The 51,042-nt window shown below is 37.9% G+C and overlaps 2 protein-coding genes across 4 annotated transcripts; both read right to left on the bottom strand.

The window, feature by feature from the left end:
* Positions 1-912: 912 nt before the first annotated feature.
* tegt (testis enhanced gene transcript (BAX inhibitor 1)) lies at positions 913-8,225 on the bottom strand. Of its 2 annotated transcripts, none has more exons than XM_055184573.2 (10): positions 8,072-8,225; positions 7,531-7,608; positions 7,216-7,324; positions 6,962-7,082; positions 6,831-6,879; positions 6,518-6,615; positions 4,319-4,398; positions 4,141-4,241; positions 3,733-3,808; positions 913-1,503 (listed from the first exon to the last, which is right to left on the bottom strand). In XM_055184573.2, exons 2-10 carry the CDS (start codon positions 7,584-7,586, stop codon positions 1,480-1,482), a joined length of 714 nt encoding a protein of 237 aa, XP_055040548.1. In that variant the 5' UTR covers positions 7,587-7,608; positions 8,072-8,225; the 3' UTR covers positions 913-1,479. The 2 variants fall into 2 exon arrangements, with proteins under 2 accessions (XP_055040548.1, XP_055040549.1); XM_055184574.2 differs by having other exon boundaries at positions 8,077-8,155.
* A 6,996-nt stretch (positions 8,226-15,221) lies between these two features.
* Positions 15,222-50,196, bottom strand: avil (advillin). Of its 2 annotated transcripts, none has more exons than XM_073875787.1 (20): positions 49,833-50,196; positions 49,582-49,662; positions 42,135-42,209; positions 41,748-41,944; positions 39,950-40,058; positions 39,106-39,216; positions 37,315-37,517; positions 36,980-37,061; positions 36,433-36,531; positions 34,888-35,041; positions 31,718-31,818; positions 31,367-31,504; positions 28,269-28,427; positions 27,732-27,911; positions 27,006-27,154; positions 26,756-26,900; positions 22,406-22,594; positions 22,236-22,304; positions 22,041-22,151; positions 15,222-15,829 (listed from the first exon to the last, which is right to left on the bottom strand). In XM_073875787.1, the coding sequence occupies exons 2-20, from the start codon at positions 49,639-49,641 to the stop codon at positions 15,716-15,718; spliced, it is 2,445 nt and encodes an 814-aa protein (XP_073731888.1). In that variant the 5' UTR covers positions 49,642-49,662; positions 49,833-50,196; the 3' UTR covers positions 15,222-15,715. The 2 variants fall into 2 exon arrangements, with proteins under 2 accessions (XP_073731888.1, XP_073731889.1); XM_073875788.1 differs by having other exon boundaries at positions 15,223-15,829; positions 22,041-22,148; positions 49,833-50,192.
* Positions 50,197-51,042: the final 846 nt, after the last annotated feature.

Below are 51,042 nucleotides of genomic sequence, written 5' to 3'. Positions count from 1 at the left end.
ATACATTTTTAATGATTAAAATAATATATCATTTTTTTATTGTTTGTTTACTTCCCATCTATACATTCAGGGCCGGATTATCCAATGGGCATATGGGCACGTGCCCAGGGGCCCACGCGCAGTCAGGGCCCAAGCGACAGGAGAAAATAAAATGTAAAATCTAATGGTTCTTTGACATGAAAATATTTATAATAAAAAATAAAAAGCTTCAGTTCAAGTTATACTATAAACATTTACAGTAAAGAAACATGTGGTATTTGGTGATCATTGGTAAATGTAGAGACAATAATAAGGAATATAAATGTGTCCAAGAAAAATGTTCTCATCCTCCGCAACAATTTTCAATCATTGTTTAAGCCCTCAAGGAACTAACATTTAAAGGAAAAAATGTTGGAAGGGACATAATTGACTGTGACACTCAAGATGGCTACCAGGTCAAAATTTTTACTCTCCAGATAAAAGTTAAAATTTAGTTTGTCATAGTACCTAGACAACTTTTTAGTTCTCATTACTGAAACATGAGCTTGTAAATGCATATATTCAATGTAATCATGTTGCGGTAATGATAATTTTTGATAACGATAATCTATAAAATGTAAATAATTCTATAGGAAATATTTTTAAATCCTCTAAAAATAATGGTTATAGTAAGTTCAGACCTTAATCTTATATGTGCTAAAAAAATTGGCTTCAAGGGCTTTTAAAAAAAATCTGTTGCTGGATTTTGTGAGAATCACCCATCTGCATAGAGCCCATTAAAGTTTCATATTATTGCCTTCCTAAGACAAATCACTCTTTCATTTTATGGCTTTTGTCAGTTGCTTTGAATAGGTGTCTGCAAAATGCCTCAATATACATGTAGACACGCAGCATTGTAACATAAGAGAGCACAGTGAAAAAAAGCAAAACATAATCTGTGAAAGAGTTTATTTAAGTTGGATCATAAAGCAGAATTATGAATAAAATAAAAATGTCATTGGTGTTTTCCATTACCAATGTTTGGCAGAATAAACCTAAAAAACCTGTTAGCTGCAACAGACGTCTAATGTGACATTGGCAACAAAAAATAAATCAATGCAGTCAGCAGATCAAAATCTACTGTCATAAATCTATTTATCACATCAGTCAGGCAAGCCATCTATTAATAACAACCAAATGATACCCAAACCTTCAGCTGCACGGACAAGACGTAATAATCAGATGATACTTAGATTACAAAAAGAAAAGCTTTCAGTAGTCCAACTGAACTTCTTTTCTCCTCTTCATTCTGCCTCAGTTAGCCAGTAAAGAAATTCAACTTCATCTGACGCTTTCTATAGTTAAACAACACCGGCTCACATAAACTCATGACAACATAATGAAAGAGCAGGAATCATTATCAAATAAAATTAAGACATCATATTAAATCACATACAAATTAATATTAGATTCACATCACAGCTGCTTATCTGAAAGCATTCAGCTTGTTCGTGTTTAACTTTACTTCTTCTCCTTCTTCTTTTCCTACAAAAATAAATAAATCGCAAGAATCAACAATATTGAAAAGAAAGTCATTCCTAGCAGAGATGTGATACAGAACAGTTGGTACGTTTACATGCAACCAAATAATCCGTTTGTAATCGTATTGATGGCTCAATCATATTAAGAAGCTGTCATATAACACCTTAATCAATATAATTGAGGTCGATCTGATGCACATTTGGATCATACTGAAAAGGGGTGGTGTAGTCTGTGATCCGATCAGCAGGAGAAAGTACGCATGTAAACGCATAATTCATAGTATTTTCTCAATCGGATGCAAAAAGACCTTGTGCACATGTGCAAAAGAATTGTGCTTAATTTTACGTCTCACATAATTCTCATCACAAAAACATGCAATAGCAAGGCCATGGCAACAAAACTGGGATAGCTGCCCATTTGCTCTGGGTGTGTTTGTGTTCATAACTCACTAGGATGGGTTCAATGCAGAGGTCACATTTCGAGATTGCGTCGCATACTTGACAAGCTTGTAACTTTCACTTTCATTATTAAGGTAACGGGGTCACGTGCTGTACATTCTGCAGCGTTCATGTCTTTCATAACATTACATCAAACAATAAATAATGTCATGCCTTTTGAAAAGGGCGTTTCTTTGCCTATAACTGAACATTCTTAAGAGAGAGATAAAGCGTGAACTTTACGAAAGGTTATGTGCACTGCGTTGCCAAGACCTCTGCTTTTTTCGAGTTCAGATTTGGGCTACTTTTAAACGGTTTCAGCAAGGTTATTTTTTTCTGCGGGTAAAAGATGAAAGGATTTTATTTATTAGTTATTGGTATTTGGGCTGTGAATAGTCATTGGGATGCTTTTGGGCTACTTTCTGTGGTTCAGATTATATAGAGCAGGGGTCTCAAACTGGCTTGGGGCCATTTCTGAGAGTGACATTTCATCGGAGGGCCGCAGAGCTATTTTAACGTTAAAAAAAATCTCTGTAAATGTACTGTTTAAATTCTATTATTTATTGTATAATAATACTTGAAAAATGTATAAGCATTGTTTTTTATCTTTTTAATATACATTATTTTATAAAAGTAAGTAAATCTTTTCTTAACCTTATCTTAAATAACTAAGGCCTATTAAAACCTTGCACTAAACTAACTAATTTAATTCCTGTATACATTTATAAACTATTATAAAAGTTACCATCAGTAAGTGTTTCTGTTTTGATTTATTTTGGATTGTTTTCAGTCATAGTATTGACTTCATTATGTTCTTGGTTATTTCAGTTTTAATTAATTTTCTATTATATGTGGAAAAATATGAATAAGTGAAAGTGATCCTAGAACTTTTGAATGGGTAGTCAATGTTACATAAGCTACTTAAACAGAAAAAAATGTATAATACTGCTCTATGTGTACTTGCATAGCAAGCTACATAATAATATATTATACTTCATTATATACAGCAGTATACATACTTTTATCCTCTGTAAGTTTCTCCTTATCTTTCCTCTTTTCTTAATCTGGGCACTTTGATGGCTCTTTTCTTATCTGTAGTTTAAAATGTGTTGCATTACATCTACCGCTCTGCCTTCCTATGCGTTGTCTCCATTAGATGCTGTGACTTGAGGTAAATTTACCGAAGCTCAGTATCCACCCGGAAGTAACAAATCTTCTCTGGACAAACGCTACAAAGTCCGAACCAGATTAACTGATCGCATGGTGACAATGATATGATTGATGCGAGGTTCAGATGAGGCATTAAAATACGATCACGCATTCCGTTAAACTCTCCATCACGGAGCGCGCGCGGCTAAGGGCTGCGTAGCAACGGGTGATGCCACGCCATGGCGTTCAACCTCCTCTCCCGATCACTTTGGAAAGAAAGAAACGCCTTGACTCGGTTTAACACGCGTTGTTACATGCGACACGTGAATGAACTCTTAAATGTTTAAATCAAAGATCAAACGAATATGAAACAAGGTGAATAAAAATCTTTCTGCGGGCAAGATTATTATTTTGTTGAAAGGTGACGCGGGCCGCATAGAGGGGGAGGGCGGGCCATAAACGGCCCGCAGCCCGGAAGTTTGAGATAACTGATATAGAGTATACATGTGAACCAACATTTTAATCAGATTGCAATGTTCAGGGAACATGTAAACTGTACATTCGTAACCAGCAATCGGATTAAATTCAGTCGGATTGACACATTTTTGTGTAAGTAAACGTAGCAATTGTGTTTCATTTACAGTACCTTTTCATTCATGGCAAGGATTATAAGAATTTTTCTGAAGATGGCCACAAAGTCCATAAAGAGATCCACACAATGCCTTGAAAAACAACACATATCCAAAAATTAGTGGGAACAACAGTGGACTTCACTCTTTTCTTTTATTAAACAATGGATTTTTTATTTGAAGTATTAGTTTTCCTATTGTTTCCTCCTTACATCGTGCCATTAGTTTATCATCTGCATTTGTTATCCCTTAACTACTTTTATAAGAACGTCTTATTCATTAAACCTGTATAGTTGTCCATCTTTCAGCCCATTATAATAAATGAATGTTTTCAATTAAAACGTGCCATTTCATTTCAATGTGTAATACTAGCTGTGTGTTACTTCCTGACCATAACATAAAGGTCATTCTCAGCTTATAATTACCAGATGTAATCTTTGTCTCCCATCTCTGCCTTCTCAATGATGAGCTGAGTGTCAAACAGCACAAATCCACACATAACAGCCAAACCCAGATACACGTGAGCCTGAAACAAACCAAAACACGGTCATCACTAATTCAATCTCTGTTTGACACAGTCACATCATATCCTAGATCACATACCTTCATGAGAAAGGCCGAGGCAAAGAAGATGTTGAGAAGTGAGACCACAAGAACAACAGTCAGTCCTGACATCAGTATGCCTTAAAACATTCAACAAATACACTATTAAACTAATGAAAAAACAATAAACACTGACAGTCTTTCTGTAGTTTAGATTATTACTTTTATTATTTGTTTAATGGTTTTAAGTTTAGTTCCTGATCATCCAGCAGCCTGAACACATCACTGAAATCCTTTCACAATTTGTTTTGCTGTTTTGCAGAGCTAACCATTTACTGATATTCACAACAACAACATAAATGTTTTTGCAGTAATGCGGTGAACATAACCATTTCACTAGTAAGATGATAAGAGACGCTTTAGTCACAAGAATAAAATACAGACTTATGGAAAATAATGTGCAATAATAGCATAGTATTGTTCATATTATATTAAAACATATACACTAAACTACATGATACAAATTCTTCTTTACCCAGGAACTTGACAACACTGACACTAACTGAAGACTTAAAGGATTAGTCCATTTTCCTAAATATCCAGATAATTTACTCACCACCATGTCATCCAAAATATTTTCTTTGTTCAGTCGAGAAAAAATTATGTTTTTTGAGGAAAACATTCCAAGATTTTTCTCATTTTAATGGACCTTAATGGACCCCAACACTAAACAGTTTTAATGTAATTTAAAATTGCAGTTTCGAAGGACTCTAAAAGATCCCAAACGAGGCACAAGGGTCTTATCTAGCTAAACGGTTGTCAAGAAAACTAGAAAATCTGCACTTTAAACCACAACCTCTTGTCCATCTCCGGTCCTGTGATGCCCCAGCGCAACCCCACGTAATACGCCATCACGTCAAGAGGTCACGGATGACGAATGCGAAACTCCGCCCCAGTGTTTACAAGTGTGGAGAAAGAGGACCGTTCAGACGTTGTTGTATGTGGAATGATACTAATTAATGTCATTGTGTTTGTTTATTGTTTAAAATGGTCCGCAAATGTGCGTTTTATATATGTAACGTGACCTTTCCACGGCATTACGCAATTACGTGAGGTCGTGCTGGCGCGTCACAAGACCAGAGATAGACGAGAAGTTGTGGTTTAAAAGTGCATATTTTTTATTTTTCTTGTCAAAAATGACAATGGTTTCGCTAGATAAGACCCTTATGCCTCGTTTGAGATCGTTTAGAGTCCATTGAAACTGCATTAAAGCTGTTAAGTGTTGGGGTCCATTAAAGTCCATTAGAATTGGAGGAATCCTGGAATGTTTTCCTCAAGAAACATGGTTTCTTCTTGACTGAACAAAGAAAGACATCAACATTTTGGATTCCATAGTGGTGAGTAAATTATCTGGATTTTATTTTAAGAAAGAGGACCAATCCTTTAACTCTATTGTTAAATAGATCATATTAAAGTAGCATGCTTTTAGGTGACAGAGTTGACACAACATAAAGGTGAGGTATGGCATTTGCATACCCATGCCATGTATTTGCATACCACTGTGTGCAATGTGTAACTTCTAGAAGGATCTCTTGACAGAAATTAAATATAATCTACTATATATAGTACTATGCAAAAGGCTTAGGACACCATGCTACCATTAGATGAGTTGTTTTTGCAATTGTATGTGATCATATATAATTGTTTCTTAGTCTCAGTATTAGAATACAACCAGAAAATACAGGAAATGTATATTTAGTATTAAAAACAGTATAAAATATAAGCTGAAGTGTGAAGTATTTAGGGTAAACTACCCTTCCACTTGAGCAATAGCAGGCAACTACATGATCTCTTAAACCTAAATGAAATTAAATCCTAATTTCTAATTCTAATCGAATGATTTCAGTCTCCTCAAAAAAGCTCAAGATGTGTTTCATGCCAAGAGAGGTCACACTAAATACTGACTGATGCCTGAAGAAGACAATTAGCTCTCAAAATAATGGTTTTGTTTTTAATTTTGTGTACATGTTTCCTGTATTTTCTGTTTAGATCTTAATAAGAAAAGGAGGGGTGAGCTGTGTACTAATCAAATGGTTGCAATTTGCAATCTAACATATTCCACATATACCTATTTGTAATTCATTTATAATGTCACAAAACCTAACTTTTAAAAGAAGAATCAATAATATACACACACAACACACCCATCATGTGGGGGGAAAAATTTCCAAATATTAAGAGAGCAGTTTTGATGTTTACCTCCTAAGAAGAGATAACTCCTGCGCTGGGCATACAGAGCGCTCAATGTGAAACAGGCAAAGATGATAGAGGTGCCCAGGAAAGCAGTCACAATAATGCTGTGTAAACAATAGACCAGATGACATCATTTTATATTATATGAGAAATACATCTAACACACAACTGCTTTACCAGCTTAGTGTTTAATTTTAAAAGACACTTTACTTTTATAATGTAAATGTATTGCATGTGTCCCTGGGTCAGAGTTTAACCAGAGAATAAACAAACAACATCACACCAATATAATGTTTACTCTGCGATGAGGGCAAAATACCTCGGGTTGATGGCAATGACGTGATCGATGAGCGGGCCGAGTCCGAGACCTGTTTAAAACACAACGTTACCATTAGACCAGAAATATCTGTGATGTTTCACAAGTTTAAGGAGACGATACAAACATCTCACCTGTCAAGAAAGCGAAACCAGCCAGGATGGCCAATCTCTTCTTTTCAGTCTGAGGACTGTGAGGGATCATAGAGAGCCAACCCATCAGAGCAAGTGATCCCAGCATTATTATCAGTCCGCTCTGAAACAGATCACGTCATTTTAAATCTGATTATCAGAAATAGATCATCAGACCCTATAACACAGGTAATAAAGCTGATTGTGTGCATGCAGCAGTAAATGAGATATGTGTGAGTATATGTAAAGGTCATCACCTGAAAGATTCTCGTGATCAAATAGACATAGGAGCCGGCGGCCGCCACCAGCATACAAACAGCCAGACTGGCGTAGACATTTTTCAAATGCTGCTGGGTCGAACGAGAACTGATAACAGACAAATATTATCACTTTCAATTTATTAAATAAGACTTACTGTAGAAAAAAAAACAAGACGGTTCAAAGTCTAAATTAACATTAGCTATGCTTTTTATTGTATTTAACTCATCCAATAGTGTTGATTAATATCATTCACATGAATATATACGAATAATAATGACGTAACGTTAAATCACGTGACACGCTTAACTTACATCTGTGAGAACTTAAAGACAGCGTCAAAGTTTACGTTGCGATCAAACACGTTCATGTTGTAGTTCACTGGAGATCACCTACATAAAAACATACAGAGAGAGAGAGAGAAAATATGACATTAAGCCTTATTTCTGATTTCTATCTATATGTAGAAGTGAGTAAAAGTCCTTAGAGTTCTCGCGATATAATTGTTATTCAGGAAGAAGGTGGTGATGTAAAGATGTCGTCAGAAAATGAAAATAAGCGTGAACTGCACTTCCTCGTGCAACTAATGTCAAACAGTTCCCGTACTCGATTTAAAGCACACACACCATTCTTACAGTGTGTGTTTGTTTGTGTGTATGTTTGTGTGTGTTCGACAGAAGATTTGTTAGTTGACACACACTCTGACAATATGTCAGCTCTATGTTGTGTATGGTGGCGTGTTTACGCGTCGTGTTTCGCAGATTCTCGCTCTTTCTGTCGCGTTTAATCCTAATAATCATCGATCAAACACATCACCGCTCATCGCTATACTACAAAAATAAAATCAACTTTTACCGTACGATGTGAAAATGCGTGTCTTCTCGTCTGTTCTTGGGTAAAACTCAACACCTCCCTATCACGTACACACAGCTTAGTAATAGCGCGATGACGTCAGACGTTACGTCGTAAACGTAATGACGCCGTGCACAGTCCCTTAAAGGGATAGTTCACAACAAAATGCTGTTTATTTTGCCTCTACACATTCTTTGATTGAAGAAGTAGCATGATCCCGCAGTACAGGAGACTGACATTTTAGGCATGGGGTAAATTTTATTAAACAGTGGTTGATCATTTAAATATATTTATATGTGCAACCCAGTTCAGTTAAATCTCAAACTCTTCTGTTTAGAAGGATATATAAAGATCATTTAGGCCTGTTTACTGACACCTAGTGGGATCAAATGAAACTTTCTCTATGGTCATAGACCCTAATATGTTTAGGTGAACTCTGGTCAGTTTTATTATGCAAGTTCATAAAACATTCATCCTTCTGACTGATAACGCTACCATTTTGCCTACTTTTTGTTTATAGACAGATTTAATGACAAACATGTGCATAATTAAAAGGGAAGTTAATAATATGTTTGCCCTAAAAAAAAAAAAAAAAAAAAAAAAAACACAGAATACAATTTTACTTAAAGGGAACATTTCATGAAAATCTGACCTTTTCCTTTTTTTAAATGCAGGGTGCATGATTTTTGAAAAACATTAGAAAAAGGGAGTCGGCCGAGTACCTAAACACGCTTGTAGCCAATCAGCAGTAAGGGGTGTGTCTACATTGTTTCCTGGGTTGCGTATGTGTAGGGCGGGTCTATCAAAAGAAGGTCCATATTCTATTGGGGTAGGGGCGTGTTTGTTTAGGTGATTTCAAATGTAAACATTGACATTGTCAACAATAAGTTTTTATAAGCTGTCGAGCCCAAAAAACGAGCGTTTAAAGACCCAAAGTGGAAACAGGCAACTTTTCATAGTACTACTATTAGTAGAACTGCGCCCACTAGAGGAAAATGTAGTCGGTGCTCCACTTTTTTCTCCTTAAAGGCTGGGTTTTACGACTCAACAGCTTATAAAAATGTATTTCTTGGTTTATATAAAGCCCCATGTGACTGGAACAGTTTACCGATTCAAATAAGGTCATTAACATCAATTCAATCATTCCAGTCATCTCTTTATGTATATTTATGTTCAATATTCTCCTGTTATTAATTAAGGTGACACTGTATAAAAGTGTATTAGATGACTATCAGTGTATTTATATTAACTATTATTATTATTATTAATATTATTATTATTATTATTTTCCCACTTCTCTTAAGTTATTATGGTTAACGTGTGAAGGCTAACTTGTGAAGGTTATTATGGCAAACATTTGCAAACAACTGAGGTAAGAGGGGGGTTGAGCAAGAAGTGGATAGAAGTGTATGTTTGTTTGTAATGTAAATGTATGTTACTGTGTATCTTGTAATATTGAGTGAAATGTGTTATTTTGTTGTAGGACCCCCTTGAAAAAGAGATGATGCATCTCAAGGGGCTATCCTAAAATGAAAATAAATAGATAAATAAATTCAGTTTTTTGCGACTTCTCGCAATACAAAGTGAATGGAGACGGTTGGACTGTTTTCCCCCCCGGTGGGCGTGGTTTTTAAATTAGCATAACTGCGCTTTGTCTCAGCTCTTGAAACTTCGCCCTCCTTAGTGAGCCACTAAAGCTAATGGTAGTTGTATTGCGAGTGACCCGAGTGTGCTGTTTTCACTGGCTAAAAAAATGCCACAAGTGTTTATTAAACAATGCAACTTAGCCATAACAGTTTTACACCCTGTTCACTGACAACACCTGCTCAGAACAAGTAGTCTAGGCCTAGGCTACGTCCGAAATCACATACTGTGACAGTAGGTACCGAATAAGATGAAGTACCTTATCGACAGTTAATTAAGTTATATCGCTCGAGTAGGAGTGTGATATGTAAGCAATAAGGTACGAGAGGCTGTGCTGTATCGTGAATAAGTAACGGCTGAAGGGGTTTGTTAGGCACGACGCGAAGCGGGGTGCCTGCAACCCCTTCAGCCGTTACTAATTCACGATACAGCACTTGCCTCGAGTACCTTATTGCTTTTATAAAACGGTTACCACACAATATTAAAGTAAAAAAAAATATTAGTGCAACTTTCATGAAGTTAAATCAATAAAAGCATTCCTTCCGCTAGAAAAAATAGTCCCTGACTGCGAACAACAACATGAAAGCTAAAATAATACAAAAACAAACTGTTCTCAGACTTTGTCTCATTATATGTTTATGTGTTGCTAAGGGTGTTGCTAAGAGCGCAGTGATATTAAATAGAACCGTTGTGTGAAGAGGTCATAGCAGTGTTTTATTGTGAATAAAGCACACCTATTGACCAATCAGAATCAAGGATTGGAACTAACGGTTTTATAAAGCTCTATATCATCACGGCTGTGATTAGGTCAGAGGCAATCACAGCCGTGATGATATAGAACTATATCACACGACTCCGAGAGTGATATTGCTTTTATACAACAGTTCGACGGCACACGTTTGAAAAACGAAAACTAGAAAACAACAACGGAGTAATTTTAAAAGCCTCTTTGTTTGAGAACTACTTCTTCCGCCACGGATTTGAGGGCGGCCAGAATGACAGGTAACACTTTCGGCTGCTTTGAATCTCATATTAACTTAATGGACGGATTCGCCGTTTTTAAATATTACAATTTCTTGGTCACAAAGTGTAGTTTTAAGATTAGTTCAGTCGAGAATATATATGTATTATATTTAAATCTACAGTCGATTAGTAAAGATAGCGCCTGTTTGAACGTTTGCTTAGTGAGATTCGGTACGTATGAGAACCAAAGCATGAGCGGACGTCAGTGTTCACTCGCCCTGCTGACCACCGCCCTCTCTGGGCTACATCTCTGACAGGGATTCCCTGGCTCTCATGTTGGCCTGATTAGATCAAATCAGCAGTATTTGGTGTCATGATGAAAATATTACTTGTTTTCTTATTCACATTTAGTGTCTTTTGTGTTGTTATTGTTTTGGCGCGAGGTAAAGTTAATAAAACTATACTTCTATAATGTTACTATTGGTTTACCATTTCATCATAACGCGATATGAGCACTCTGTTATTATTATTAAACTTTGTTCTTGTCAGTACTATATAAAACTGTTTTTTATAAGTGTCAGAGAGATGTTTTTGCATGCTGCTTATAAATATACCAGTGGCGATATCTCATAACATGTTTTAATAGTCACGTCGCGATTAAATAAATGATCAATGTCCACATTTAAAAGCTGCGGTGCTTACCTGCAGTTCCACGGTGTTTTCGCGTTCTAATAAGAGATATAGCTCCAGAAAAAAACGAGTGTTTACATTACTCTTTCCAAGTGTTAATCGTCCACATGATGTGACAAGATATAACTCCCATTAACTTTAACGTAACATCCAAGAGCGCTGATCTTTGACGGAATAATAACTTCCGATTGGGGATTCACAGACTGATTTATGAGCTAGTGAACTAATGAGACACACGGAGAGTGATTCAAAACAGCGCGGTTGTGTGTGTCTGCAGTGTTTCCATTCAGAGATGAGCCTGTTTAGAGGACCTCCATTCACTAGGTGGCGGAATGATACGAAAGGTGAAGCGGTTACTGTGCCGTTATTAGCACAATATCGCATAGCTCTTAGCCAATCAGATTCGAGAACCAGAAAGAACTGTTGTATAAAACAGTATAATAGTATGAATATGGATAGTATGAATGAATTCGGACATACTACACTCACCATGTTGAAACGTCACGTGACATATGTAGTCATAACGAGAAGTTATTGATAACTGGAATGACGTTAAACTAGCGCAATTTAACCACAAGGGGCAGCTGTTTAATAGATGTATTTGCATTTGAATAGGGCACTACCGCTTTGGGGCATTTTTGAATAAAACAACGCCCCTCTATCTTCTTCGTTGGATAACTACTCTCGCCTACAGCTTTTCGGCTACTATATACTATGGAAGTAGGCGGTTTCAGTTGCAGCCCTAGTTATATTTTCGTAATCACACGTATGGACATTTTGTCACATTTAGCATCTCTCTCTCTCTCTCTCTCTCTCTCTCTCTCTCTCTCTCTCTCTCTCTCTCAACAAGGCACATAAAAGTAAGGGGCATCAGGCCAAACAGCAAGCACTGAAGTCAACCAGCACAGTCAAAAACCTTTACTTGCAGTGACTGCAGAAATGAGTGTGCAAGAGGTCAAGGTACATAACACATTAAATCTAAAAGGTTGATTACATTGTTCATGAATACCATTTATCCTAAATAATACAACCAATTCTATGTTTATGACATATATGAGACATTCATCCATGACATGGACAGAAGACTGCTCTGTAATGTATTTTTATTGTTACTGAAATTCATTTGAATGGACATGCAGACATGGGTTAAATCAGAGTTAACATTCAAATTTGTATTCAGCAGCTATATCTTTTTTTATTTGTTTCTGTTGCAGCAGGGAGAGCTGAGATGAAAGTTGCCATAGCAATCGTTCAACCCAATGTTTCATTTGCATGGACATCATTAATCAAGCAGTTGCACCACACTATAAAAACGAGCTGGTGATGAAGATAAGGGAAAATCCTTTTACACTGGTCATGGATGGCTCAAATGACACAGGTATACCATTGACAGCTAAATTGCCTGTTTCCATTTCATCACATTCATGTCACGCACACTGAAATAATACATACATGCAGAGTTAGTTATGTTACATAATGTTACAGGATAAAAGATGAACCCCTTAACTGTAAGGGTATTTGATACCAAAGTTGTGCACAGATCTGCACCACAAGTGGAAGCTGAGGCACAACTAATGCCATATAAAAAATCAAAGATGTCCTGAGACTGAGTATAACATACCATGGACAAATTGTGTCGGCCTGTCAGTTGACAATGCCCCAGTTAACAATGGAGCCAAAAATTCAATTGCGGCAAAAATGCGTAAGGAAAATCCCAGCATTTAGATTTATGGATGCCCCTTCAATACTGACAAACACGCTGGAAAGAGGTTTTTGGAAGTAACTTTCAAAATGTTTGCTTCCATTAAATATCTGTTAAGCTAAGTTGAGGTAAATCATTTGCTGTATAATGACATAATTAATACATGTTTGCGCTCATGTCATGTTCTTGCAAATATCTGGATTTGACACTGAGGACGTTGTGGTTGAAAGGTTTGTAATTCAATTAGCTCCAGTGTTATACACCCAAATTGAGGAAAACTTGGGTTAACTTTTTTGTTTTTCTTACATATTTTACCAGAATTGTTTGAAGTCCATGGTAGTGATCATATGGAAATGCTGCTCCACATTTCTGTGGGGTGGCTTGGAGATGTGCATCACAAGCTACTTTAGGTTACTGTAAAACCTTCCCTGGGAAGCTAACATTAGGAATGCGTGGTTGATGTTTGTTTTTAAAAAAGTTCCAGCTTGCGTGGGCAAAACAGTGTGTTTGTTTACTTCATTGTACCACGGATTCATTTTTAAAGAAGTTTTAATTTATAAGCAATGCCGTTTTATCAATATTGAATCTGACAGGAATGGCACAGCACAGCAGTCTTATGTGAGTATAACATTTTAGTACTATGTGTCACTATTGCTTTATTAGAGATCGCTTGATATGTTCTGATTGTGTGTAACATCTGTGTCTAAACGTATGTTTGATTGTTTTAATTTACTAAAAATATTGAACGATTAATATAGGTCCAACACTCAACATAATGTAACATTAGAAATATACAAAGTTAGTGATAAGGACTTACCACGATTTAGATTCTGATGCACGTTTACTGTGTTTACGGTCAGGTTTAAAGATTTGTTTCTACTTCACCATACGCATTGTCATTTATGTGTATCATCTCTTGTGGCTTGAACATATATGTGTTCAGCTGCTATTTTTTACACATTAAGGTTTTTAAAACAATTCCCCACATGTACTGACGTGGAATGACGCTATCCAATCATAGCAGTGGGCGTTTACTTCAATGTGGCCCGCCCATCAAAACTGAGCTTTTCTCAAGCCAGCCTCAAAACCAGGGTACAAAATACCCATTACTTATGGCTTTTGATCTTTTTGAATGTAACGTCATAAGTAGACATCAGACACCAGTATAAAACAATAAAAACAGCCGATTCATTTCCCATTTAAAGGAATCAGGTAAGAAACATATGTCATATGTATATTCAATGGCAAAGTAGGCCAGTAACAGTTCTTCTGATCTCTTTGTAGGACTGCAGGTGAGATCCAATGGAGGGAATGAGAGCGGAGGATAACCACACTGAAGGTAAGTACAACAGGTAGGTGAGTCAAGAACCACGTATAGGAACAACAACACCAGACGAGGAATGGTAGGGTGCAGAGGACTTAAAGGCGGAGTCCATGATGTTTGAAAGCCAATGTTGATATTTGAAATCACCTAAACAAACACGCCCCTACCCCAATAGAATCCCGACCTTCTGTTGATAGACCCGCCCCACACATACGCAACCCGGCGTTTGATTTTATTTTATTGGCTATAAGTGTGTTTTGGTAGTCGGCCCGTCTCCTTTTCCAATGCGTTTTCCAAACATCGTGGACTCCGCCTTTAAGCATGGTGGAGTGGTGTGATTAGAAGTAACTGGTGATGATGAATAAGTATGCTTGTGATCGGGAATGAGTGGGATGAGCAATGTGGTCCGGTGCTGTGGTGGTATTATCTCTAACAGTGAAGTCTTGTTAGTGTACTACTGCAATTCTGAATGTTTTATTGTTGATGTTCCTTGTTTTCCACACTTGTCTTTTATTTTTAGATTACCATGTGCCTGTGTTTGTTTCACATTTTTTACCCTATTGAATTGCTTATCTGTGTATGACCTCCTTCCTGTTTTATTGGATGCATGTTTGTGAATTGCCCTTTTGGTAAATCTGCGTTCGAATCCTCAACTGTTTGTGTCTTGGAGCAGTACATTTTAATAACACTGTTCTAGTGTTATTGGGATATTTATTTTAATGCAAAAATGATACATATTATATCCTTAAATCCATAAATCTCTTAAATGGTTGTTTCTCATACAAAGCTTTTGCATGTCTGTACTGAAATATACAGTAGCACAAAGTAGTACATGTTTGATTTTATTTTAGCTTTTGTGTCCTTTATTGAGCTTGACAGCCATTAATACATTTTCCAAAAATATTAAGTAACAATGCCTTTATCCTTACTATTTGAACCTTTTCTGGTAATAAAAGTTTACATATAATTGCACATACCGAAGAAAACAATCAAACCTTTTAATCCCTGGTATCATCATACAGTCAGCAAACAATCAATCTTATTAAGATATTGGCTAATTGAGCCATTAGGTTTATCTTAAATCTGTTTGTATTCAATAAATGTAGCAGAAATGTCACAGAATAGTAACAACCCAACCCCCCCCCAAAAATAAAAAATAATAAAAATAAACATTTGAAAACCTATGCATTTGCTGATCTAAGCATTTAATGTCTAACATGTTTAACTAGATACTCTTTATCTTTTAAATACACATTTTAGTGATGAACAATCACATGATATTGTTTAAGTAACATGCAGTGGATGTTATGTGTGCATGTTTAGCTCAAAAAAACCCTTTTTGTTTCTTTACATTGCCCTGTTTCCATTGAGGCATTATGTTAAATTCTTCTTTGGACATTCCAAATATAGCCTGGAAATCTTGATCAGAGAGATATCGCTGAAATAACAGAAAAGGAGAAAAAGAAAATGTTATGCCAAGTATACATTAACATGAAAAAAATGCTTTGTTTTGTTTACCATAACAAACTAGGGAAATAATAATGTATTAATAATAATACTGCATTCACATTTAGTCCAGTAGCTAAGAAAATGTTACTTGATAATTGATTCGATTTTATAGTTATTTATAAACCCAGTTTATAGATTAAGAGAAAAGATGGTGATAAACATGTAGACCTAGTTGAGATTTTCTGAATTCATATGTTCATTTTTAAATATGGTCGGGATCTCAATGTGCTCATAACTAAAACCAGACAGAAAACAGTAATGAAAATAAAACTTTGAGATAATTTATTAGGATAGTTTTAATAGAGATATGGCTTTTTCAACATTGGTTGGACAAGATCATGAATAAAATTTCTACTTAGTCTTAGGACCTTTTTACACCTGGTCACTTTATGTGTTTTCTATGATCGGATATCTATTATTGTACTATTTTATGTTAAATTTAGTTTTGTTGTCACTCCATAAAGCAATGAGCATTGTCGTCTTTGTTTGTTTGCCTCCCTCCCGGATAACTTTTGTGTGACGTGCTTATGTTTGTGAGGAGTAAAGCGCTGACATACAGGCTTCATCAACCACATGTGGCTTCATCAACCAAATTTAAGTTATTTGAGCAATCGGATTTAAATCCGTCTCGAAAATTTTTCAGAGGGCATTCACACATGGTCTTTTATGATTGGATGACTATCTGAACAAAGAAAATGCATGAAGTGACCAATGGCCTCGTTTCAGAAAGAAGGTTAAGTGCAAACTCTGAGTATGTTAACCCTGAAATGAGGGAAATTCTGAGTTTTCCGTTTCAGAATGGGAGGTATGTTAAACCTGAGACAGAGGGGGAAGTCAAGCCTATTTCAGAAGCCAAACTTCTACCATTTAAGATTTATGGAGGTCACTGTGATCTTGTGAACCTTCGGTGCAGCAGATATTTATTTCCCCAAATCTGTGCCTTACAACAATCCTGTCTCTAGCTCTAAAGGCATTTCCTTTCACCTCATGGTTTGGTTTTTGCTCTGATATACATTGAGTATGTTTACATGCACAGTATAAGCGGATAACTATCAAAAATCTGCTTATTCTAGAAAACTGTTTACATGCAAAACAATAGACCGTCTATGCAGAAAACATGTGATTACATGGAATTAAGAGATTTGTCAGGTTTCTCGCATGTAGTGATGTCACCGCCTATAGTACATAATAGTCGTTCAAAAAGCTGACGGCATATCTGTCTTAAGCTATCCTGTTGTATCTCTTTTCATGTCTGCACAACCTGTAAATGTAAGATGAGCTTTTATTTTCGCAGTTTCTCTGCCAACTGCTTTAGTTGGAGTAGAGTTTAGAGTAGAGACTTTTATGCGTTACTTTGCGCTTACTTTCGCGTCTTACGTTTATATTTTACCCGCAGAGACATCCGCACATGGACAAAAAAGTGAGAAAGCCGGTTAAGGTGTTTACATGCCACGCGAAATTGGGGTAATGAGCAAAAAACGACCTGTGTCGATCCGTTTTTGCTTTCGCCGTTTATGGGGTTTCCCTGATTAAAGAAAACCGTTTTACGCGTTTATATGACCCCACGTGTTATCAGTTTATTAAGCATAATCGGTGCGTGTAAACATACTCATTGTCAGCTGTTAGGTCTTTTACATTGACGTGTCATCTCCAATCAATTTCATTTACCACAAGTGAACTCCAATCAAGGTGTAAAGACATCCCGGCAACCATCAAGAGAAATGGGAGGCATCTAAATTTCAATTGTTGTTGCAAAGGTTCGGAATCAGGGGTCTCCAACCCTGCTCCTGGTGGGTTACCCTCCTGCAGATCTTAAATCCAACCCAAATCAAACACAACTGAAGAAGGTAATCAGGGTTGCTTGATAATTACAGACAGGTGTGTTGGAACTGAAGTCTGCAGGACGGTAGTCTCAGCCTCAGACGTCATGCCCACAGACTGTTGGCTAGGCATCTGATGTTCCCTTTCAGTCGGTCACTACGACGTCACGTCGTGACCGACGAATTGGGAACCGCTTCGCGGGGACCTATCTACTTCGAGAAACCTTTAAAACGGCAATGTACTTGGCATGCAGATAATTGCATCTGCCGGCGCCGCCCCGCCGCACAGGTATTTAATGAGAGGCAGGTGCAGTTATCAAATCAGCTTTTTAGCTTCGAAAGCTGGCAGATCTACTGCTCACGAGAAGCTGCTCTTTTTCTCTTATAAAGGAATAGATCTCTGCATGTCAGTTGGTTGGGCGAAGGAACCACAGCGGGGCTCGCGAGTGTTTCCACCCTTTTTGATCTACGTGATCACTTTCATACTCTTTAGTTGAGTGTGTGCTTCATCAACTTGCACATCTGAAAGAGTGATTTCCCTAAAAGAGCTGCAGTTGAACTTGTGTCTTTTTAAAGACAGCCGTTCTCTGCTCTCGTGCGTTAAGCGTCTTTTTAAAGATGTCTTTTCGTCCGTGCTCCACTTCTGGATGCGGCAAGTACATGGGTCCTCGTGATGGACACGATCGCTGTCTCTCGTGTCTGGGTCTCCAGCACGCTGAGGCGGCTTTCGTGGGAGGGACATGCTCCGCTTGCGAGAGCTTGACTCTTGCTGATCTGCTGGGTTGTGTGGCGTTTCTCCGGGAACGCCGCGCTCCGTTGCTGATCGCCCCTAAGAAGGCGGCTGTGAAGCTACGGAGAGACGACCTCCGCCTCACGGTGCTGAATCGGTCAGCTGGTTCGTCCAGCGGCTCTCAGCAATGGATCCGCAACCAGCTGAGGTTCCGATGGAGACGGAGAGTGTGCGTTCTGCGTCACTTTCTACCTCCGTCGGACCTCCCGAGGATTCGGTATCTGCCGTAACATCGGAGGGGGGGCCGTCACTCTCGGACGTTGATCCGGATCCTCTCCCTCCTTCGAGAAGGGTTGCGGTTCCTGATCTCGATCCCGAGATGACGGCCATGCTCGCTCTGGCTGAGGAAATAGTCAACAATTCCAGATCAGTGGTACATATCTTCTCTCTAATCACAACAGTGTTACAGTACCTTTCGTTCACATAAAAGCACACGCCTCCTCCTCGGTTCTTGCCGGTGATATCTGGTGACCGGTCCATACGGATTGGGCTTCCAAACCCATTTAGGTTCAAGTCCGAGTCAGGATTTGCATCACCAAGCCATGTTTCAGTAAAGGCAAGGAGACAAGCGTCTTTTACTTCCCATTTAAACTTGGAATATGTTTCCAGCTCATCTATCTTATTTCTGATAGACTATACATTTGACAACAGGACCGAAGGAAGTGGTGGTAATTTACGGCGGTTATCCAGCCGAAGAGTTTTAAGTCTCCGACGCAAACCTCCTCTTCTTCCTCATTTCCGATGACCTACCAACGTAGGCGGCCTGAGAAGTTCTGTCGGTATGCCCGATGGTACAGTTCCCACTGCAGAGGTCCGTAAGGACATGAGCAGCTTGTGGCTCACTTTCCCGTATACACCATGTCCTACGGCGTGACTAGCAAAGCCCAAAAGGAGTGTAAAAAAAGAGCAAAAAGCTCCACGAGTAATCCCATCATCTGCATTACTGAGACCCTGACAGATTATTTATTTTATACGCACACACCACAGTTAAAAAACGTAGTTTAAAAACAATTACAGAACACAAATCAAACAAACAAAACGACTAAGAGACTACTGGGTCGCACACTCTGAAGTAACCACCCAATGTAGCAGACTCTCCAGGGGATGAAAAAAACCCCTAGGAGAAAAACCCTCCAAGTCCAGGGGGAAACTCCTAGCAGGAGAAAAACCCATGAGAGAGATACATATATATTTATAATACTATCGGGATATGTGAACAGGTAAACAAATTAAACTGGTTCCGCCAAGCGGTTCTCGACGATTGGCTCATTATAGCACAGTCGCGTCAAATGCTTTGCACTCACATAGATCGTGTGCTCAAACACCTCGCCCGTCTCGGTCTTCAGGTCAATCGAGAAAAGAGCAACCTTTGCCCTACACAGAGGATCTCTTTTCTCGGTATGGAATTGGATTCGGTCAATCTCACAGCACGTCTCACGGAGGCGCGCGCTCAGTCGATTCTGGCTTGCTGGAATACGTTTACGGGCAAGACTGCGGTCCCTCTGAAACAATTTCAGAAACTCCTGGGGCATATGGCAGCAGCTGTGGCTGTGACACCGCTCAGTTTGCTCCATATGATACCACTTCAGCATTGGCTTCACGACCGAGTCCCGAGGAGAGCGTGGCTCACCGGCTTTCATCGTGTTATAATCACACCGAAATGCCGTCTCACTTTCACCCCGTGGTCAGACACAGCGTTTCTCAGGGCGGGGGTGCCACTGAGGCAGGTCTCCAGACATGCAATAGTATGCACAGATGCCTCCAACACGGGGTGGGGAGCCACGTACGGCGAGCTTGCAGCTTCAGGAGTTTGGACATCACCTCAGCTACACTGGCATATAAATTGCCTAGAGTTGTGGGCTGTATATCTTGCGCTCGTCCGCTTCAGCAGCGAGTTGCGAGGCAAATATGTATTAGTTCCCACCGACAACATTGCGACTGTTGCATATATCAATCGCCAAGGCGAATTGTGCTTTTATATCTCCAGCAACGCTTGAAGAAGAGGCTGTCACCATCTACTATTAAAGTAGATATCGCGGCGATATCCGCATATCACGCACCCATAGACGGTAGATCCAGTCTTTGTGTAGACACAATCGCCCTGGCTTATGAGAAACAGGGCATTGCTTGCCCTTTTGGTTTGAGAGCCCATTCAACCAGAAGCGTGGCTTCATCTTGGGCTTTGGCTCGTGGTTCCTCGCTTTCAGATATTTGTAGAGCTTCTGGCTGGGCAACACCTAATACGTTCACTAGATTTTATAGTGTTCGTGTTGAGCCGGTATCCTCTAGAGTTCTCTCTTCAGATCAGTGAGAACATCTAGGAACGGCTCCTGTGTCGGCTTGGAGCCTTTCTTTTTGGTGCTGCACAACCGCACCACTATGAAAGGCTGTTAAGGCAAAAACGTTATAAAAACTGTTTTTGTCTCCTCCACCGCTTGGTGGCCGATGTTGCGGAGCATCGGCTGCCAGCCTCTCACTAGATGTATCCTTAAGAACCTGGGTGAGGCTAGCGCCCACATTGCGCCCCCTAGTGGTTTTTTGTGAGTATTTCCGTGGAAAGTTTCTTGTTTACCACGTTTCCCTACCACGCGCCTCTCTAGTATTACTAAGAGAGTTATATGATAGACCTCGAGTCTTTGAACCATCACCTTAGTGGTAGACCCCTAGATGGCACTCTTTCCGCAGCGATCTTAGTTCCGCCTGACGAGCGGCATAAACTCTCTAAAAGACGTCCAAGGGTTTTGCTTGAGGCAGTTAGTGGAGTAAAAAAGTTCGGTTCTCCTGAATTGCTTGTAGGTGTTACAAAGTGGAGAGATATGCTTCAAAAAGATGTTTACCGGGAGCGTCTCATTGGTGTGCCTGTTGATGAAGTGCACAACGTTGTTCTATGGTGAGTAATGTTGTTTATTTAGATGCTATTCGGATGCGGCTGGTTATCTCAATAACTGACTTGTTGCCAGCCGGCTCGTTATTGTGGGGAGTCCGAAACGTGACGCTAGGCGAAACAAACTGTGATTGGTTGTTTGACATGTCGGTCAAACAGCCTAATGGGCTGGCTTTGTCCGGAAAAAGCAGTGAAAAATACCAGACCTTCAGTATTTAAGGTCTGGCTACGCGAGACTAGCAGGACGGTAACTTCCCAGGAGTAGAGTTGGAGACATCTGCTATAAATACTTGTGATATTTTTCTGTTTAATAAATACACAGACATTTCTAATATTCTGTTTTCACTAGAATGAGTTTAAACTATTGTAGTATCAGGCTGTAACATAACACAAAGGCATAAAACGTTAAGGAGGTCTGAATACGCGCTCTTCCTGCACACAAATTTCTCTCCTGGCCTTTAATATGTGCAGCTGCTGTGTGTTAAACATCTGCATGTCTGAGCTTTAAATAAAGCTCCACTTCTAGCCATGTAACTAACAATACAATTCAAGAACATAAACTTTAAAAACAACGTGAATAACCCTCATGGATCGTCTTAGCATGACAGGGAAACAAGCAAGCGTAGTTTTTTTTAGTTTTACACACCTCTTTGTGGGCGGGGTCCACATTTTCAGGTAGTTCCCCAGCCAGTTTGTTCATCAGCATTTCTGGTGGATATTCTAAAGCACCCTTACTCTCGACACCACCGGATTCCTGCTGACAGTGATGACATTTTTAAAACAAATAAAAGAAACTAGGAAAATGTAATTGTTTATGTTATACAAGGAAATATGATCATACAGATTCAACTTTAGTTGGTACTGTGATCTCTCCTAACTCCTCCTTCAGTTGCTCGTAGGTTTTGCCATCCTGTTGTTAGGATAAAAAAAAGTGTGTGACGCGTACTACACAGACATTTCATGTAAGAAAAACTCTCTACTGTTAGCTGATGCAATAAAAACCAAACTTACACTCCATTTTGATGGGTCCCAGGCCATGAACCAGCCGGTAAAAGTTGGGGGTTCAAAGCCTTGCTTCACAAGCATTACAGGTGTGTCTGGGTCTCGCATTCCAGGATGAGTCCGCAGGTATTCCTGGCAAATGGTCACAGATTCCCGACGCTCCACTTCATTTGCTTCATTTCCTATCCACAGGAATATCTGGAGGAGCCAAAAAAATCATGATCGCAACAAAAATTTAACAACAGATACAAGCAACATTTTGTGTGATATGGCTACACTGTAAAAAAATCCGTAGAAATTACAATGTTATTGCAGCTGGTTTGCCGGTAATTTACCGTAAATTTAAATTTATGCTATTTACTGGCAAGAGTTTGTTCAAAGTTAAATCAATTTTAAATATTAACAAGTCTTTATCTTTACAGAATAAAACTATACAATAACAGCCTCATGCAAAGCATTCTGGGAACCAGAAATCATCATCAACCTTTTTTGTTTTTTGCTTCAGATTTTGTTTCCCGTAATGTTTTGCTTGATGCTGTTTTTTTAGTTTTACTCTGTAAAGGCAAAGACTTGTAAATGTTAAATGTTCATTTAACTTTGAACAAAATATTGCCAGTAAATAACATAAATTTAAATCTACGGTAAGTGACCGGCAACCCAGCTGCAATTTCTACTGATCTTTTTTACAGATTACTTTGACTGAAAAAATACCTTGAGTTAAAACAATTGGTTCATTTTCTTAAAAAAATCCAGATAATTTACTCACCACCATGTCATCCAAAATGTTGATGTCTTTCTTTGTTCAGTCGAGAACAAATTATGTTTTTTAAGGGAAAAAATTCCAGGATTTTTCTCATTTTAATGGACTTTAATGGACCCCAACATGTAACAGATTTAGTGCAGTTTAACCTTGCAGTTTCAAAGGACTCTCAAACTAGGCATATGGGTCTCATCTAGCAAAACAATTGTCATTTTTGACAAGAAAAATAAAAAATGTGCACTTTTTAACCACAAATTCTCGTCTATCTCCGGTCCTGTGATGTGCCAGCACGACCTCACGTAATCGCGTAATGCCGTGGAAAGGTCACGTGTTACATATATTTAACGCACATTTGCGGACCATTTTAAACACAAAGACATTAATTAATATCATTCCACATACAACAACGTCGGAACGGTCCTCTTTCTTCACACTTGTAAACACTGGAGCGTAGTTTCGCATTCGTCATCCGTGACCTCTTGATGTGATGATGTTTTGCGTGAGGTCAAGCTGGCGCATCACAGGACCGGAGATAGACGAGAAGCTGTGGTCTAAAAGTGCATATTTTTTATTTTTCTTGTCAAAAATGACAATCATTTCGCTACATAAGACCCTTATGCCTCGTTTGGGATCGTTTAGAGTCCTTTGAAATAGTTTAAACTGCACTAAAACCGCCAAGTGTTGGGGTCCATCAAAGTCCACCAAAATGAGAAAAATCCTGGAATGTCTTCATCAAAAATCATAATTTCTTCTCGACCGAACAAGGAAAGACACCAACATTCTGGATGACATGGTGGTGAGCAAACTATCCGGATCTATTTTTAAATCCGCACAGACTGCATAAACTTAGGTAGGAAATAAGGTGACTATAAATTGTAAAACATAACCCGCCAAACTCGTTAGTGATTGGACATCATTACCAAGAGCTGGACATGATTTTCCTAATTTCATTCACATTTTCAAAAACTTATCGGATCTAGACGAATCACAAGAATGGCATATTTTGGTTCCAAAATGGCGAATTTCGTTTAAAGGTGACAAGTTTGACCCTTGAGAAATACACATTTGACATAGAATGCCATAAAGCAGAATAATGAATTCATGTAAAATAGCTAGAACTCAATTGTAAATGCGTCCTTAAATATGTCTTTGACACAGACAATGTTTTAATCTTTGGTTTGCACAGATTACATGCAAACGCATAGCCTTTACTGTTTGTTATATGAGACATGAACTTGGAAAATAAGGCCATGGGGAACAGTGTTGTTTTCGTCAACGATGACGATAACGAAATGATTTCGTTGACGCACATATTTTTTATGACGCTAACGCGACGATGACTAGCTAAAAATGTCTCTAAGTTGACGAAAACATGACGAGACGCTTTCGAGTTTTCGTTGACGAAACGAGACGGAACGAAAATGATTATAAGTCTGACGTTCATAATGCATGTCATTTCTGCCTATTTTGCGTGAAATATGTCTGTTTTTAGCTCAAAAGTATCAGCAATGCTGCCGCTTTCTATCCTTGTTTTGGGTCAACACAGTCTCACTCACGCTCACGCCCACCACCCGTCTGCCGCCATGCCGCGCACGCGCACCAGATTTCAAACAACAACAACAACACACCTGCGGCTGTGGCGCGTTCGAAGGACCGTAGTGGTGACGCCAATAAACGGAAACGACGAGATGATTTATGGACATACTTTCAGTCAGAGTCGTATAAAAATAGAGTTACGACACTCACATAGACGACCGTTGTAAGAATGGAATGCGGAAGTAACAGCGTGTCATGTAGTGACGCATAGTTCCAAACGCAGCACTGAGGCCCATTCATTTCAATGACACCTGCTGGTAAATCGATGAAATTACCGTTTCTCTTTACATTTTCAGACATTTTATGAATATAGTCAACAGTGATATTTTATGAACTCTGCTGTAGGTAATGATTATCGTTAATAATAACTAAAATTTTTTTTATATTTTAATGAGTTGTGTATAATGTGTGAATAATATAGATTTAATGGTTTAATATTTTATTACTGGTGGCCATCTACTTTATACTTATCTTTTTTTATATATTACGAGTAACACTAGGGGGCAACAGCGACAAGCTAATGCCTTATAAGAACGTCACACTGCTTCACAATGCTGCTATGTGTTTCATTGTGTTTGGTAAGTAATACGAGTGATGTATCCTCGAAAATCATGTAAAATTATATTAACATTTAATGTCTACTATAAATACGATTAAATATGAATTTAGTGTGTTTCTGTTATGCTTCACTGTTACAAATAACCACGTTGGCGATCTTTTTTGTGATTTTAATATAGTAAAAGTGTAGGAATTATGTTTTTAGCAGATTGATAGCCATTTATAAAAATAAAAGATAAACTGTGTTGCTGTAGTTGGTATAGATAACCACAGTTATCTTTGGGTCATCATTAACTGTTTATCTTTATTAACTGATTTACTGTATTTCCATCACTCCCTAGTAAAAAAAACCGTTATAAACATAGTAAGTATAGTGATCAATTCACATTACAAGCTAATATTTACCTAAAATAGCTGAAAACCTATGCAAACAGATTGACAGCCCTGCTTGGTTAGGAACTGTAGAACGTTACATGAATCACGTGACCGCGCGGCGGCGAGATCAAAGCGTTTCGTAACTCTCTCTTTATATGACTCTGCTTTCAGTATAATCCATCAGACAGAAAAACGGAATGCATATTGGGAGACGACGGTAAATGTGGCCACAAACTAGGTGGGAAGAATACCACCAATCTCAAGCGGCTCCTGAAGGCTCATCACGCTAATATTTTTTAAAGGTAACTAACAAGTCACGCTGTTAACATATCATATAAATTCAATTTTACTCAACGATCGGCTTGTGACACATTTCATGGTAAGCTTAAGGTTTTACATGTATCTACTTGTCAAACCTAAGCCCTTTTCCAATACTTTTTGTGGTGTATTTAAATAAGACAAGGCACGCGTTTCTCAACTTTAGAAGCGAGGTCTCAGCGTAACACACAAACTCAACATGAGGGTATATTAGGCTCAACTTTTTTATTCATAACTTTTTCTTATGACATGTGCAGAAGGCACACCGACATAAACAACGGCAAGCCCTCAGGGACAACCTTAATGCACATTTTAATTGTATTAAATACACCACACTTTTTAACCTAAATTCATTGGTTAAAAAATACTTTTTTTACTAAAATTGACTTAAACTTGACTAAAACCTTTTTGCATTTCGTCGACTAAAACTTGACTAAAACCTTTTTGCGTTTTCGTCGACTAAAACTTGACTAAAACTATCAATTTTACAAGTGACTAAAATGTGACTAAAACTAAAAGCATTTTCGTCCAAAAGACTAAGACTAAAACGAAAACTAAAAGGGCTGCCAAAAACAACACTGATGGGGAATTCATCTTCAGATATTGTCGTCGTGCTTCGCTCCATCACGGACATTATATTATGAGTGTGTGTGTTGACTTGCCCCTACGCAACTCCTGATTTAAGGAGTCTCACTTTTACTTACTGCTTTACAATAGTAATAAAGTCATCGGTGTATGCATGGTTGCTCTACCTGATCCCATGTGTCCAAAAGCATTACGTCATCTTCCCTCAGATCATCCTGTGTAAACTGGGTTACCTCAGAGGCAGTAAACTGACCCGTCTTATTGGAGCATTCAAAAAGACGTGGTTGATGATCTGTAGTAGACTGCTGTAATCTTTAAGACGACGACATCAACAGTTAAGATTGCAACTGAAAACATTGTAGTTGTAGTTTTCAGACTTTATAATAGCAACCCACAGGTACTTGTTTATCTGTATACCTTCTGTCACTTGCATATGGTGTCTTTCCACCTAAGAGTTCCCAGAATTCAAATGGCTCCTGTCCTTCAGCCATAACTTCCTCGGTTAAACCTCGACCAAGGAAAGCGCTCACCTCTTTGGCCATAGCCCTTTCATCCCCACTGCAGCCCTGTCACATTATTACATCACATGTTATTATTCAGATTTTGTCAGATTACTGCAGTTTGTCCTCCAATAAGATAAACATAAGAAAATGCATATGACTGTTTAATTTCTTCTCTTGAACAAATTCTTTATTCACAATTTTTTTTTTTTTTTGATAAATTAACTTGCAATTAGGATGAAAAACCAGCAAAAGCTTTGTGTTGTGCCGCATTACCACCTTGGGTGCATTATTGTATTAAGTGATTGTATTGTTTCAACATTAGAAAAGATAATGGATTATAGAAGACTTTAACCATATTTTCATGTTATGTTTGGAGCTTACACATCTAGTCTCAATTTAAGTTTTTTGAATACCGGTAGTTAAAAAGGTGAAATCCTTTTGGTTGAAAGTAAATTGAAGAAGTTCTATATGATCTATTTAACTTTATTTCATTAGCATGAACACTTCTGATCTGTGGTGTATTGGAAGTGCATTATTATTATGGTGGCACCATAATGCAGTATTCAGTAGTTAGTGCTGCTCTACAGTATCATGTCCATAATGAAGGGAATAGTATAGCATTACACTAAAGATTGCTTACTTTGCCATACCACAGGAAAACTCCAGTCTGGCTTTTTAAAAGGAAGACATCATTGGAATTGAGCGAGGCGCTCAGAGCTGGTACTTCAATCGCTTTTGAATTGGTTGAGTCAGAACCACAGATCTGGAAAAGACGAACCGGAGGCTCTGGCTCTGACGCTGCCTTTCTGGAAGTGCCACCCTAGAATGGAAAGATATGAACTGGGATGTATGAAGAAAATAAACAACGTTTCCAATAAAGCCTTTTAGATTGTAAGCTAACATTTAAAAGATTTAAAGTTTCTTATCTGATCGTTTCTGAGAAATATTCACTCTACCTGTCTAACTGTTTTCTACTCATGACCATTTTGATAACGTTTGTGCTTGGTGCTTAAAGCACTACTCCACAATTCATCAGATTTGATGTATACTAAATTTTAAATGACTGCCTTCTGTCTTTTAGTTATGTTTTATTTAATTTAGGTATAAGTCTAAGCTGAATTTCTTAAATATAAAGCCATCAAACACCAATGTAGATCTAGCAAAAATACTATTTTACCTCAAAGATAACCATTTTGCCTTTGAAAATGGTCATGAAGTGACGTGGCTCTTTTCCCATGGTGACTCTGACTTGAACAGGCTGACCACCATACTGCTGATCCAGAGTAACAGACTGATACGCACAAGCAGTTATTTCATCCTGAGTTGCATGACGGCCCTGTCAAATACATTAAAAAACAAACGCATTACTATCTGCAACTTGTATGTGACTCAAATATTGGGGATTATTACATACATATTCATAATATATTCTCTTACTGTAACTACCAGAAACCTGTCACAGAAACTAAAATGTTAGATGGAAAATGTTCATGCATGAATCAAAAAATATGTCACTGAGCTGAAGCTAAGCTGTTACGAAAGGAAGGGTTGACTCAATAATCTCAAAGTGTTTTATCAATATAGTGCCAGTCTCATCCACCTCACCGTACGGTCGCCATAGTTTTATTGTCTTGATTCATGTTGTGAGCATTGAACCTGCTTATTAAAAATTCCATTACTTTGGATAACAGTTTTTGTCTTGTTTGGATTGCCTACCTATTATTTGGCCACTGCCTGTATTTTTGATTTTTGGCTTTGTAAGTGGGGGGACAAGGGTGACTTAGTACATAGGGCCCTGGCATGTAACGGGGCCCTTGAAGATCTTGAAATTATTCTTATTGTTTTACAATAATAATGCATTTCTGTGCTGCTTCTCTGATCTGCGGTTGTTGAGGAACAAAGCAAAGCACTGATTGGCTATGAAGGAGAGCGACCTCATCTCAGTGGAGAGAAACAGGGAGTGAAGCAGCAGGCCCTTCTCAAGATATATCTGCTCTTGTTAATGATACTGAGATAAAGTGTGAGTGAGAAATAATCTCAGTGTGTAGTCACGTAATGCATCCAACATAGGAGGGAGAGGAAATACATACAAATTAAAAATGTGGGTAAAAGTTTGGCTTGCATCATATTTATATTTTTAAAATGTGGCCTATCTGTAGGCTTTCATTGATAAAACTAAAGCAGCTGCTCTCCGCCTCTTTTATTTGTGTGTGAAAGTTGCGCAATCTTATTTCCTCAGTTGCTCTGAAATATCAAAGAAAGCTCCTACATATACATGTACAAAACACTGTGCAGCATTTACTAACAACACAAGCTGCGGACTCTGACATAATATTAATTATTAGTTCAACGAACGGGTTTTTCCCTCCACAGACGCACGTCGGCAAACTAGGGAATGAACTTGCGCTCCCTGGGCGGTTCAGCGCAAAAAAGGAGGCGTGCTCCGGCGCAAACCATCTTTTATGCTATTTTGCAGTTTCAAAAAACAATTGCGCTACTAACCAAAAAAAACTAGTCTAAAGTCAGTGGCGCGTTGCGCGTAGTTCATTATGCTATTTTAAGGGCGCATGCTTGACCATAATGTATAGCGTGCACAACGCGCATTGCTTATCTAATCTACACTGATGCAACAGTTATTTTTGCAAATCATAAATTGTTACAATAAAAAATATAAGATAAGGGAAATCATTAAATCATAAATTGTTACAATAAAAAATATTAATACATGAGATAAGGGAAATCATTGTGGTGAGCATTGTAGTGATAGTTTTTATTTATTTTGTGTGGCAGCGTTAAACAATTATCATGCAAATAACGATTAAAATATTTTCATAAGTTTGTTGTGTGGCTGTATTACGTTTATTTTATCTAAATAATAATTAAAATGTTTTCATAAGAAACCTTCATGTATGTGAACTTGATTTGTAAGTGTACTTTGGGGTTGGACCTTGCTTGCGTTTCTTGTGTCCGATTTCAAAGCGCCCAAACCCTTTCAGCGGTGAGGGTGGACGCAGCGATGTCCTCCTGTGTGCCCGGCGTGCCCGATTAATGCTGGCAAGCTTGGGATCCCCCCGTCTCCTGACATCATTGTAGTGCTTGGCGCAGCTGATGAGACAATTGCGTCTATTTCCTCTCACGCCTGTTTAACCGACGCTGATTTGGGCGGGTTTCTCCCATCCCCATACAAAACAACTTCTCTGTCTTTGACTGCTTTTACAAGAACGTGGGTCTCCTCGGGTGTGAACCGCTCCTGGCGTGCGCCTGTCAAATCCGTCATAATAATAGCAACCCGCCATGGAACTTGCGCCCTTGCGTTTAAAGGGAATGTTGGATAGCGTTCTGATTGGTTTATTTGACGTTACGCCCAAACCACACCTATGAATAATGAACCTACTTCAGACCAACCCCTTATTGATTTGCGCCCGGCGCAAGACTTATTTCTCCCGCCGGGAAAATAGCAACAGCGCCCAAGATCCGCCCACAAAGTCACTTGCGCTTTGCGCTTCGGACTTGCGTTTCAGATCGTTAAAATAGGGCCCCAGGTGTGATTGTGAACGTGTCTCTTTTGTCCGCTTGTGATCAGATCGATCAAAACGCATCTTAATACCAAGTGTAAACAGACCCATAAAGGTGCAGTCTGTAACTTTTAGAAGGATCTCTTGACAGAAATGCAATATAATATACAAAACTATATTATCAGTGGTGTATAAAGACATTTCATAATGAACCGTTATGTTTTTTGTTTTTTTTTAGAATGAGTTGTTTTTATCTACATACACCGTGGGTGCCCATACATGGAAGTCGCCATTTTGTGCCGCCATGTTTCTAGAACAGCCCTTAATGAACAAACGTTTTTACTAAGTTGTCTCCGACAATGACATGTTTGCGTTTCGGTGAACGGTGGACTGAGTGTTGGTTGCAATTCGCAACCTCACCACTAGATGCCACTAAAATGTACACACTGCACCTTTAAGAGACTTGAGACATCCCTAGCCCTTCATGTGAACGCGCTTAATGGAGGGGGAGTGGAAAGTGTAGGGGTAGAAATGGGATTGGGCGTTTTTGTTAAAGTCTGTATGATCACACTTCTAAGCACTGCCCTGAAACAAAACTGCTGAAAAGGATTCTAAGTATTTTAAAACCCCATTAGTCCATGCATTTCTAACTATTATCTGTTGAAATCTTATGTATCGTAAAAGGGCTGTGTAACTAAGCTGCATTAAAATACTGCATTGAACAAATGTAGGTGTCAAGTGAGAGTGAATGTTGCTTTACCTTCCACATGTAAAGAATGTAGTTGAGTCTGCCATTCACTTCATAGCTGTATAGAATTAGATAGCAGTCACCTCCATAGAAATAGCCATGCATTTCAGGATCTACCTCAACCAACTCCAAATTTTCAATACGCCACACCTGAGGGTGTAGGAGAACTCTTTATTCATTCAATTTTTTTTTTGTATTATTACAGTATATGGCATGTTTTGTATTTCATTTACCCATTACTTTGTTTTCTCATTGCATGTCTCTTTTAAAAACTTTTAAAAGTTCTACCACACTTGCTGTTTATTTCTTCTTCTGTATAGCCCATTGTATTATTTCTTTAGCTTAACTTCCTCTCGCTCTTACCTGTATTTTACCATTGCCGTCATCCACCATGCGCTCTTGTGCTGCAACTTCAGGCATCACATGCATCTTACTGGCATCAAATTTCTCTTGAGGCACATCAGCTGTTTAAAGAAAGAGAAAAACTTTGTGTTAGTGGGTTATTTGAAGGTTTATTTTAAAGTGAATGTGGATGGTACAGTATTGGCACTACTTATGCGGTAGCTGCTTAAAAACTTTTCATGCCAGTTAAGTATGGAGCTACAAGATGCATGTGAATACCATAATCCCTCTGAGATACAATATACCTCCTTTGCATTGAAAGGTCAGAGATTTTAATAAAACTTAAACACTCAATGCTACAAACAAATGATCTGGGTTATCCTGATTCAAGCGCAGTGTAAATGTTATCATCTGTGTCCGAATGTTGTGATTTGCTCAAAGCATACTACATATGTCCTGACCTCATACATACTCATACTGGCAATCCTATTTTTTGTTGACATATAGAAATATACAGGTACTTTACGAGTAATGTTTCAACTTTTGAAAAAAATGTGCTCACTTATGATCTCTTACTGTCATTTATCAGTAATTTACCAGTAAAGACTGTGGGCCCTATTTTAACGATCTAAGCGCGTTGTCTTAAGCGCACAGTGCAACGTCTAAATGGGCGTGTCCGAATCCACTTTTGCTAATTTAACGACGGGAAAAATGGTTTGTGCGCCGGGCGCATGGTCGAAAAGGGTTGGTCCTATTTTTTTAATGATTATGGGAGTATTTTGGGCGTAACGTGCAATAAACCAATGAGAGTCTCAGCTCTCATCCCCTTTAAAAGCCAGTTGCGCTGGCGCTATGTCTAATCCCTATTTTAGAGTTTGTAAACTGAAAAACTAAGCGGAGGAAGAAGATCCCCAGTTTAAGATTAATGTTAAATAATTGTGTTGTTTTTCACTTGTATTGAAATTGTTATTTTTTCATTAAAACCTTTAAAACCCGTTTTCTTTTAGTCATGGAAGTAAAAAAGCAGGCTTTTAGTTGCTTTAATTGTATGGCTATCTAATATCATCAACAATTAATTTACAAGTATGTAAGAAAAGGTTTGTACTGTAAAAGTACTTTATTTGTTACAAACAGGAGCTAAAGAATTTACAAACGGCTCTACGCACGTTTCAGCACTTGGACAGCGTCAGTTTTTTTAAGCATTACTTAAAAATGTTTCTCATCTCACCATATCCACAGGTACAGAGTCATCATATACAATAAATCCGTGAGGTAGCATAAAAAAAAAAAAAAACATTTAAAAGCAGATGCATTTGTTTAAAGCAAAGCATTTATTTACTTACCAGGCTACAGGTGAAGCAGCTCTTTGTGCCTTCTAACGTCTCATAATTAGTCCTCATTTATGTCCAAGAGACTCAATAATAATCTTTTACATTCAATTCTTTAATCTTTCATATTTAAAACCGTTTTTGTGCTGCTGCGCATTAATGTATGTGTTAAGCAAACCCGCGTTGTCGTCCCGTTTAGGCGCATATTAATAATGCGCTCTTTAAATAACAAAAAAACATATTGCGCCATTGACTTTAGACTTTAGAGCAGGTTTTTGTTGGTCAATGGCGTAGTCTATTTTAGTTGCCTCAAAATAGCAACGCGCCAACAATGCGCCTGAACACATCTCGTTTTCAGACCAGAATGCCCCTGGGCGCAAAAGGGGGCGCAAATGCATTTGCTATTTAAACAATGCGGCGCTAAACGTGAAAATTATAATTGCGCAGGGTGGAAACTATCAAAAGACACTTGCGTCACGCATTGCGCTGCATTGCGCCGGGTGTAAGATAGAGCCCTAAATGTGTGAAACAGGTAGCACTTGATTTAACAGTCCTACAGTATATGTAGCCTACATTTAGTAAAACCATATTATTAAAGGAGCATTTCACCTGTAGAAACATTAATCTTTATTGAAAGTGCATCATATTTGTACTCAAAATGTAACATACATTTCAAATTTGGTGCCTATTTGACCAAGAAAAGGGGTGTTTGTAGTTTCACTCCCTCAACAAAGATATAGGACTTAGTTCTTTCAATGATGCAAAATGATGATTTTTACATCATTGAAAGAAGGAAGTGCAACACTTGAAATCTGTATTTCTCTTCTCTGAGCGGCAACTGAGGAAATGATGCACGACCATTCAAAAACATGTTTGGGGTTCTAACTATACAAAGATTAATGCAAATGGGTGAAGTGTCCCTTTAATTACATCTAGGTATTAGTATTTGTTGGGTACACTGTAAGTACATTGAAGAACAGTGAATTCATTGACGTGTTAATGTTTGAGATGACTTTTGAGATGATATTATGGAAAAATATTGTTTGACATGTTATTATTCATTATGAAAATCAGCTGTTGCGCCTGTATTATTTCATTTGCCCCTTTTTAGTAAATAACCCACAGATAGTACTACTCCCATCGGCACTTTTTTGGAATTGCGCTCTTACGCTTATTTGCCCTGGAATGCGTTTCCAGCGTAACTTACTGCTGAACCACCATAGTACGATACATAGTTGGAGAAACTAACTAACTAATTCTGTTTACAAAAAGACGTAAAAGACGTTTTATATGTTTAGAATGATGGATATAGTCTGTACTACATGTTTTTTTTTTGCTTATTTTGTTCAAAAGTATGATCAACGTAAGTCTACATATTATAATAACAAGGAACTATGCTACTAACCACAGGTGAAGAGCTGTCGTTCAAACCACACAAGTTTGCGCTGCAGCTTGAGAATGTTCGTTTGAACTATGGTTTCGGGAAACACCAAACCGTTAAACTTTGTCAGTAACGATGAAACTTACGACAGTAGTTGGCTAACGATGCCTTTGGGAAACGCACCCCTGTCTAGTAAATCTGACAATTGATGTCATACACCAATCAGTTTGCATAGCGCCACATGATGTTAAACACACCTGATTACATTGAGCTGCGAGAAGGATGACTAAAGACCTTACAAAGCTAAACAACCGAAAGACTAAAAGTAGCAACGTCCCGATGGATAAAACACTAGAAAACTCGAAACCGTCAGCCAACCAGACAGACATGTTATAATTGGTTAAACAATGCGATAAAGTTAAATGATGTTTTATATACTGTGTGAAGTGTTTGTTGTAATACTACAAAAGTACTAGACATACCCACTCTTCCTACAGCATGTGTCCGTCCCAGACCGACGGTCTGCTCTTTGACAGTCCAGCTCTTGAAGAGTTGTTTAAAGAGAGCCGATTCTCCTCCGTCACTGACCGACTCTACTTTAGTAGTGTGTGGATAACCCTTTAATTTAATAAACTCCTAAAGAAATAAGAAATGAATTTACATGTTATCATTGTAATGATATACTGCAGGGTGGTCATTATTTTTGAGGCAGAACCCAGGCGCAGGGTATACACAAAGGGTCTTTATTAACAAAAAGGGGTAAATAAAATCCACAAGGAGGTAAAACAATATGACGACAAGAGGAATAAACACTAAACAGACTTGACCATAAAGCATAATACACTTAACAAAAGACCTGACAAAACTGGACTTTCAAAGACATGGCTTTCAAAAATGCTGAAACAAGTGGTAAATTACACAACGAACTGGCACAAGACAGCAAACACAACAGCATTAAATAAGAGAGCAAATCAAGAGGGCAAAAGGTGACACAAGGAAACGAGGAGGCGGGGACAGGAAACGAGACAGGGAAGAAAACCGCAGGCAGTTGAATTATTCGAAAATAATGCTCACCCAAGGTGGTAATACGGCACGACGTGAAGCGGAGTTACACTGCAGGTGTGCATTATGTAAAAAATAATTGACGACGGGCCGTTGATTTATTAGAAAATTATGCACACACGAGCGGAGTGGCCGTTACACCTCGGGTGTGCATTATTTTTCAATAATTCATAGGCCCGGAGTCAATTATTCCGCTTATACTACGGTTACCACACATCAAGGCATCGATCACATGATATATTTAAAGGGATTCATCTGGTTTTTGTACTTAAATCCCTTTTGTAAGTAGGACTAATTCTTCAACGGCTCTTTTGCTTGTTCCAAAACGTCATTTTAAAACTGGCAATGGAGGCTTTAGCCGTTGATAGCATTCTAATGCAGTTATTAATGAAGTTATTAGAAAGAGAGCGAGAGAGAGAGAGAGAGAGAGAGAGAGAGAGAGAGAGAGAGATTGTGTGAATGAGTCTACCTCTGTGAGTCTCTAAACAGCGCTGTTATTGCCTCGGAAAATCGTCTTTTATGTTGTTTTTGTTAGCCGTTATTACTGCGAAGTGATATGGAACTGTAATGCGTTCAAGAGAGCTGCCTAGAACTACGTTTCCCAGAAAATAATTGCACACCTCAGAACGTTCATCAGCCAATCAGATTCAAGCATTCAATGGACCAGTATTATAATTTCAAATAATTCAAAGGACCAGAGTCAATTATTCCTCTTATACCACGTTACCACAGACATTGCTCTGATGGTTATTTTAAGACATTTGACAGGTCAGGGCAGGGGTGCATTTATCGAAAAATAACCGACACCTTTGGAACATTTCTCAACCAATCAGAATAAAGCATTCAACAGCCATGTGGTATAAATGTAAATAATTGTCAACTTACAATCTGAGAGAAGAGTTTGTACATTTGCACAAAGAAAACAGTTGGATTTCATGGTGTAAGTTACACAAACAGAAACTCACCAGAGCTCTTGTCATTGCTGCTTGTCTCTCATTTTTGTTGGCTTTTTTCCCCTTCCACACAAATATTGCTACTCCTCCCTGATCCAAAATATAACAGTCCTACAAACAAACAAATCAATTAATATCATATAAGTGAATTAAAGTACTTTACTTTATTACCACTGTACTTTATTTGTGTGTGTGGGCTTCATAAGACATTGTATCAACAGGAGCCAGGGTGTTGCCTGTTTAAACCTCAGGATTTACATGGATTACCAAGGACCACGGTTTCAGCTAAAAATCCTCGCTCATGACTCTTTAGTTTGGGAGTCATCTATAGAAACTGTGCAGGATTAGGGTGGGAATCCTCCAGAACAGGTTTAACAAGCCCTGCTAATGACCAATGAACAGCTTTCTCAACTCTCTCAAGGGGCTGAAAATATATTTTTTACCAAAAGGAGGCCAGGCAGAAAAGTTAAGGAACAACTTGTCTAATAACACTAAGCAATAGAAGAAGAGTATAACCATGGACGTATTTTATTTTTCTTCAGTTATATCATGTACTCACATCATGATTCAGCATGTCCTGTGTCAGTGGATTAGTGGCCATCTCTGTGATCTTCATACTGCCATTCTCATCTGATACATGGGGATATGGAGAGTTATTTGATAAGAAAAAGAAAAACATCTTGATGTGAAAAGAAAGCATTTCACATCCTTTACATCAACATTCAAAGCATTTTTCGTTGTTCACCGCTATGGGTGAAGCTCAAACTTAAGCCGTGTATAACATTTCGAGAAATGCTTTAAATCCACGACCCACATGCAAATATCTATAACGTGCTAAATGACTATTTATGCAATTACAAACACATGTCAGTAAAGGTTTGTGGTACATACTGGTAAAGGCTGAGCTTAGTCATTTGCTGCTGGTCAGTTATTTCATCAGGCGTTCCACTGGGCAGCACAGAGGGACGTTCACCAAGAATTTCAACCATCATGTTCATTAAATGAGGAGACTTTGCTTCTGAATCCCCCTCAATCACTCCAATCTCTCCCCGACCTCCTCGTTCACGGTCCCTGATGTCCTTTGCCAGCATCATGCCCTTACAATCAAAAAAATAACATAAACAATCTGAAAGTGTTTATGTACAGGCATCAAGTTGACATTCAGTTTAGAAATGGTGTGATGTACAGTATGTCTTTGGTATGCCCTTCTCCTTTTTAATATGACCTGTCCTATCCTACACATATGATATGGAAATGTACCCTGTACCCTTTCAATGTTTGCCTATTGGAGCGAGAAGAGCACAGATGTTTACTACAGTAACATCACTTAACCTCCGCTTTCATTACTTCACAAGATGTTTGACAGATATTTACTTTACTAGAAATTAGTTTTTCAATAGTCATTGACGTTTTACTGGTTGAATATTTTTAGAATTTGTGCACACAAAAATGACAGCACTATGGGTGAAATATAAACATGAATATAATTTTTTTTAGTCATATGGTTGACAATGCACATACATGTAAGGAATAATTGACGACAGGCTTTGAATTATTGGAAAAAATGCACACCCAAGTTGGTAATGCAGAAGTGGAGTTAGGGGCCAATCACACCAAACACATTTTAAATGGTTGGAAATGCAATGTGCGCCATTTTTTGGTCACTTTATAAAAGAGCAGTGCAGCTTTTTATATTGCTAGGCAACCAAGAGTCAGATGTCCTGTCAATCTAATGTTGAAGCGTCAGCGCTCTTTTGCCGTTAACTGTCATATTAGCCGGAAAAAAGGAAACGCATGCTCTGACCTTGATGGATGGTGAGAGGTGCACAAACACACAAGTTGTTCCAAATTACTGTAAACTTCCATCACCATAACAAGGCCCGCCTCCAGTGTTGGGGGTAACGCATTACAAGTAACGTGCATTACTTAATAATATTACTTTTCTGAAGTAAAGTATAAAGTAACGCATTATTTTTTAAATGTACATATACATTTTTTTTAAGTAATGCAAGTTACTTTTTAAGTTTAATTAATTTGATTCAAAAAAATATGTACTGAATTAAACTAAGCGTAGTCACATTATGCACTCTATGCGTACACGCCTGTGTGGGAACTGTTTGGGTCAGAAACTGAAATGGCAGGCCAGAGCTCAACATTTTTGTGATGAAATATGCAATTTCTAAATGCAGAACTTTTCAGTTATAAAAAACACCTGCAAGGCCTGAAAGAGATCAAGCCTCAGCCAAGAAAAGTAAAGCAAAAGTATCGCAAAAGTAACTTAAGCATACTTTTCATGAAAAGTAACTAAGTAACGCAATTAGTTACTTTTTTGGGGATTAACTTAATATTGTAATGCATAAGTAACTTTTCCCAACACTGCCCGCTTCTCCCCTCATTCGATTGAACAATAGAAAGACGTGAATGACGTCGGACCCTTTCCCCTCTCAGCGATCCTTCAGAAACGGCAAAAAGCGCACATAAACAGCGCATAACGCTCACTGCCCATAGAAAATCATTCAAAAAAGTCGCCTGTAACTGCCATAAACGCGTTTGGTGTGATCGGCCCCTTACACCACAGTGTGCATTATTTTAAAATAATTCAATGGACCAGAGTCAATTATTCCTTTTATACCACAGAAATAAACAGGAACACATACAGTATGAATTATTTAACTTGATATAAACCTTTAAACGTTCCTGTTTGTTGCTTTCAGGTCCATTCCACTGAATAATGGTCTTGCCGAGATCCAAAAGGAAAACACTTCCAGTATCAAAGCTTTTCCAACTCACTTCCACCTGGAAAATAAACAAAATAGTTACTGGCCTCAAAAGAAATACTTTTTGGACATTGGATTTTAAATTATAATCTGAATGATTTATTATGAAGATGCACAGACTTCTTGTAAAACCTTTACATAGCACATTCAATAAAAAAGAGCAGTGAACATTTTTTTAAATACCATATTTTCTGGACTATAAGTCACACTTTTTTCATAGTTTGGCGGATCCTGGAACTTATAGTCAGGTGCGACTTATATGTCAAATTTATTTCTTATGAACAAAGAGACAACATTAATGTCTACAGCCGCGAAAGTCCTCTCTATGCTGCTCTTGTATTTATGTAATTCAATGGATTCAGTTATGTGGAATGACTTCTGGACCTTTCTGAACTTGATTTGGCTTGTTGTGTTAATTTAGCCTCCCAGGTATGTTCTGTGTGCTATTGTGTATCGTGTAAATAACTGTTTATGTTACTTTAACATGTACGGACACTTATTCAGCCTGCTGTTCTGTGCTATTGTTGAATTAAATAACTTGCCATTCCAGATTAAATGTCTGTTCTTTGGCTTGGATTTTTCGAAATCATTTTCTAAATAAACGTGACATATAGTCTACTGCGACTTATATAGCATACCTATCTAAAGCCATGAGGAGCCTAAAATCTTTTATTTTAAGTTGTTTTGGGGGGCATTTTTGGTAAGTAGATGAGAATGGAAAAGCTGTGATCACTACTGAAGGGTTTCCTCACCTCTGTGCCAGTGACCTTCCTCCTTCCTTTCACATGAAGCAGTCTTTGAATGTTGTAAGTGTTTGTCTCTACGTGATTCATTCCGGTGGACACACCTCCTGACTTATAACTGAGGAAGCAGACAGAAAGACAAACAGACATTAATGTATTGCATGATACAGTCACTCGCTGTTGAATTAGTCAACATGGTATTTCGAAGAACACCAAAAAGTGTTTTGTCAGAAGTGTCTAGAGGTTACGTATCAAATTTCATGCAATTATCATAAAAGCTGTAGAGGAGGAATTCGGAAAATATGTTATTTAGAAAGTTAAATAGCAGACAAATGTTCAGGACAGAAATTGACATCATAGAGTGCAACTAAATCGTCATGGCCAAGAATTCAGATGAAAAATGAATTTTTGTTTCTAGGATTTACGAGTCAAAAGTTACAAGCATACATTTAAGTGACAATTTGTTCTGTCTGCCATTTATCTGTCTGTCAAATTTCATAACTTTTCTATATATGTTTCTATGGGCTGCAATAGTTACAGAAGATAAAATATACAATGCATTCTTCTCACATTATTTTATATATTTCTCTAAACTATTAAGAAACGTCACTGGCGGCATCTCTCATGTATGCTTGTGAGATGACTGACAGGACGAATGCTCAGTTTTACAACTTCATTTTTACAACCGAGCATTTTGAGTTGAAACAACACAACAACCCAACATTACAAACACAATGGGCTGGGTTCACCGCTTTTTGACCCAACTAGAGCAGTCACGATTATCAAATTTGGCTGACGGTTAATTGTCTAATAAATTGTGGCGATTATGACGTTTTTTCAGGAAATTATTTTCACACATTGTTGTGATTATTTAAATGAAATATTTTGCAAGGTTTACCTGGCAGTAAATATTAATACACATAACACATATTTAAAAATAATTATTAAATGAATATATTTTTCAAAAACTGAAAATCAGTAAAAACAGGTTTTAAATAGTAGCCAATCCAAAGGTCATATTAGTACTGGACCACATGTCTGTAGTGGCGCAAAAAAAATAATTTCTTACAGATCCTTTCACTTCTCTAAATTTGGAATTGATGTTTTGGAAATGTATGTTTTACCTTGCAATTCATAAAGATTATCAAAGTTTTGCAGCATTTCTTTAAATTCTGTTTTTCTACTGTATTAAATGTCTTTGCAATGTCTCGTTTATACAGGCGCTGCAGCTCCCCCTTGTGTTTTTTAGAGAGATATGCAATCATTGCGGTGATCTGAAATCATTGCGATGAGGTCAAACAATTGCAATGAGATGATTATTTAATCATTGTGACAGCCTTAGACCCAACACTGTGTTGAAAATAACCATATTTTTAAAGTGTACTTAGTATAGGTTTAGAGTTAACTTTTGATTTAGGGTAAATTGCATGCAATTATGCATAATTTGCTGTTATTAGCCTACAAGTAAGTACGTGTAACAAATAAAGTGTTTCTTGATTCTTTTTGTTGGTTTATCCCTTAGGAAAATTAACCATTCTTTTTAAAACCAAAAAAACATGATTACTATAGTTAAATCATCGTTACCACAAAATAACCATGGTTTTGCTCCAAAAACCATTACTGTAGTAAAACCATGGTGATCAAAACACCAAAAAAAAAAAACATTTCTTAAGGGTTGTTAATACATTTTTTGTAGTCCACTCTAGACAGTTTACTACCTATCATTACTGTCATATTTAAGCCATATTTAAGTGTTACTTATAGTTTTGAAAGCCCATTGAAGTAATCTAATGTGTAACATGCTTACATGATGCCCTGTTTGAAGTATCCACAGAAGATGCTGGACTCGTAGTGCTGCACCTCACGGTACTGCACAGGTGATGTACCAAGAAAATCATCCAGCTGCATGGCATAGATAGCAGCAGCTCCTTGTTCATCCGTTGAAGATGTGGATCCTATCCAATAATGGATATCATAGTACACAGATTTGCCAGTTTTGCGTGTCTGCAAATGGGTAAAAGACATTGACAATATAAGTAAGTGAAATGAGAAAAAAATAAAACTTTATGACATTGAGTTGTGATGACCAAACACCAACAGCAATTTAACCACAGAAAGCACTTCTGGTATATTCCTGACATATGTTAGTGTTAGATGTTTGGAGGTTTTTTTAAAAAAAATTGCATGCACTTACTGACAGCAGTAAATAGCAGTCACTTTCAAAAAACTGTCCGTGAGCATTTTCCGGAACCAAAACCAGATTCATTTTCTGGAAAAAAAGTTTGACATTATTACAACATTCAGATTAACTGATAGAAAACATTCAACAAACTGTAAAGCCACAGGGTAAATCAATTTATATTCAGATAAATGAGACACAGACAGAACCATGTGCTTAAACAACACCAGAAGACAAACTTTAATGATGATCGGTCTGTATGAAGTTGAACACATCTAATGATCTGTAAACCTTACTTAGAATATAAGCATTTTTTATTTTCATTTATTTTGTAGCATTGTCTAACACAGTGTTTCCCAACCAGGGGGTCGGGGTCCACAGGGGGACCTCAGCAGATTTCCAAGGTGGCCTCAAGATGACTTAAAATTATTCAAAATTGGACAAAACGAGCATTAAAATAAGCTATAACAAGCAAAAAGCAAGATATTTCTTATTTTTTTAAAGTAAGTGGAGGGCCTTCAAATATTGTTGCAACTAGGGGGCCTCAAAGTGAAAAGGTTGGGAACCACTGGTGTAACACACAGAAAACTGTGTAAATTGTGAAAAACTGGTTTTATGTGTATTTACAGTAAGTGCAAATATCTTGTGTCACAATGAAATATCCATTACCAACAATACATTCATTGCAACATGAAGTCCACGAAAAAGATTAAGAAGAATCTAAGTGCAGATAACTTAAAAAAAATCAAAAAATGGAAACATGAATCTATAACATAACAGCGAGCAAAACAAGATAGCTACACATTACAAGAAACAATGACTGACAACACACAATTCCAAGGCAAGAAGGTATCAAGCCCGAATGTCCGAATCCAATGTTTGCTGTACTTCCAGACTCCTGAGATACCTTTATCGGCAGTTTCTTAATCCAAAGGCTGCATACGTCATAAACAACCTGATCTCATGAATTTCCGTGGCATAGTCACAGAATTTTTCACGAATTTTTCTGTGGCATTCTCAAGGATCTCCGCATTTTTCTTTTTCGTGTGATTATCACGTATTGGTTACTCAACTGTTTTGTCTTATTTTCTTACCATTGTCGCTTCGGTTTAGGGTTAGATTTACATAAAATGACATCCCAAACCCAACTCTAACCCCAACGCCAGGCGACAATTGGTTAAAGTTTAAAAAATATTAAAGAATAAATCAAAACAAATAGTATAAACCAATACTTAAAGTGACATACTAAAGCAAACACCAAATCTAACCCTAAACCGATGCGACAATGGTTTGAAAATAGGAAAAAGCAGTTGAGTATCCAATCCGTGAGAATGCCACAGAAAAGAAAAGTACGGAATGCCACGGAAAAGCAAAAAATTCCGTGACTATCCCACGGAACTTTGTGAGTGTGAGGATTGGAGACATGGAGCAAGAGAAACCAAGTGCAGACGACATCGGGAGTGAACAATGAACATTTATTAAATAAACAAGAAAACCAAAAAGCCCAAGAGGGGGCAACACAACATTGGAACATGAAATAACAGCACTGACTAGACAAGAAACATTCTGATGAAAACTATAACTGAATAAACACGATAGACTACAAGACATGACATGATTCAACTCAATGATCCAGCACAAGACAAGAGACAAGAGGAGATTAAATAGGGCAACTAAACGAGGGCAACACAGGTGAACGGGATAAACTGATAATGAATAATTAACAGGGAGAACAAGGGGGCGGGGACTAGAGACGAGACACCAGACGCACATGCCACACTAAACAAGGCATGGCCTCCACATGAAACAAGAGACTGTCAGAACTCTGCCATCACAATAAAATATAAATATAAAACTAAACTCTCGTGGCAGAGTACTGACAGTGAGATCATGTTAGTCATAAACCAATGTAATTAGTAGTAGTAATATTTCTGCATTTGAAATTATTTACTTACAGATGTAGTAGTATTGTAATAGACAAACAATAGAGCCATTGTTAATGATATCCACACTACTAGTTATAAATAGGGCTGCACAATAAATCGCATGTGTTTGTCACGCGCATCACGTCAGTAATGCCGGTTCCTTGATTAGTATTAAATCGCCATCAGCTGTTTTCAGATGGAGCAGCCCCAACTACACAGAGCCGTAGTTCACTGACAATCGGGGCAATTTCGCATTAATTATCGTGGACGTATCGCCTGTGATATGTATGCGATATGCCCCAGCTTGTCAGGGAACTACGGCTCCGTGCAGTCACCGTCGCGCCACCCGAAAGCAGCTGTTGGCAATTTAATACTAATCAAGGAACCGGCATTACTGACGTGATCCGCGTGGTTTCGCATGCGATTTATCGTGCAGCCCTAGTTATAAACTTTAAAGTGGTGTGATCAAAATAATAGCAGTGTGAAGTTCAATTTAAAAATGAGTTCATTCTGTGAAAAAACAGCTCATTTTTGTCCTTTATTAAGAAAGAGGGGAAGCAAATGATTGTTACAAAATTTATCTGCTGATGAATTTCTATGTAAAATGGACCGTTCCATCATTGCTCAGAGGAACAACGCAATTTGATCAAAAAATTGATTTGAGAGGGGAAACGTATAAAGAAATGAAGCAAAGCTTAGGTTGCTGAACTAAAATGATCTCAAATTCATTAAAATGGCAACAAAAACCCAAAACATGTGGAAGAAAACAAGCAACTTCTGTTCAAACAGATTGAAGCATAGTCATCACATCTAGAAAGCTCAAAGATGATCTAAAATGATCTGTAAGTGAATGATCTGTGACAGTCAGAAGATGTCTGATTGAAGCTCAGCTGTTTGCAAGAAGCCCCCGTAAAGCACCATTGATGGAAAAAAGTCATGAGCAGAATGACATCAACTGGCCAAAAGAAACATGGCGTAACATTTTGTGGTGTGATGAGAGTATAATTCTCCTAAAATGTTCTTTTAGGGTCTAGTGGTTATCGACAGAACCACAGGCGAACCCCGGGTACTCAATTCAAGCCACAATACATTGTAAAGACAGTTAAACATGGTAATGCAAAACTCATGGTATGGGGATGTTTTTTATACTATTGTGCTGGCCCTATTTATTGTATACAATGGAACATGGATCAGTTTAAATACATCAGAATACTCGAAGAGATTATGTTGATCTTTGCTGAAGAGGAAATGCCCCCAAAACAGGACAACAACCCCAAATACACAAGCAAGAGAGCAAAATCTTGGTTCTAGACAAAAAGGATTGAGGTTATGGAGTGGCCAGCTCAATCCCCTGATCTCCACCTCCAGTGAAAACCTGTCATTAAAATAAACATTAAAAATGCAGTTGCAAAACCTATAAATTGATGGGAGTTGTGAATCCTGGGCTGAAATATCTGTTTGGTGTCAGAAGTTGGTTGACTCGATTTGATACAGATGTGCAGCAGTTATCAACAACAATGGTTATGTAACTAACTATTAGTTATTCAATAGTTAAAAGGCAAATCTTAATACATTTCTTCAGTTTTAAGTTTCTATAGAGAAAAATGTTGACATTGCTATTTTTTGAACACCGCTGTATATGGTCCGAGCTGAGCGATTGAGTAGAGACGGGGACTAATTTGCATGTTGAAAAATCTAGGTATAGTAAATGAGGCAAGGGTGTAGAGTTACATTCAAGCTGTTTTAAAACATAAAGAAATTACTGTAACTTTTGATGAACCAATAAAATGATTGACTCCAAGGAATGTAGTCAATGAATGTCATGTAATGATTAAAATCCTTAAAAACAATAAGCTTGAAAACATTTATTATTTAACATATTTGTTTGTTCCTTTGCCATTTAAACATATATACTGAAGAACTGTATGGTTTTAACAGTCGGCCTTTAAAAAGTCTACAGTCTGCTTGTTTAGTGCTTTAAAGAAGGCATCAGTTTTTGTTTGATGTTTGATAAGTCAATCTCTTCTCATGTTTCATTCAACGGGTGTGAAGTGGAGGTTGCAACCGGTTGCGCCCACCCTGAATTGGGGTTTAATTCTCCCAACTATTGTTTTCTTTAGAATGATTTTTTCGTTTATGGTTTCAGGGCATTTTGGGGCCCTAACATGCTTAAAACATGTCACACACATCGAGAAATTGGCACACACGCCTGCCATTAGGCCCAGGTAAATGATGCCACCAGGACTTGCTAGGGGATTGATTCGAGTGCCACCAAACTTGGTCAACGTAAGGCCAAGACATCGGAGATGCTAAATTACCAAGGGATTTTTGATATCTTGAACGCTGTTGCCACGGCAAGACAATACATTTATGGCTAAAAAAGGAAACAGGAAGTTTGATTGTGATTAAGGGCCCTATCTTGCACCCAGCGCAATTGACTTTGTCAGTGACACATGTATCATTTCGTATTTTGCACTGGCGCACAGCGGGTTTTTCCCTCCACAGACGCACGTCGGCAAACTAGGGAATGAACTTGCGCTCCCTGGGCGGCTCAGCGCAAAAAAGGAGGCGTGTTCCGGCGCAAACCATCTCTTATGCTATTTTGCAGTTTCAAAAAACAATTGCGCTACTAACCAAAAAAAACTAGTCTAAAGTCAGTGGCGCGTTGTTCATTATGCTATTTTAAGGGCACATGCTTGACCATAATGTATAGCGTGCACAACGCGCATTGCCTATCTAATCTACACAGATGCAACAGTTATTTTTGCAAATCATAAATTGTTACAATAAAAAATATAAGATAAGGGAAATCATTAAATCATCAATTGTTACAATAAAAAATATTAATACATGAGATAAGGGAAAGCATTGTGGTGAGCATTGTGGTGATAGTTTTTATTTATTTTGTGTGGCAGCGTTAAACAATTATCATGCAAATAACGATTAAAATATTTTCATAAGTTTGTTGTGTGGCTGTATTACGTTTATTTTATCTTAATAATAATTAAAATGTTTTCATAAGAAACCTTAATGTATATGAACTTGATTTGTAAGTGTACTTTGGGGTTGGACCTTGCTTGCGTTTCTTGGGTCCGATTTCAAAGCCCCCAAACCCTTTCAGCGGTGAGGGTGGACGCAGCGATGTCCTCCTGTGTGCCCGGCGTGCCGATTTATGCTGGCAAGCTTGGGATCCCCCCGTCTCCTGACATCATTGTAGTGCTTGGCGCAGCTGATGAGACAATTGCGGCTATTTTCTCTCACGCCTGTTTAACCGACGCTGATTTGGTTTCTCCTATCCCCATACAAAACAAATTCTCTGTCTTTGACTGCTCTTACAAGAACGTGGGTCTCCTCGGCTGTGAACCGCTCCTGGCGTGCGCCTGTCAAATCCGTCATAATAATAGCAACCCGCCAAGGAACTTGCGCCCTTGCGTTTAAAGGGAATGTTGGATAGCGTTCTGATTGGTTTATTTGACGTTACGCCCAAACCACACCTATGAATAATGAACCTACTTCAGACCAACCCCTTATTGATTTGCGCCCGGCGCAAGACTTATTTCTCCCGCCGGGAAAATAGCAACAACGCCCAAGATCCGCCCACAAAGTCCCTTGCGCTTTGCGCTTCGGACTTGCGTTTCAGATCGTTAAAATAGGGCCCTAAATGTTTGATTGTGATTAAACTTGGGGTGTATGTTTGTTCATGAGGTCAGATTACATTGATGTGTCTGTTGTAAGTTACGGTAATAGCACCATAAATCAGCACAGGGAAGTCTTTAACTTAAAACAAACTTTAATAAAGTGCAACTATATTTACCTAAGAAATGGACAGAATAATGTAAAGACATGGCTCATGTAAATTGTTGAAATAAAATTGTATGCTATATTTAAGTGTATTTAAGGACATGCTGACATGATTACAATGTCAAAAAATATTGCACAGCTGTCAGAGTTGTCTCTGTAGCGCCCCCTTTTTGACTCAAGTAGTGCGGTTAGTTTTACCTACAGTCGCCAACTTTGTCTATAAAACATTAGAATAGTCTACTTGATAATTAAGCGATCACTTGAATTCACGTGTCCACTGTGAATCATTTTCTGAAAGCTAACGTGTAATCTTTTGCAGCTATACACATATCATTTTTGTATAGCTCATTATAATCAATTGTTAATTCTGGGGCCCTTAACATACTCAGAAACTCTTGAAATTTGGCACACTTATCAGGGTCGTCGGCCATTAGGCTCGAGCAAAGACTGGTACATGGGCGTGGCAGTGTTTTTTTTGTTGCACCCCCTGTAATTAGTCAAAAAACCTTGGTGCACATTTTTATACCTATACAAAACTTGGTAAATGTTTTTTCATCATAGACCTGAACAACATTCGAACCGACGCCCAACAGGAAGTCCATATTTTCAGAAAAGTGCATTTTGTGAAATTTAAAATACTCCTCTAGTGCATTCATGCGACTTTAAACAACTTTGGTTTACTCTCCATGAAATGCAGCAGCAAAAACCATTTTTCCTTTTGTCAAGTACCAACAACTTCAGACAGTGTACTTTCCCTTCCTTACTTGGTTAATGTGTTCAGGGACAGTGTTAAAAAAAATGTTGTTAATTTGTTTAAATAGATAAACATATAAACAAAAACCCAAGGACAGGTTACATTATATCTGAAGACTTAAAATGTAGCACATGAGTTCATGTTAGTGTTTTTGTTATGTGATTTATTAATGAAACCAAATAATGACTGTGTAGTTATCAGTCTGTTGCATTTCTTTTATTGTTTTTGTAAAATGACCGACTGTAACTGTGGGCTTGTTAAGTCTGACGTCATCCAGCACTTCAACCGATCTCAAAATGCCTTAGGGAAATAACAAAACAATCACACTAATATACACTCGTATCATAATGCAAAAGTACCACAAACACACAATCCTAATTTTTATCTCCACAACAAAATCAGACATGGGCTCATAAATTTTTTATGAATTATTATTATATTGCTGTCTGTGATTCATTGAGCCTGGACACTGATGTGTACACACTGAGAGTTTATAAACGTTTTGCTTAAATGTGTAATATTAATAAATAATGCTCATAAACGTCTGTTTAAATAGTATCCTCTATTGAAATGAGTGAAGGCTTGGACCCGGAAGCAATATCCTTACGTCATGACTCATGATTTAACAAGCCCATAGATGGAGAGAAAGGGACAATCCAGATACACAACAACAAGAGGACAAGTACTATACATCAGAATCTCTGAAACAGACACCTCACAGCTCTTAAACTAGCAGCATCAGTATTAAAGTAATCTGGTGGTTTATATTCATGCACATAATACTTATGCAATACAAATTATTATAGAGAGAATATCTGATGATCTTATGAAATTACATCTAATCTAATATTTTATAAATCTGTAATAAAGAAAGGTGAAATAGAAAAGAAAAAGTAGTAGTTTAAACAGTTTTTGTGAAAAAGCATCCCAATAAGATGATCTATATATCACTCTTTAAATCAGTCTTGAATTGTGAACATACCTCAATTCTCCAAATAATGACACCTGCGGTGTTTGTGACAGCTCGAAATGTTTGCTGCATGATTCAACAGTGTGTAGCAAACTGAAGATGAAGAGAGAAAACTTAACATTAGACCATTCATCACAAACTATGTCTGGATTGTGTTAAATCTTTTGAAGTATTTTTATTATATAAAGTGGCTTAAATATATAACAGTTTTTACAAAGCATGCTAAATTGTTACAAAGTGTAGTTCGAAAAGCAAGAACTTACCTTAAAATAAGAAAAAACAATATAAATTTTCAATGGATGTTTCTCCTCAGACCGACGGGTGCAAATGTTGATGTGTACAGTCCAGTCGGTGACAGGTTTAGCATCCGCCCTGACGCACAAAGTAAAATATCTCCTTTTTTGTCCAGTTCTCCCTCTTCCCTTTTCACTTATTTTAATAATACTTCATTTGATTGTATTTGCCTGCTGTCGCGTCATGCCGAACTCACCAGCCAATCAGAATAAAGAGATAAGAAAAGAAGCACAGTATAGGCAAATTAGTAATGTAAACAAGAAAGGCATATTCAAAAGACAAAGAAAATAGTCAGAAGAAGCCATGAAACAGGTGCTGGGGTGTAGAGCATCATGGGTTTGCTTGCAACCAGCAGGTGCTTCGTTTCTAACTACACAAGTCAACATCTGAAGTGGATCAAAACCTTTCATTTTGAACAATACCTGTTCCTGTCTTAGGACAACTTTGATAATCCTTTTGATCCACTTTAAATGTTTACTGCTTTTCTACTTCTAGCTTTGTGTCATCACTGAATGTCTCTGTATACAAAACAGTACAACTTAAGAGACTAGGAATTCATGTCTTCTGTATATGTAAGTGCCTGTTTATTTGAAAAATGCAAATAAATCTGAATAATTCCCTCTAGTTGATAATGTTGATTCACAATCAAAAGGACATATTCAAACATCCTCTGAAAACAATGTCTTTATGTTTTTAAATAGCTTGGATGTAACTCTACACCCTTGCTTTATTTATTATACACAGAGCGTTGAATATGCAAATCATTTCCCGCCTCCAGTCGGTCACATCAGCCCTGACAACCAGATCCACTCAATAAACTGCAGTAAACACAACACACTGATAAGTGTAAATACTGATTTAATTCAGTCATATATTGAACTAGAAACTGATTCAGAAGAGGATGAGGAAGAGTAAATTATACAAATCCATGTCCTGCTCCTGAAGATCTTTTGTCCTACAGATTTCAACATCAACCCCAAATCTGTACAAACTCATCAAGGTATTCAGGGTTACTTTAAAATGACAGGCAGGTGTGTCGAAGCAGGCTTGGAGATCCATGTGTTACACAATCCATGTTCCTGATGATTGGGAAAAACATGCTCATGAGATAGATAACAGAAAGGCGGTTTCAATCTATGTGTTAATAAAATACTTAGCATTCATGTTGATTGATGAATT

This window comes from Misgurnus anguillicaudatus, chromosome 14 (assembly GCF_027580225.2).
Source record: "Misgurnus anguillicaudatus chromosome 14, ASM2758022v2, whole genome shotgun sequence".
Lineage (NCBI taxonomy): Eukaryota > Metazoa > Chordata > Actinopteri > Cypriniformes > Cobitidae > Misgurnus > Misgurnus anguillicaudatus.
The sequence above is the reverse complement of the archived record's forward strand: the minus strand, read 5'-3'. Positions and strand labels throughout refer to the sequence as shown.

Excerpts from the sequence above, each read along its gene's own strand:
- tegt (XM_055184573.2), bottom strand. The coding sequence starts at position 7,586 with ATGAACGTGTTTGATCGCAACGTAAACTTTGACGCTGTCTTTAAGTTC. Across the intron at positions 4,399-6,517 it reads GAGTTATCTCTTCTTAGGAG|GCATACTGATGTCAGGACTG; the intron begins GTAAACATCAAA and ends GAATGTTTTAAG. Across the intron at positions 3,809-4,140 it reads GGAGACAAAGATTACATCTG|GCATTGTGTGGATCTCTTTA; the intron begins GTAATTATAAGC and ends TTGTTTTTCAAG.
- avil (XM_073875787.1), bottom strand. The coding sequence starts at position 49,641 with ATGCAGCAAACATTTCGAGCTGTCACAAACACCGCAGGTGTCATTATT. Across the intron at positions 22,152-22,235 it reads TACCAACTAAAGTTGAATCT|CAGGAATCCGGTGGTGTCGA; the intron begins GTATGATCATAT and ends CATCACTGTCAG. Across the intron at positions 15,830-22,040 it reads TGGACCCCGCCCACAAAGAG|CGATATCTCTCTGATCAAGA; the intron begins GTGTGTAAAACT and ends CTGTTATTTCAG.